Source organism: Neopsephotus bourkii, unplaced genomic scaffold (assembly GCF_033783945.1).
Source record: "Neopsephotus bourkii isolate Nb327-2 ecotype Australia unplaced genomic scaffold, CSIRO-AGI_Nbou_v1 NB_911, whole genome shotgun sequence".
NCBI lineage: Eukaryota > Metazoa > Chordata > Aves > Psittaciformes > Psittacidae > Neopsephotus > Neopsephotus bourkii.
Window position 1 is genome coordinate 1,530,765 of NW_026901405.1, and position 71,674 is coordinate 1,602,438.

Consider the following 71,674-nt stretch of genomic DNA (forward strand, 5'->3'; position numbering starts at 1 on the left):
AGGAGTGCTGCGGGAGTAGCCGTTTGGCTTGGCGGCGGTGGGACGGCCACGCTGAGCTTGCGTGAATGGCACTTAAGCTTGTCATGATGAGGGCTGTGAGGAGGGTGAGGAAATACTGCTTGCCACAAGCTGCCTAAAATGAGCCGTTCCTGATCCAGCATTGCAGTTCTGGTCTGGACAGGCTCTTGCAAAACTTGAGACCGTAAGAAACAGTTCATAGTAAGATGTATTTAATGGAGAAAGGCGAAAGAGGAATCAATTGCTGGAGTTCAGGGTAGACCCTAATTAGCATCTCTAAAGAGAAGCATAAAATGTCTCCTGGAGGTGTTAGGTCAAGACAAGCATGAATACTGCCCTTGAAAACACAGTGTGTGGTCAAATACAATCAGTGGGCTATAGGAAACCGGGTGAAATTACCTGATGTATTTTTAATAATGGGCCAGCTGTGAAAATGGAGTTGGTCTGTGTAACTTCCACATCTAGGAATAACTGTGTGGTTTTAATTCAATTCCTATGCAAAATTTTCTTCACTAATTACCTAACTGAATATTCTTTATCTAATGCCTGTAGCCACAAATACTTCCTGAAATTTGAAAAATAAAAAAAAAAAAGGGGGGAGAAATTGTCTCCCCCCAGTGCTGGAAGTACATCTGCAGTGTAAAAACCTGACAGGAGGCAGCATTTTGATGACTGAGTTAACCATTCTTTTAAGACTTCAAAATGAGCCTTACAGAATGAAGACATGTCTCGAGCATACACTTCAATACAGGAAGTCCGCTGTTTCACTTGCAATCACCAAGGGTTTAACTAATAGCATGATGCGCGGATTGACTCCACAACTCGTTAAAGTTGTAAAGTAGGTATGCTTTTTATTCAGCGCTGAGACGCACGGGGATAATTCCTCGAAGTCATGCGTGCCCCAGTGTTGTTTCCCTCTACATTTATCAGGTTGCACCATACGCCTATACATATTCATGTCCTATCCCCGCTTCGTATTACAGTGAGCTAGGTCCTTTGCGCCTGCGCAGTGCCCCCTCTGGTCATGGGCAGGGGTCTCAAGATGAAGTAAATGAGTCTTCCTCCTGTGGGTAGGGGTCTTCAAGATGAAGTAAATGAGTCTTCCTCTTCTTGAACTTTTCACCTTTTAATCTTCAGTATGGCCTTAGGGTTTGGTCCCAGCCATCAACCATCTGCTTCTCCCCCTTAACAGTAGATTCAGGGGTCTGCTTTTCCCTATCAGTAGGTGCTTATCAGTAGAATCAGGTGTCTGCTTTTCCTTGTCAATAGAATCAAGTGTCTGCTTTTCCTTGTCAATAGAACTAGGTGTCTGCTTTTCCTTATCAATAGCTAGTGCTTTTGTTCTGCTTAGTAGGCATGATAGGTACAGACAATACCTTTGCTTAAGCAATCGAATTCCTCCAAGCCCCCTGTACAACCCCCCCTGTACATTGGTCAACCCTCTGCATCAAGCAGAGAATACACCTATCTGCTTACAGTGCACTGTCTGAATGCATTATACAGCACGGTGGCTCAAAAGGAGCTGTTTTTGCAGTGGGTGGAAAAGTTGTTCTACTTGTGTTTCTTATTTTTGTTTGCCCTTCTCTGCTATGGTTTGCCTCTTTATAGCTACAGATCCCTCAGGATTGTTCCTAGCTCAGCTGAAGGCCTTTTATCTGGAATACATTATTACTTAATGGTATAGTCTTCTATGTGCAAAGAAAGCTATCAACAAGAGAAATGTCAGAACTCTTATAGTCCGGTTATGAGGACATCACGTTTCTCAGTCCAAAAAAATAACCCTTCCCCTTTCCCTGCACTCAAAAGCAGCACCCACCCGCTCCCCTGTTGCCTCTTACAAAAGCCCTGCCCGCCCGCCCGCCCTCCCTCTGCTCCTTCGGTGCCTCACTCAGAAGCGCTCCCTCATTCACTCCCAAGCGCTGCTTCACGCAGTGCTGCTGGCAGAGAGGAGCTGGGGGCGAGGTGATGCTGCGAAGCGGGGCTCTGGTTGGAGGGGTGCAGGTCCAGCGAGTGCTGGCAGCACACGTTGTTGCGTTGCTTGTACAGCAGGGGGAGCTTCAGCTCTGCTGGCTGGAGAGCTTATCTGCGGTCACACAGAAGCTCCAGGGTTGGAAGGGAGCTCGGGAGAGCGTCTCGTCCAAGCTCCTGACCAGGCAGGGCTACATAGAGCAGCTTACGCAGGAACGCGTTCAGGCGGGTCTGGGAGCCCCACAGGTTAGAGGGAGAACAAATGTCAGCAGCTCACCACCTTAGAGAACGATGGCCACCCAAAGCTAGGACTGCCTGCAGCCTGGTGTTTGATACCGATGGTCTTCAAAAGCCCACTGTTTTCTTTGGGAGACACCCAGGTGTATCTCCCTCTGAGGGGTGGTCTCCAGGCTAACCCTGACCATGCTTACCTACTCCACCCAAGGCTGGGCTGGCTGCTGGGAGGGTGACCCTTCTGCCTGAGTGAAGGGAAGAAAATGAACCAGAAACCAGCTGTGGCTTGTAGGGGGATTCCCTTGACAACATCTGCTCAAAAGCCCATTCACAAAAATAAAACAAACTTTACATTCATTTTCCCACATGACTGGCCTCTTGATGCTGCAGAGTGGTTTTGAGGGAGAAAGTGAAAATACCACAGCAGGGAAAACATAAATAGTAGCCCTTGAAAAAATTGCTACTCTGGCAAATACTCCAGTGACAGCCATGATCCAGCTTTCCTCCCACACCAGAGAGTTGCTGCAAGTGGATACTTCAGCACACTCATAGTGCGTTGTCCTGGATGAGATAATTCCAGCTGCCAGAAGGTCTAGCTTACAGCCTTAAAGCATGCTGTTGCAGGAGCTCAGCTGCCTGTCCTGGGGAACACCAGCACAGCACTAGTGCAGGACAGTTGGGTTCTCACCCCAGGTTTATCCCTTGTCTGAGAGAGACTTCGGGTTGAAGCTTGTGGCTGGGAGGATGCCACCTCCCACCTTGCACATGTCCTCTTTCCTGTAAGTTACAAGATCTTTGGGGTTAGCAGAGAGAAATCTGAGGTAGGGACTGACACTTTCACTTAGATTATTTTAGAGTGTAAGGAACCACGGGAGATCACCCATACGCATGCAAAGCAGGGTTAAGTTCTTCCTACAAAGCTTCTCCATATTGTAGAGGATGATGAGAGCTTCACAGGGCAGAGAAACTGAGTAGAATGAGAGAGAAATTTGAGCCTGGTGGCTGGTGCACTCACCTAGACACCCCTGGTTTGAGGGACTACAAGGATACGTAGCAAGGATACATTCCTCCCTCTTGTGCATATTTCTACAGTCATACTAGGTAATGGGTCTCTAAAGTACTCATGAAATGATGGGTTTTCCTCCTTTCCTGACTGAGTACCCAATGCAACTTGCCCATGTTTTCCCTTCCTCATTTGCCAAGTCAATCTTTAATGTTTTCTTCCTACTATCTCTTCTGAAAGGAGTTTGAATCGCTTTTTGTTGAGGTGAGAACTAAACCCCGTTCCTCCATCAGGCCTGGGAATAATACACTGGAGCCCCCATGCTTCTACTCCATGGCGTCTACACTATGGGCAAAGGACAGAAAATACCAAAATTTATGCATAAAATGGCTTTTGTTTCCTTTCATTATCCTTGAGTCATTCTAGAGTATCACACTGTAAGGAACTATTAAAGAAATCTGATGGAATGTCTTTGCAACATTGCCATTACCATCACTTCCATAGGGGTAAAATGAGTGACACCAACATTAAATTTCTCATCTAATATAGCTGTAGCTACCGAGTAAATAAGTTCACAAACACCAAAAAAGAAAACCCTCATACCAAAATAGCTTTTACTGGCAAGAGCATTTTCAGCATAGAGCAAGCGAGTGGCTTTCGCTGTTTGCATGAGGGACCCCCACAGTGTGCTGGTACAATACAAAATTTCTTGGAATTAATAAACCTGAGATTACAGAATTAAAAACACAAACCCCAAGCAGAAAATAAAACACAAAGTGCTCAGGAAACAGAATTTTCAATGTCATGAAAATGATGGAGGTTTGTTACTTTGTTTTGGGGTGGTATTTTAGCATACCAGGATGCTGTTTAACAACTCTACAAATACAGAGAACAGTATAAAACTAAATCAGCTTACCATATCTTAGCCACGGGTTTGTTCTTCTCTAAGGCTGTGATACCTGGTGCCTGCTTCATATTAAATGGCATTTCAAAATGTCCACAGAACTTGGCAAGGGTACCGGCTGCATCCTGCTACACATAGTAATGCTTATTGACAGAATTTTAAACAAAAAAATGGACAGAAGTGTTTGCTGGTTTCCTTTAGGTGCTCCAATTTGTTTTACCTTAAGAAATTAGTCATCTACACAATTACCCTGTTGCCCTGGAGGCTTGTATGGACATATCACTGTCTACTGGTATTTCACAAGTTTATTTCCTTCTTTCTTGACTGAGGGATTATCCAGATCACTGGAATTTGTGGGTGTAATGATGAAGGAGTGGGCCCATTGTAGTCTGCAGGCTTTTATTTACAGTCTGTTAAACATCTTGTGTCTAGTGCTGGGACTGGAAAGATGAAGAGTGGGCTGGAAGCCAGGATTTGGCTATTTGCATTGCAGCTTTCATTCTTAAGAGAACTGACTGGGCTGGCAAACTCAACTTCATGTTTGAAGAGACACTAAGAACCTACTACTCTGACAAGAAGCCAGCTTGACCATGGAGCCAAGTATTTCAGGATCAGAATGTATCTGTGTATGTGTCTCTGAGACAATACAGATGGGACAGGGATCCAGTAATGCCCCAGCCAGGCAGCTGATGCTGCCTAACTTGCCTGTGAGAACTGGACAAATTTCTCTCAGAAGTGACTTGGATAAAAAGGATCTTCTGCCTAAAACAGCCCCAGAGCCTTTGGCTGGAGAAAACTGGGACAATGAAATGACTGCTATTGCAAATAATTGCAAAGGAAGATAATGTTTGATGCTTTTGGAAAGATCTTTGGTCATCTTTCTGATCAGACTAAACCAATTTGTTCATTTTGTTGTTCAAATAAAGCAGCTGTAAAATAGTGCCTGGACAGGTAATGCTCCTTCACACACAGAATCACAGACTCACCTAGGTTGGAAAACACCTGTAAGATGATTAAGTCCAACCATTCCACAGCACTGCCAAAGCCACCACTAAACTGTATCACTGAAGGCCTTGTCTACACGATGTTTGAACACTTCCAGGGATGGTGATTCCACCACTGCCCTGGGCAGCCTGTTCCAATGCCTGACATTCTTGCCATTTAACACAGTGAAGGGCAAAACTACCTTGTTCTTCTGCAGGAAGGACCAACATGTGCCAGTGACACTTAGGAAACAGGCATGTCCTTACCTGCAAGTTTTAACACAGCCAGGGAAGTGGTACCACCACCTCATGAATGTTATGTTACTGACTCCTGGTTGCATATTTGGTTCTTACGTTTCTCCATCTGTTTACACCAAAGTAGTAAAGTTTTTCATTTTGAGATCCATCTGAAGTATTTGCATGCTTATGATACTGGTGCATTACTAAGATCATGCTTTTATTTCCTATTGTATCTGAAAATGCAGTCTCCAAAGGAAAAGTGAAGTGTCCCTGCCCTAAGAAATGTACAGTCTGAGCGTACTATGGTGATATAGCCACCAGTAACATTTTAGCCTGACTTTCCCCTCACTTTAAAGAAGTAATCCATTGCTTTGTGGTCTTTTAGCAGTTACTGCTAAAGTCAGAAATACAGGAAAGAGACAACAATGCAGTAGAAAAGTATACAAATGAAAGACCAGTATGAATCTTCCCAGCACAGACGTACCATGAAGTCTTGGCCACATCAGTGTCCCTAGTCAGAATTTAGCAGACAGATCTAGGTGGCTGTAACTGTCACTTCCTGGGACTGGTTTCACCAGATGGATCTCTGAAATGAGAAGTCTGAACCTGATTGGACTGAGAGTGCTGGCCACAGAGGCAGAACACGGACTTTGAGATGTGTTTAATTTATACAGCTTAGTATGAAGTACATCTTTTCCTATAAACATCCCAGAATGTGAAGTGTAACTGCACAGCTGGTCCCCTCACCAATGCAACAGTCATATCTATAGGAAAAAGGCAAGTGTTTCTCCTTTGAAAACAAGCTACTTTCCTGGTTTTCCTCTTCACTAGCCATAAGCATCCTGCAGATGAGCAAAGCTGCCTTTATGCCAGGTGGTGGTTTTCCCCACTCCTTTCCATAGGGATATTGTGAGGGTGTTGGGGCCTGGTGTACCTGAGGTACAGCTGCTGGTCAGGGAGGTATTCAGCTGTTGGGCTCTCCTGGGGTCAGTCCTTGGCTGCTCCTTCAGTCTTTTGATGGCTTTGAGCTTGCAGAGCTTTTTGTTTTGAGTTTTTACATTTAAAGCAGCTGAGTTTCTCCAGTGAGAGTTCCTGAATGGGCTGAGGCTCAGCAGCACACCTATCAGTATCTTTATATGAAACCTTTTCATTTCAGGTTAGCAGGGCTGCATCAGTCGTTTAGGCAGGGGGAGAGGGGCTGGGTGTATGCACTGTGGGAGCTGGTTTCTGGGGTGTCTGAGAGCGCTGCCAGAGAGGCAGCACACACATGGACTTTTATGTGCCTAAGCAAGGGTGGATTGCCATGTTGGCACCGCTGCGGAGGGCACCCTGTGTAGGTGATGCCTAGCTCCAGCTTTCTGTCCTGGCACCTTAGGCTTAAAATCATAGAAGCATAAACTCACAGAATCAGCTCGGTTGGAAATGACCTTTAAGATCATCAAGTCCAACCGTTGCCCAGCACTGCCACAACCACTACTAATCCACGGCACTGAGGGCATCATCTACACGGTGTGTGAATACTTCCAGGGATGGTGACTCCAGCACTGCCCTGGGCAGCCTGTTCCAGAGCCTAGGATAAAAACATTTTTTTTCCTTATCTCCATCTAAACCTCCCCTGGTGCAGCCTGAGGCTGTTTCCTCTTATCCTATCCCTTGTTACTTGGGAGCAGAGACCGACCCCCCCCTCACTACAACCTCCTCTCAGGTACGTGTAGAGAGCGATAAAGTCTCCACTGAGCCACCCGCCCCGCACAGCTTCACGTGCACCGCGTGCCCGCAGCGCCGTTACCGCCGTTCGCTGCCGGAGGTGGAGTGAACGCGTTCTGAGCCCCGCCGCTTCCCGTACCCACCGCATCATCAGCGTGCGCCGGCGGACACACAGCGCCCTTCTGCGCACTGGCGGCGACGTTGCCATGGCGGAGCCGCTGCCGGCGCGGGGCGTGCGGGGACTCGCCGAGAGGAACGGGCGGCTCATGGCGGTGCCCGCCGCGGCTGTGTCGCGCCCGCGGCACTCGGCACATCAGCTGTACCGCTGGCGGCGCCTTACCGCAGGGACCGGAGCGAAGGTAACGGACGGGACGCGGCGGGGGGCGGCGCGGAGAGCGTTAGGGGGGAGTCCGCCAGTGGCCTGGTGGAGCGAGTGCAGAGCAGGGCCATGGAGGTGATCAGCGTGCTGGAGCGCCTGGCCTATGAAACCAGGCTGAAACGGCTGGGCTGGTTCAGCCTGGAGAAGAGAGGGCTCTGGGGAGACCTTAGACCAGCTCCAGTGCTTAAAGGGGCTACAGGAGACCTGGACTTCTGGAAAGGGGTTTCTGACAACGGCATGTAGTGAAAGGACAAGGAGAAATGGCTTTAAACAGGAAGAGGGCAGATTTAGATTAGATACTAGGAATATATGGGGGCTGTCTGTGTTATAGGTGAAAGCACACTGACACATCAGTCTCATTTATACCTCAGAGAGATGAGTATGGGATGAAAAATCACTCAGGCCATATACACAGTGGCCAGCTGGTTATAACAAAATGCTGATACCAAATTTCATAGTTGGTGATTGCTGTGGACTTGCTCAGCAAGTCTCTATCCAGCCCCCAGGGGGTGAGTCCTTGCATTCTCCCTACATTTTCTCCAATCACTATGATTAGCACTAATTGCAAAATGAATGATTATTGCTCAGTGATTTCCAAGTCCAGTTTCTCCAGTCAATTGGAACAGTCCGAGAAATGTGTTTTCAAAATATATCTATTTCTTATAACAGCCGCGCTGTCTTGTATTACATTCTCACTGGTGTTTGCCCTCTCTGGAGAAGAAATGTGGATATAGGAAGCTTAAAAATTAATATCCAACAATCCTCAGAAATGTTTTAATTTCTTCAATTTACAGAGAGTGGACCAAACCTCTGAGTATGCTGTATCTGAAGCTTTTCCCCTTCAAAAGTCAAGGTATCCACAGGAGCCTTGCGGTCCTGTGACATGTTTGGAAACCTTGGACCTCCTGCAAGATCATGATGAGGCCTATGAGGAAGGTGAGCTGAAATACTGCTTGCCAAATGCTGCCTATAATGAACTGTTCTTGATCCAGCATTGCAGTTCTGGTCTGGACAGGCTCTTGCAAAACTTGAGACCGTAAGAAACAGTTCATAGTAAGATGAATGGAGAAAGGCATAAAAGGAATCAATTGCTGGAGTCTGAGGTAGACCTTAATTAGCATATCTAAGAGAAGGATAAACTTTCTGTCTCCTGGAGGTGTTAGGTCAAGACAAGGATGAATACTGCCCTTGAAAACACATTGTGTGGTCAAATAAAATTAGTGGGCTATACGAAACTGGGTGAAATTACTGATGTATTTTTAATAATGGGCCAGCTGTGAAAATGGAGTTGCTCTGTGTAACTTCCACATCTAGGAATAACTGTGGTTTTAATTCAATTCCTATGCAAAATTTTTCTTACTAATTACCTAACTGAATATTCCTATTCTAATGCCTGTAGCCACAAACACTTACTGAAATTTTAAAAATAAGAAAAAAAGAGAGAGATTATCTCCCTCCAGTGCTGGAAGTACGTCTGCAGTGTAAAAACCTGTCAGGAGGCAGCATTTTAATGACTGAGTTAACCATTATTAGAATACTTGATGATCTTAACTGCACATAGTCCACTTTGCAAAAGAAGATATCAATAAGAGAAATGTCAGAACTCTTATAGTCCAGTTACGAAGACATCACATTTCTCAGTCAGAAAAAAAACCCTTCCCCAAGTGATGTTTTCTTCTTTCTGTTATCAGATAGATATCACTCCCTGGCAATGTTCAAGGCCAGGTTGGACAGGGCTTGGAGCAACCTGGTCTAGTGGAAGGTGTCCCTGCCCATGGCAGGAAGTTGGAACTAGATGGTCTTTAAGGTCCCTTCCAATACTAGAAGTCCATAGAGGGACTTTATACTCATTGTTCATTAGGCATTTGAGCTTGCTGACAAGTACCAAATCCATCATGTGTGCATTCCTGTAGCTGCAGTCTCAGTTCTGAGTACAGAATTGAGTCCCTGGTGAAGTTTGCCACCTGACAGGTTTGTAATCTATACTGGTTGTTTCTGTGGTACTTGCAAAAGTTAACCTGTACAAATGAAGGAAACATTTGGCCAAACAGTGGTTCTTTTTGTATTTAATATATGACAACCTTGGCTGTACATGTGGAAAGTATCTAAGTGTCTGCAATTGCAGTGGTGAAGCATGAAAGCTATCCGAGTTTTGAATTGCCTCATGTGAATTCCATCTCCTTGATAAAGGCTGTAGTAATTGTAGGAGTGATCTAAATGTCCATAGAGTCTTGTAAGATGTGAGGTAGAAAAGAGTTCATTTGTGACATGTGACAGGGACAGTGTTTACCACCTTCTCTTTCCTGTTCTTTTTACAGAACTATTAGCCTTATTCCACTTGCTGTTGCAGATCAACTTTCAGTCATTTCAGATAGCCTCTCTGGCATGTGATATAACTATCCCATAGTCAGAGGCTTGCTAGTTTATACTTACCCATATATTTTTTAACAAGTGAAGTCATGAGTCTCCTTCCTCATGGTAGCTCAAGAGCTGCTCAGTAACTTGATGAAGTCCAAACTGGAACTGGTGAGCAGTGGAGAAGAGGAAGTTGACTCTGCCCTCCTGGAAAAGCCTTCTGCAGCCCCTCTAAAGTATGAGCGCTTTGATGGTGAGAACAATGCAATTTCTTTCTGAGGATGTGCTGGGGAAGGGATCCAGGCCTCCTGGCTTGTCAGACTGAGATGTAAAAGTTGCTTTGGGTAGACCAGGTTAGTGGGCTTAGTAGAAACAAGATTAGATAGCATTTTTCTTCCCTAGCTCTTGCAGCAGATAGCTGTAGGGCTGCATGAATACACCTCATAAGCATTCAATGTATCCCTTTGTGAAAGAGAAATTCTGTTTCTTTTGTGTATGGGTACGTCAGATTTATACAGCTGCCTGAGGTGGTCAGAAGCAAGGCAGTAAAAACCAGACAAAATGTTGTTCCTGCTCTAGTGTGTTCAATGGAAGACTGATTAAGACTCTCTGGGGATAAATGGAGTGTAGTCAGTGTGACTGCTTTCATCAGACTTTTCCAGTCTGGGAAAGTGATCCCTGTAATTACATTAGGCTTTGTGATCTGAGACAGAGGGGTTTATTCATTTCAGACTAGCCATAGATAATCTAAATTCCTCATTTCAGACTTGTGCAGCTGTCTAGAATATGAAGTGGAAAGTTCTTCTGTCCAAGAATACCTACAGCACCTTTTGCAGAGTGAAGCTGTGAGCTCTAGGATAATGGAAGGCCTTAGACTTGAAGACATCAAGGAAAACAAAAAACTTACAGATCCACGAATAACGATGGAGCTTAGACACAAGCAGGTGAGCAGGCAAGGCAGCACAGTTCAAAGGAATAAGGCAGAGGATTATAGGATTAGAGTAGATAGTGATGCTTCTAAAGACTTGCAGGAAAAGTGACCATGGCAGTAACCTCTGAGTTTGCTCACACCAAATAATACTGGTTTAACCTCACTCTTGAATTGAGATTTTGCTGGTCTGAGAGCAAAACCAGCCAGTACCAGCTATGGGTAGGGTTACTTGCCTCATGTGAAAGGTGGATTGTGACTCACCCTTTTAGTGTACAGTGAGCCTCAATTTCTTCAGCCTTTGCATCTGCTTTAACTTTTATTCATTTCCTCCTTCCCAGGTGAAAGAAAACCGAATAAGGCGTCAGAAGGCATTAGAGCTTCAGAGGCAAGAACAGTCCCTGAAGAAATCAATTCTGTCTGAGGCCAGGCTCCAGGTAAGGGCGGAGGACAGAAGGAAGGCCCTGAAGGCTAAGAAGGAGGAGGAGGAAATCCAGAGGGAAATGGTGAAGCTGCGAAGGGAAATGGCTGAGAAGCAGGCCACGGCAGAAGCATGGAGAAGGTAAGAGGGAGAGGGGGGGGCATGAAAAGAGTCATATGAAGAAGACTTATCAGCTTCTTTTGCTAAACATAAGAGGAGTGGGGGTCCCAAAGGAAACATTTGCCATTCCTCTGTCTCTGAACTCTCCCAAAACCTTTTGGTCCTTTGTTACCAACATATGTGGCAGAGATGTTAGTGGGAAGATGGTGCAAAAGATGCTATTGTCCTCCCCATAGCCATTACAAGTACACTGAATGACAAAGTAGGAGTGTGTGTGCACCACCATGCATTCTCTCTATCAACTCTGTAGCTACATCCAGCCTTGCTAGCCTCTAATGCAGCCACAAGAGAATAAAGAGCATTCTCAGCTGAGGATTCTGCTGATACGTAATTTTTGCTTTTGCTGAGCTTGGATTGTCACAGCGATGCAACTTGTAGAGATGCCATTTATTTACTTAGGCAGCCCTGAGATCCCAAATCTCATGCAAGTGCCTTACTGATATCTTATTATTTTCTTCTGCCTGCTCTATTTGAACATGCTCCAGATTGTTTAATTTCTGGGACTCCATGACTGAGGCTGTTTTCTAAGAAGGCTGAGTTAAATAATCAGCTATTTTCTAATCTGTGGAGATGATTCTCTTAGGATTAGCCAAAAAGAGTGAAATCTGTCCTGCAGTACTTTTCTCATTGTATTAGATCTGTGTTTGTTCACTTTCCAGGGAGGGGAAGAGACAAGAAAAGAGTCAGAGGCTGTCAATGCAGAAGATATCTACTAGTGCCTCACCACCCATCACCCTGAAGAAAGAAGAGCAAGGAGAGGAGAAACGGAGAAAGGCTCAGGAGCTGCTGCGCAGGATTCAAGCCAATAAGCAGAAAGTGAGCATCGCCCTTCTTTACCTGAGACACTGAGCTACCTGCCCTCAGCTGCTTTTTGTGAAGCTGAAGTAAAAAGTCCTGGTTATCAGAACTTTTTACTTCTTCCAAGCCTTCGTCCCCATACCTGGAAAGTAGAAGAGCAGAGCAAAAATTATCTTGTAAGACCAGGACCAAGAAATCCTGAGCCTCTATCCCCACTGTTTCTGTGCCTCAGGTGTACTCAGTGGGGAGGTTTCTCTTAGAATTGTGGAAAAGATGTGACTCTTGGGGCGGTTGCCAACATAAAGGCTTCTGCAGTCTAAAAATAGGCAGGTGTACAGACGAGGCGGTGAAGCAAGATTTGCTTTCCTTGAGGAAGAGAGTAAAAAGGGGAAGGGGAAAAAAAAAGGGTCCTGGGAAGATATTTTAAAATATATGAAAGATATTTTAAAGATGGCCTTGCAGGGAGGGGAAAGAGAAGTGCTGAAGCATGCGGTGAATTTTGAGCTGGGTCTCCAAGAAGTATGCCAGCACATCCACACTAACAGGTTCCTTAAGGATCCACTCCCATCAGGTGCAGTAGGATATTCTGTGCTATTGCAACAGCTCTTTCGAGGCAACCATGCAGACTTTGATAATTCCAATTATTATAATTCCCAGTAGGAACCTGTGTCTTTTACCCTCGTTATTCTGATGCTATGGCCAGTTCTGCGTTAAACACCTAGTTATATCAAGAATTTAGGATTAAAGAGTGATCTTTTTGTACTAGAACTAGATGATCTTAAGGTCCATTCCAACCCTAGCTATTCTATATGGGCAGCCTCAGGAAAGGGAATAAGTTTCTCTGAATGCAGGTATGAATGCCATCCATCACATAATTTTTTCAACTAATAGAGCTGTCATCACTGTTTATGTCTACTTACCTACATTTAGAATTTTATTAGTCATAGAATCTCCTCCCTGGTTCACTTCATCAGCCCATCCATTGGCTTTGAGTCTGGCTACTGTTTAGTAGTACACAACCTCTCTGCAGCACATTGTAAGCTATGAAGATAAGTCTGAATGAAACCACGGAACAATTTTGGGGCTGCATGTGAGAAGCCATGGCTTAGCTGAGCTAAGCATAATAGCGACACTGATTATTTGTCTAATGCAGAAGGAAATGGCTGATTTTGTCCTTTTTGTAAGGCTCCATTTGGGGATTTCAGTGAGTGAGAGGAATCCACTTAAAACAAGGCATTGTGGCAAAAGGGATACAACCGAGTCCTGTGAGGTGACCCACTTGGGGGATCAAAATGAACAGTGTCTGCAGTGACAGGGCTACAATTATAGGGTAGATTAAATAGAGAATTGCTGTTCTGTATGATGTAAATCACTCCCAGAGGCAGTGAATCTAGTTACACAACAGAGGAGAGGTTTGGCTTCCTACCAGAACAAGAATGTCATGTCATAAATACATACTAGGAAGCATCTTGATTTTTGTCTAAGTTAAAAAAATGATCCATTGAAATATTCATTAACTATTCTCCATATAACTCTTCTTACCTGTAGCATCTTAGACATTTTCTACATTTCAAAACATCTTTCCTGTCTCTAGAAATTCTGTCCCTCACCCATTCCTTTATACCTCATGGACTAAGTGTGTTCTACTCAAAAACTTAATGCCCTATGGTGTTATCTTTCTAATCCCTTCCTGCTTTTTGTAGAAGACCTGCACATGCTCTGAAAAAAGAAGTCTGATAAGGGGAAGGGTGGAGAGGGTCTGCATCTGTGTGATGGGCTGTGTGTTGCTCATTGGTTTTCTGAAACTCTCCCATGCAGTGCATGCAACGACATTTCTCTGCTTGGCTGAAAGTCACTCTGGAGCGCAGAATTAAAATGGGAAAAGCCAAAGCCCTTGCTGACTGGAAATGCCAACTGAGGGCCCTACGAGCCTGGAGAAACTATACTTGGGCCCAGAAGGTAGAGCAGGAGGCACAGCAGTTGCAAGTTCATCTCCAAGATCAAAACAGGTAGTGACACTACACTATGGAATTCCTCCTACTGCAGCAGCATTTAGGCAGTGCAGTGACCGGGGACTGCCCTCCACCCGTCCTTGGAGAAACTGTTCAGCTTTGGAAGGCCTTCAGAGTTAAGCAACAAAAAGATTCAGGAAATTATGGGGCCTCATGCCATGGCCTAGGCTGCTGTGCTTGATGCAACTGTTTCAGACAGGCCTGGGGAGAAGCCTCTCTCTATCATAACACAAGTGCTTTCTCATTCAGGAAAAAACAACTGTCTGAAGAATATAACCAGCGACGGCTTTTACGCTGCTGCTTTCTGGCATGGCGGCACTGGAGCCAAGCAGAGACAGGAAAACAGGAGCTACAGATCAAGAGAGAGGAGACTGAGATAAAGATGTCACAGCTGCTGGAGGCAGTGTCACTGGAGAAGGACAGGCTGGACAGGTCACTGGAGGCTAACAGGCCTGGGACAGCAGAAATAAACCATCATCAGGATATGCAGAAACACAAGGTAAATCCTTTCTGTGTATTTTTATCTACTGGTGTCTCTGTACTCTTTCAAAGTACTTTCGTGCAATCTGAATAAAGAATACATTGTGCCAGAGAGAGGCTTCTTTCCCAGAGGGATCTCCAGATTACTTTTGCAGACGGATTAGTTACATCTTTAGTGCCTGCTTAGTCTTAAAAAGAATAACACTGGACTGCTTCACAAGAGATTTGTGTCATTCCAGTGACATGGGGGGAAATGTTGCTGGCTGTTTCACAATAGCACACATCACAAGGAGGTAGAGAGGAGAATCAGAGGTTGCTTCCTGAAACTGCCACTTGTCAGGTCTATAAAGCTTGTACTACAGCAGTATCCCAATCCCAGCATGAATGCTCACACACACATTGCAGGTCAAGTTTTTCATTTGCTTGTCAGCAAAAGCTGATTTCCTGTGGTGCTTATATCATCCTAGTGGACTTGTATTTTATTTCTGATGCACTGGCAAAATTTGTGCTGGAAGGATAGCACTAGACTTGGTGTTTGACCTAGGGATCAGAAAGTAGATGTTGCATCTGATGCCTCTGTATCAGAAAAGGTGCAGCCTCATTCCCAGTTTCATGGTAATATTTATCAAAACTGGAGAAGAAGCATGAGGAAGCAACACCCTGTATATTTCTCTTCCATCTGAAAAGGGGCCATCCAATAGGTCACCCATGTTGATCACTTCAACAGCTGCTTTTTTCCTTTGTTCTTCATTTGAGCACTGAGCAGGGACATCAGTCAAAAAAGAAGTTGCTAGTCCCTGAGATACAGTCTGACCCCTGAGAAATAAGCTGGTTTTGAGCTGTGCTCCATAACAAAATAGGATATATTCCTGCCAGAGCTCTTGTCTGATCAGGATTTCTTCCTCCCAGTGAAATGGCACAGAGCTCCTTAACAGCTCTTTCCCACAGCCTCCTATTTTATGCACAGTGGGGCCCCTCTGCTCTGGCTAGGAATTGGATAAAGATTGTTTAGCGGAGATTACCCCATTTCTTAGGCTTCTCACTAGATTTGCATAAAGAAACAGTATATAGGGAAGGGAGAAGAGTGTTTGCTTTTAATCAGTGCCAATTTTTTTTTCCTTAGCCAACTGAAACTTGCCTCATACAGAAAAAACCTGACCAGACCAGAGACCACTCTTGTTGGGATGCTGCTCACACATCTCATTCGTACAGAAAATCCATATTTACCTGGGAGATTACCATCAAACATGCAGCTCCAAGTGCCCAGGACCAGGCTGTACATAAGGATCAGATAGCCACACTCCTCCAACAGTTACAGACAGGTGGTCTAAAGACATCTCCTGCTTATGGCAGCCGTTTTGAGCACCGTAATGCTTTCCAGCAACGTGTGATTGAGGAGCAGAGGCAGCAGCTTCAGAGACAGGAAAAGCTGATCCTTGAACTGCAGGAAAACCAGAGGCTGAGCAGAATAGAAGAAAAGACAGCACAAGCCACAGCTGTAAACCCCCTCCAGCAGCCTGACAACTCTGCTTCACAAACTAGGGAGGGAAAACCCGAGAGGGAAAACCAACCCACATGCAAGAATACAACCTATTTGAGGTATATGCTCTTGATAAAGCAGGTTCAGTTAGTCACCATGTCTCATTCCTGCCCAAGTTGAGCCAGAATTTGCCAGGCATACTTCAGTCATGCTACCGCTATCATATGACTTCACCTCAAGGGTAGTATCAGGCCAGCTACAATTCTCTATCTTTCTTCCTTTTTGCAGTGGCTTGACACTGTGTGATCCATACAGGATCCACTTTGAAACAGCAACACTAGAGTGTCGCACATAGTGGCAGCAGAGATTTATTTATTTAGGAAAATAGAGTGTCATCCTCAGTATTTCAGAACACACAGCAGCTCTGGGTGTTCAGCTCCTTTTTAATCACTAATCCCATTTCAAGCAGAAGAAGGGTGTACCAGGGATTCAGAATGAAAACGCAGCACACTGGAGAATAAAAACTACAAGGCTGTTTCTCAGCCATAGGTGGTGGGTACGAGGCAGCATTTGACCACATTTACTGATTAATTTCTTTACTCTTTCCTTTCGTAGTCCACCTGTTTCTCATGGGCCAGAAAACACAAAGGCAGTGATGCAAGGCAGAAGGCCCTCCAGCCGGGTGACCTCAACTCATCCCATACTGAAAGGTATTGTTCTAGATAGTGAAGACCATTCGAGACCACTTTTCTCAACAGCTAGTCTGGAAACCTCTCTTTCTTTGCCTCAGCCTTGCTGATTGATGACAGTGTGCAAGTAAAACTCAACACTCATTCCCAGCCTGACGAGCACTGTGAAAGTGTGAGCTGTTTTCATCTATAAAACCTGAGCCACTGCAACTCCTTCAAGTCCCTGCTTGGTACACTGTGTCGGCAGTTACTCCTAACGCTTGTGATAGTTTCTGGTGCAACAAGAATTGGAGCAGCTCTTCAGGGTTTTTTGCTGTCAGTCGTACTCCCTTCATTGCACATCCAAGTACAACTTAAACTGATCAGTCATTTTAATCTGCCTTTGGTAGAGTTATTGAGATTTCAAAGAGAATTAAGTACCTATGGAAGGTTTTGTGAGACAGCAGCAGCTAGGCTGGGGAAGGAGCTCTGGATCCTTCTGCAGGTATCTCCCCTTCTCTGGCCACACTGGGACGGCATATACACATTAAACATGCAGCATAGCCTTTTCATGCAGTAAATTAAGATCAGGTTCTGTTATATCCCTACATCATGTTCTTCCGTATCATCGTGAGGCTAGTCACAGTCTGCATGAAAATTTGTCTGGAGTATGATCGTTGGGATGTTTTAACAGTTTGGGGATCGCCAGAGCTTTTTGGCCATGATAGCTGGGAATTAATGGTTGACTTTCTCTGACTCTGCTCAGCTCCAATGCTACCTAGGTCCAAGCCGTCACTCTTTGTGATTTGCCTGAACTCTGTGCACCTGAAAGCCAGTAAGCATATTTTCAGAGCATTCAAGTGCTTTTGTTTGAAGATCCTCCAAAAAATCAATGAATAATTTATCACTGGATGATTTTCCCATGGTGGATATCTCGGGACAGCTGAGAGGAGAAAAAAATGAGGAAACCTGTTGTCAGAACACGTAAATGCTTCCCAGTTATTGATTGCTCAAATCTGTGCTTAGTTTGTTACTTCTGAAGAAGTAAACACAGGATCTCAACTCCACTCCATGTTCTGTGTGGTCATGTCAGCACTTACACCTTTGCTGATAGCCAGTAAGATTACCTCATTGCAGTTTATCTCCCAAAAGAAGCATTAGGCAGTAGTGGGACCATGTACCTGTGTTTCACTGTGGCAGGGATGCTTTCCATCATGAAGTTGCTCTTTAAATAAGCAACTGGAGCTCATAGCAGTCACCACTAAACCAGGTGCCCTGAGCCTCAGCACTTGATCAGGGAAGGCAGAGTAAAACCTCTGAACACGGCTTCTTTCATAACTGAGCCTCATGGCTGTGACTGTCAACCAAGGAGGGTGGAGTGAATCCAACTGGGGTAGTGCTCAGTCATCTCATCGGTGTTTATGGGTTCCTTGTTCATGACTCTGCTGGCTATAAGAGGCAGCAGAAAGCAAGTCCCTTTAGGCTGGCATTGTCAGGTCAGTGGGGCCTGGCAGTAGAGTGAAGTGGTCCTCCTTGTTCACCAAACTTCTGCTATTATCTGATAGTCATTTACACTAAGCCTTATGTCCTCTGTTTCTGTAGCAATGGAGGAGAGGGCGATTCAGCGGGCAGAACGGAAGCGGAAACTAGAAGAAGCCAAACAACAGAGAAGAGAGGAAAAATTGGTAAGGGAATCGGAAAGTGAAACCAAGTATCTTTCACATTGCTCTGGTTGCAAGAAATGGTGCTTTTACCCCAGAGTCAGGAGCCAAGAGAAGGCCCTTTATCCAAACAAGGAGTCTTATAGCTGGTGAGAAAGGAAATCTCTGGCACACATCTGAAGTAGTAGTTACAGCTGCATTTGTGTATGATGAAAGTACTAGCCCTGCCATATCACAGACAGACACTTCATGTTGATGCAGTTGCTATGCTAGAAGCAGTCTCCCTTACCACTCCCCAGCACTTCTTTCACACCTACCCTGTGACCATAACTTGTCTTTGCCAAGGATGGGAAGGGTGGAATTGCATGCAGAGATCTACCTGATTGAACCTTGCAATGGTGGGTTTTCCATCCCCTGCGATTCCTGTCTGGTCATATGCAGCTTGAGGATGTGCAGCCTCACCAAGTAAAAGCCCTGCATCTTCCTAGCAAATCTCTGCTCAAGAGAGAAGATACTCACAATGTTTGCATAGTTAATATGCAATTTCTGTGATACATACCCAGTGGAGGAGCCTTCTTAGCTTCAGGGCATTAAGCTATTACTGAAGACATTGATAGTAAGTTGTATTAGGATCAGAAACCTCAGAACTGGGGTCCTAAAACAAGCAGTGTTTCTTCCTTCTCTAAGCAAGATAGCTAAAACGAGCCTCAGCGAACACTAACCATGGAGTTGACAGACTCCATCAGATTTCCTCAGCTGCAGTTGCCACAGTCATAGAGATCAGAAAGGAGAGTCATAGTAATCATGCATTATGGTTGGTGAGGGTTTTAGGCCTTTGATGCATACATCAAGAGTAAAACCTTTTGTGAAATGAAGGCAAAGTGTGGTTTGCAAGGGAAGTAGATAAACATACAGAGAAAGATATTGTGACAAGTATGACTGGTACTGAAGCAAAACAACTTCCTTGATCTTCAGTGTTTTGGGGAAAGAAATTTTTGGGTACCTGTAATGCTGCTTTGTGCATAGAAGTAAAACTTGAGAGCCCAGGAATTCAGAACTGACCAGCAATCAGGCTATCAGTAACTTGGTGTGTATTTTAAATATTTTAGGGTAAGAGTGGGCAAATATTATAGCTTAGGGCACAGAAAGACATATATATCGGTAGTAGAAAAAACAGTCCCTCCTTCCTCTCCCTCCCGCAGCTCATTGTCCAGCACAGATCACGTCTAGTATGTGACAAAGTCTGCTTCCTTCTGAAGTTTCAGGTGCTGGTCAATACCAAAGGAATACTCGGAAAGCTTAGAGGTCTGTGTTCTCTGAAAAGGTCACATGCACCAAATTACATGTTACCTTCCTCCATTTCAAGGCCCAGCTGAAAGCTGAAGAGGAAGCACGACAGAGGAAGGAGGCTGAGGAAAAGGAAGCTCAGCAAGAAAAAAGACGGGAGGAGAGAAGGCAGCAGAAACTGGTGAGCAAACACCTTACCTGTTTCCCCCTTCTTTAGCAGGGAGAGGGAAGAAGAGCCATTACCCACTGACACTCGGTCAGCAGCCAGAGTAATGTGAACTGAAAATCTTCATTAGTAGAGCAGAGTTCCATAGCAGCTGCTATATAGACTTACCATCTTCCCCCTTTTTGGCAATACTGGGGAGAGGGCTGTGGACCAGATACACTATGAAGTATTTACTCTGCCTGTCTTATCATCAGGACTAGGGGACCCAGCTGGTGGATGTTCATTGCTGAGATATAGCCATGTAAGCCCTCAGAGTGGCAGCATGTTCAGCCTACTTTCAGACTGCTCCTTCCATTTGTATCACCTGCCAGCATACATAATGATACTAGTCACATTCAAAAGTAAACAAGCTTGACAGTTACATCAAGGGCAACTTTCTACCTGAAGAATAGAAGCATCCTCTCCTTGGAAGTAGCCTGGGAATAGCCCCACTTCATTACTGTTACTTGGAAATGTCTTAATAACCCAACTAGCACATTTGAGATCCTACAGGAATTTGACCTACAACTACTGTTCTACTTGGATTGAGTGTTTTGGGATGTTTGACTTGCATCCCTGAATCTCAGTTAAAATTAATATTGTACAGTTATAAAATACCCATATCCCTCCCTGATTATTTAGGCTAGATTAAGTGGTAGGGTCTGTGCATCAACTCAGAACCAGGTTTGGACATGTTTTCAGTCTAGTTTTATAAACACTGAAAGCTGCTCTCCTTGAGATCACCAAATCATCCCTCCCCACATAGATGAAGGCCTTTCTAAAAGAGGTTGCTGCTATACCAGCACTGCTGGCAGCCGTGGATTATATGTCTACTGCAGTAACACCAAACTGCAGTGCTGAGGAAAGGCCAGTGGCTGATAAATGGCTCAGGGAAATGGCCAGAAATACCATCATCTTCCATGAGAACTTAAGATAATTTGCTCCGTGTTCTGACACAGGTTCTAGTACATGGGGTCATGTCTGGTCTGCACTGCTAAAAACAGTGCAGATCCCTATTTCCTGTCCGCTCAGGACCTCCAGCTCCAATATGACTATCTGTTCTCATTGCTTAAAATCCTCTTTATCCAGAGTGAATTAAAACAACCACTCATTGTATTGCAGAAAGAGTTGGAGAAGCAGAGGAGGCTGGAGAGAGAGCAGCATCTCCAGGAAAAGGCAAGAGATCACTATAAGAAAGTCCTGCTCAGAAAACTGGGAATGGTGCCATGGAAAAGGCTGAGGGAGCAAGCCAAGGAAAACCTGGTGGTAAGTGCTGAGGATAAAGGAAAGAACTGGTGCCCTAGGAGGAAGGAAAAAAGAATGGATGCAGCAGAAACATTCATAGGCTCTTAAGACAGAGATGAAAAAAGCAAAAGTTCTCCCTGCATACCGTGCCCTATATTAGTTCTTTAAATCTGACAACCATGAATGGTTGTCAGAAACCCAAAAGGGTGGCATCTTTTTTTATAGCTGATCAAACAGGAATCAAAAGGACAGAGAAAGGAACAAATTTCAACCTAATGAGAAGTCCTCTTTTGTTAGCCTCCAATTGTCTGATGGACTAACAGCCACGTGATTTGATTCCAGTAACGCAGTGGGAGTTAGCGTAGTATGATACAGCAAAAAGAAAGAGTAACTTGAAGTTATAGGACATGAGCCTGTCAGTTCTCTTGCTCCACAGCAAAGCTAATCAGTAATACACCACTGTCCTGAGTTTAGCAGTAGCAGTCAATTTTTTCTCCTTAGTAGCTGGTGCAGCGTTGTGTTTTGACTTTCAGCCTGGGAATAGAGCTGATAACACCAATGTTTTTAGTTGTTGCTAAGTCATGTTTACTCTGACCAAGGACTTTGTGAGACTCATGCTCTGCCAGGGAGGAGGGGAAGCCGGGAGGAAGCAGAGACAGGACACCTGACCCAAACTGACCAAAGAAGTATTCCATACCACAGCATGTCATGCCTAGGATGTAATTGAGAGTTACCCAGAAGGGCTAGTAGACTGCGGGGTTGGAGGAGGTATCGGTCGGTGCTTGGTAGGGCTGGGGGGGGCAAGTTATTGGTCGGCTGGTGCTGAGGTGTTGTATTCTCTTCCCTTGTTATTTCCTTTATCATCACTATTATTGGTGGTAGCAGTAGTGATTTGTGTTATACCTTAGTCACTAAACTGTTCTTAGCCCGTGGGAGTTGCATTCTTTTCGATTCTCCTCTCCGTCCCTCCAGGAGTAGGGGGAGGGCAAGAAGTGGCGGGGGGGGAGTGAGTGAAAGCTGTCTGTCTGGGTTTAAACCACGACAGTTCTTTTTGGCTCCCAACGTGGGGCATGAGGGATTGAGATAACGACAGATCTGACCGGATTAAGTCACTCGTCACAATGCTGATTTATTGGCTCTCAAAGTTGCTTCTCTTGATCTCACAGTTTCAGAATGTTGTAACTTACTTAGAGCCGGTATTTGCTGTGTTAGTGTTTATCAAGTTTGGGGCTTGGGCTAAGGTTCCTGTCTCACTGTACTTTATGGCAATGACTTGTAATACGGGCGGGCTCCAGCAGCAGGGTGGGACGGACACAGCCGTGGAGTGGTACCTGGCCTTCCGGCTGCTGCTCACAGTCCTGGCCCTCACCCTCACCTCCATCTTTGTGAGGCTGCAGGGAGCCGAGGTGGAGTGGCCCCGGGAGCCACTGGTGGCCAAATCGGCCTGGGAGAAGAGCCCCGGAGACCAAGCAGTGGTGGGAGCTGGGCCAGAGGCCAGGAAGGAGGTGTCTGCTGAGCAGCGGGAGGAGGCAGAGAAGGAGCCAAGCCCTGTGGCGGCTGAGAGCATTCCCTGGCAGCCACCCGCCGAGCCGTGTGAGCCTGAGCCCCAGGAGGATGCAGGAGACCCCACAGCATTTCCTAGCAAGGCAGAGGAGGATCAGGACTCAGGAAAAGAGAAGCTGGTGGTGGGAGAGCTGGCAAGCACAGCAGCTACACCAGCCCCAGTGACAAGTACAGCAGCATCGTTTGAGAGTTCTGAAGGTTTTGGATGGCCTTTGGGTATCCTTGGGACCTGCCTGCTGATTGTGATGGGGATCAGCATGTTGGCACACACACAGAGTGTGTTTTACCCACCACCATTTTGTCTGATCTCGAAAGTTAAGCAGAGTCGGGTTTGGGTCTTGTCTGGAGTTAGATGACAGTATAGGAGGACCAAGCCACTGTAGTTACAGTAGTTAACCCCAGTCCATCTCTAGGGTTTTCCCCCTCTCTGGAGTTGCTGCTGGTGCAGTGTTGGCCACTGATAGAGGTAGGACCACCAGAGGTGATAATACTGGCTGTTCTAGCCTGGCCATATCTTCAGTGCAGAATAGCAAGTGGCGGCTTCTGAGACCTTGACACATCAGTATTGCTAATGAAACCTTTCCATACATGACTGTATGGGCACACTTAATCAAGAGTGAATTAGTAACAGTGAACCATATCCTGATGATTCAGTCTTAGGGCTATGTTGGCAAGCTTCCACTGGAACTGCAGCGACTATTTACAGCACTCAACCAAATGCACATAGGCCCCCTGCTGGGAAGTAGGGGGATAGCGTCTGTTCCCTAAATCTATCCTGCTTGTCAGCATTATGGATAGGGCTGGACTAAATTGTTACAGGCCATGCCTCTGCTCCACTCACAGTAGGTTAAACCGAGCATCTAATTCAAAAAGCTGTTCTCTGGAAGTGACACAGCAGTGGCCTGATACAGAGGCTGGTCTTACTCCTTATGCCGACCCCTCTTTGTGGGAACCTATCCTGTAAGTTATTCCAGCTGTCAAACATCTGTATTTTGGGAGTCGAAAAAGCTGAAGTGATTTTTCTAAGTGTACCCAGTTTTCTTTAGCTTTATGTAGTCACTAGTCCTAGTAACTAGCTTCCATTTCTGCTGTCTTTATTCAGGTGGCACAAAGGCACCACTGCTTGGTCCTGCAGAGGAAATGCCTGATGGCTTGGCTTCAGGACACCCAGAGGAGCCTCATGGAGAAGGTGTCTCAGGCTGAGGACTTCTATTCCCATATATTGCTGAGACGGGGCTTCAGGAACTGGCTAAAGGTTTGTCTGCACCACAGTGGAGAAATGATAGGCTGTTGCCAGCCTTTCCTACACCACAGTGCCACTTCACATACGTGCAGCCCAGAATATGGCCAGTTACACTTTCCCCATTCCAGAAACCTGATTCCCTTCTTCAGAGACCTTTCAGATCTCCACTCTCCATCGTTCTTCCCCACCCAGAACACCCTCCTATGCACTGCTTGTCCACCTTTGCGCTGTCTCACCGTGCTCTCCACTGACTTTCCTCCACTCCTGTCCCCATCACCCTTCACTGCCACAGTCTCACCACTGCTCTGTTTCTGCTTATTGGGCTGGGGGTTGGGAGAAAGAAACCATTCTTACCTCCTTTTCTGTCCTTGTTCCCTAGTACAAGGATTATCTCTCCACACTGGAGGAGAGACTGAGTACCCTCCATGCAGCCTGCCTTATGAGGAGGTATTTCTGTGCATGGTTTGATCGGTTCATGGAAGAAAAAAGTATCTTACGGGAGAAGATGAAGATTGCTACTGAACACAGTAACAAGTAAGCGCACTCCCTTGCCAGCAATTCTTTTCAATGTACCATATGGGTTATTTTAGACACTGCTTTTGACAGGTCTGTTACCTCCTCCCCAAAACCACATGAAGCAGGTTCATTACTGCCACTGTTTTGTTGCTATGATATGCACAGACAACATGAACAGAGGTTTATGGTAAGAATTTTCCATGCAGTCTGGAAATCTAGTGGTAGACTTCATAGGACTTTTAAATCTGTTGAAAGAGAATACAGTGAAAGTGGATAAGTAATTGAACCTTTCTAAGCTGATTAGCAGATCAGGCTGTGCAGCTTCTGCTAAAAGCTGCCTTAAGAAAATCTTCAGGTACAATGGTAGCAAGCCAAGTGATTGTGCAGGAATTACACTCTATTGTTTTGTCCACAACAGATTATTTAGTTCACAAATCTAAAGTTGATGAAATAGAAAGCCTACTTGAGGAATCTTTCCATTTACGCTGTTGTCAGCCTGAGTTGGCAGTGAGAACTACAGCAGGCAGTTCTATTGATCATGACTGGAGCTAGCACACCCAGTTCACTCACTGTCCCATAGCTGTGCATTTTAGCAGAAAACATGCATGTTCACATACCTCACCATGAAAGCATGTCAGCTGCCTGCAGTCACAAATAGGCTGTCTCTGCATAGTCCAAACAGGATCTACAGCACCTTGGAGGAAGAATTGAATTAAATTTACCTCTTCTGTGGTAGAGCAAACCTGTTTAGCTTGCTGTGGCAGATCAGAACAGTGCACAATTTAACCCAACAAGCCAGCAAACTGCAGCATCCAGGAGAAATTCAGACCTGGGAAAGAATGGGTTCATTCTACATGTGACCTCATATCAGGAGCATAATCCTATATCGTTCTCATTACCTTTTCCCCCATTGACTGGCAAAAGTCAGTTCAGACCCTGACATAGCAAACTATTCTTTAGACAGGACTATTGCTCCCTATTGCCCATTTGGGAACCCAGGGCACAAGGCACCTTTGGGGGGGTAATTAAAATCACATAAGAATTGAAGCCCAGCTGCTTGCACTTCCAAGGGGTTGGTCTGGACAAAACGAGCCTGCATTTTTCCTGAAGAAACTGTTTTTCAGAGACCCTTTTATTCTTCAAGAAATATCTTTCATTTTCAGAATGCTGAGCAAATTCTAGCTAATGAATCCTGTTAGAGGGAGAAGCAAAATTCTTGGGGGAGAGGAGTAGAGAAGTTAATGTGTTATTTTCCCCTGCCATTGTTGGCATATTAATGGGGTGGTGTACATGGAGATGTTTAATATGTCACAGACCTGACTAGCAGCAGAAAAGACAAATCCCACTGCTATTTTAGGGGAGTTCCCCTCTCAAATAGAAGTATTTTTTTTATTAACTGTTCTGTTAGGAGCACATGTGCATGTAGTCACTTTGTTCTTTGTGTCCCCCATTTATTTAAGGAAAGTCATGATGAATGCATTCAAGACATGGAGGCAGTACCCATTGCTGATGAAAGAGGAAAGAGAGAGAGAGGAAAGGAGGAACCAGCTACGCAGGAGAGTAGCCGAAATTCTCCCTGACTTCCAGACAGGACAGAAGAGAGTCAAAGGAGATAAAAAGACTGGTTCTGTCCACTGCTCTCTTCCCACTGACTGAAACAAATCCAAAGGGAAGTCCTTTCCAGGGCTCTTGTGGTTTAACCCCAGGCGGTAACTCAGCACCATGCAGTCACTCACCTTCCTCCCGCCTTTTTCCTCCCCTCACTGGAGTGGGGAAGCTAAATAATGTAAACCCCTCTGGTTAAGAACAGTTTAATAACTGAAATAAAGTAAAATATAGTGGTAATAGAAATAATACCAGCAGTAATAATAATAAAAGGAAACAACAAGAGAAGAAATGAAAACTCAGCACAAGTGATGCACAATACAGCTGCTCACCGCCCACCGACCGATACCCAGACCCAGCTCCAGCAGCGCCCGGCCCTGTCTGAGTGACTCCCCCCAGTTTCTATACTGGGCATGATGTGCTGTGGTATGGAATACCCCTTTGGCTGGTTTGGGTCAGGTTTCCTGGCTCTGCTTCTTCCTGGCTTCTTGTGCCCCTCCTCACTGGCAGAGCATGAGACTGAAAAGTCCTTGATCAGGGTAAGTGCTACTGAGCAAGAACTAAAACATTGGTGTGTTACAAGCATTGTTCTCAGACTAAAGCTGAAACACAGCACTGCACCAGCTGCAGGGAAGGAACTTACACTAAGCATATATGGAAACTTAGCACACAGTGAAACTCCCAGCTTCAGGGGGTTATTCCTCACAATGTCCTTCTGCTGTGAGGTCTCTGTAGGGGTGTCTTGGCTAATGGCAGTGAGGCCTAGGTAACCAAAGCCTAGCACAGGTTTTTTTTCAGGCCAAGACCATTTCCACATGCAGAGCTGTAGCACTGATATGAATCCTCCATCACAGGAAGTGCACAACTGAACACCTGTTTTTCCTTAAGCAGTAACCTGGTGCTTTTCTGTCGCCAGTGCTTGATGAGAGAGCAACAGACCTGTCAGACTACCAGCTGACCCTTGAGCACTATTGCTAACTTGGCCACCCAGAGGACAATTCCTAGCTAACTGCGCCAGGAGGATTTGGATGCACTGAGGACAGAGATGAGCTATCTATGCACATCATATTTGCTAATGATCCATATCACAGCGTGGCATACGGGTGATCTAAAACCTTGATCCTTTTTCAAGGGACTGATTATTTTGCAGCACTGGCTAGCTCACATGCACAGTGCTCTCATTTTTCCGGCAAGCATGGATTCCAGGTTCATGAGCCTTGTCATTTAAGGTGGGTGTAGGTCGTGTAAGAGGCCTCATCACAGCTGTGGCAAGGCCTATGTGGTATTTAATAGTGTTTTTACGTAGCGCTACGCATGCAGCTGGTTGGTGCCGGACAGGGCCGGTGCTTGCTAGTGCTGTTATTCTTTGGGGAATGTCAGTGTATGAAGATGCTCATTTCATTGTTTTTTATTCTGGGTATTCTGTGCTGACCAGAGAGATCTGGATGGAGCACCTCTGTTAGAAGAAAAGGCTGAGTTGGGGTTGTTCAGCCTGGAGATGACTCCAGGGAGACCTTATTGTGGCCTTTCAGTTCTTAAAATGAGCCTATAGGAAAGATGGTGCTAAGTTTTTTAGCAGGGCCTGTTGTGACAGGAAGAGGGGGGATGGTTTTAAATTACAAAAGGGGAGATTCAGGCTGGATGTGAGGAAAAATTCTTTATGATGAGGGTGGTGAGACACTGGCACAGGTTGTCAGGGAGGATGCCCCATCCCTGGAGGCAATCCAGGCCAGGCTGGATGTGACGTTGGGCAACCTGATCTAGTTGAAGATGTCCCTGCTCATTGCAGGGGGATTGGACTAGATGGGTTGGAAGGGACCTTCAAAGCTCAAGCAACTCTATGATTCTCTATTACTGTCAGCTCTACCAGTGGAAGCATGTGTATTGTGCAGAAACGTGACCTTGGGGAGAAGTGTGTGTGCCATGTGTGCTCATTGGGTGTTTCCTTATCAACTGGATGGAACTGCAAGCAAGCAGTGAAGAACCACCACCACCATACAGTGCTGCAACACCCTCAGCTCCTCTTGCCACCCGTGGATGGCAACTACCTTGGCTGGGTACGGCAACTGTGGGAGTGGGGCCGAATGACAGATCCTGCTTCGAGAGCTTTTAAAGCCTTCAAGTGTTTTAGTCATCAGTATGATAAAGCATTGTGTTAGCTAACAAAATATCATGTAAAGTGTCAGAATATTTCTCAGTATTTAAAAAGAACTGGAATATGACTGACTGATGGAGCTGGTGTTGTTCGGCCTGGAGAAGAGAAGGCTCCAGGGACACCTTAGAGGAGCCTTCCAGTGCCTAAAGGGGACCTAGAAATCTGGAGAGAGACTTTTTACAAGGCCATTTAGGGATAGGACAAGGGGGAATGGCTTTAAAATGGCAGAGGATAGATTTCGTTTAGATACTGGGAAGAAATTCTTTACTATGAGGGTGCTGGCACAGGTTGCCCAGAGAAGCTGTGGCTGCCCCATCCCTGACAGTGTTCAGGCCCAGGTTGGACAGAGCCTTGGGTTGCATAGTCTAGTGTGAGGCATCCCTGCACATGGCAGGGGGTTAGAACTAAGTGATCTTAAGGCCCTTTCCAACTCAAACCATTCTATCATTCTATGATTCTATGGTGTACTTTGCCTCTGTGTGCCGTACTCTCTAGTGGAGATTTAGTTACTGACTAGTCAAGTCTATTTAGAAAGAGATTACCAATTTACAGGAACTAGCAAGTCTCGCTGTAGAATACATAATGAGCCTTACATTTCTTCTATCCAGTTAGGGTTTTTCCCTTTGTATTCTTTAGACATCTTTTTTTTTCATAGTTAAACACACTGCATTGCAAAATCTGGGTGTGATTCATGGCAGGGGTAAGGTCCCTTCCAACCCCGACCATTCTGTGATTTCAGGATTCCATGGTTTCACCTTTCCTGAAAGGGAGCAGCACTCTTAAGCTAGTGGTTAGGGAAGAATTTTTCTGGAGAAGTGGCTTGATTCGTGCGAGAAATGAGAGTTTTTACGAGAGTGGGATTTCCCAAGATTATGAAACCCTCAGGGGTAGGGAGAAGATTAGAAGGGGAAATACATGTAACCACAGATCCGGATATCACGGCTTGTGTAAGAATTCAATCTTAATCTTGAAAACCGTGCTGTAATGGTTTTAGCTGTTAATTTATCAGAAACTTTTGGGGGTAAACTTGTAAAAGTGAAATTCTGTTACCTGTAAATCCTATAAATCATAGTAATCTTGTAATAATTGTTTTCATTTATTTTTGTTTATTTTTCAATTGTTTAATGTGTCTTTTTTCTACTTGAATATGTGGCCAGCCTTGAGGAGTTTTTAATACCTGGCAGACTGTGGGCTCCACCAGAAGCATCAGGGTTCATTCAAGAGGTACTACTCCAACAGTCCTGAGCACCAGGGGGACAAGCTAAGTCCTAAGGAGTCAGTGCCAGCATCCTTCAGTGGTTTGTGTAAGGCACTTTCAGAGCAGGTACCTCTGAATTTTGGTGTGAGAAGAAGTGTATCATTACGAGAAAAGCTGTGGCCATAGCAATATGCACCCAAATGGAATGGGCAGTTGCTGAACTTTGAGTGTCTCACATCTATTTGTGACAGTGCGCCTGCAACTCAGAGTCACCTTGAAGGATTTACCTGACAGTAGTATATCAGTAGAAACTACAGCATAAATGGTAACAGTGGTTTACTAACTGTGAATTTCCAGCTGGCGTAAGTGCCACTGTAATTCCCCTTGCCATACAAGAGAGTCCAACAGGCACTAGTTCAAGATCCTGATTGACACTGCAAAAAAACATTGTGGGTGTTGATTTAGTAAGGGAGTCCTTTCCTGGCACTGATTTCAGAGGGTTTTAAAACTGTTTCACGGGTCCTATAGGGATGGCACTGTACATTACATATAGGTGAGCTGGATTTACTGGTTTTCAGTTCAAGAGGGAGCTTAACATTTCCTTTCTTTTCCCAAGTCGTGTAAATGCGTAAGCATTAACAGTTTATTCACGACTAGTGGCATTATGTATATATGAAGGTACATATGTCAGATTTTCTTCTAAGATCAGGTGATTGGTCTTGTATAAGCCTGGTAGGTGTTTTACTGGGGCTATTAACTTTGATTTTACTGGTGTTGAGTTCTCCATTAACTTGTATATGAATGAGTACTGCATACTGGGTGCATGCTGAGGCTTCCTAACTGGTAGTTGCTTGAGTGCACTTAGTTTTTCTTTTTTAACAATAATCTGTATTGAAAAGTTGGAAGGAGAGAGTCGAATTGACTATACCACTACTTATTCTATGTAACAAAGGCTGTGTCAAAGATTTGGGATTACAAAGGAATGCAAAGGAATAACAAGAGCTGCCTTAGTGAACTTTAGTCAGAATAGGGTGACAAGTTTGAAAAATGGAAGCAAAAACATAATAAAAGCTCGCTGGTTAAGTAAGCCGAGTTGATTTTCATATGAGTAGATGTACTGCATCTTCTTCTTGTAGCTGCACTGAACGTGGAAAAGCCTTTGAAAAGACCTCCCATCTGCTGCAGAAGCTTGTGTAGCACAGCTTTGTTGAGCTGCTCAGAATTGTAAAGCCAGCTGAAGAGACCAATCACTTAAAAGTAATGAAACACACAACACCAACTGTTGTGGTAGGAAAAGAGGGAGACCTAGACCTTAACGTTTAGAAGCACTGGGAAGGATACACTACAAAAAACATTTCTGGCATGTGTCTGCTTCACATTTGAGTGGTTATGGTATGTTTTTCTTACTCCTGCAGTGGAAATAACTGGGGGCCAAATATAGGCAAACTGGGCATCCAGACTTCTCACTTGAATAATGCAGAGTTTATCTGCCTCTTTGCTTCATTATGAACTCCAAGAAACTGAAGTTTTTCTTCTTGTATTTACCCATTGAACTGGTTTGTAAATAAATGAGTTTCACAAAAATCGGTGTTTCTTCATCAATTTTGTAGTTGGGAACAAGGAGGAAATGACTGAAGTGACATACCCAGAACAACCAGCAAGTCAGGGTTTCAGTGAGGTTTGTGGGACTCTAAGCTACATCTCTGTCCTGTATAAGGATGCCACAGAACTCTGGATTTAGCCTAGAGAACAGGACCTTGGAAAAATCTCGGAAGATAACTTTGTGCAAGAATAATCCATAGGGATACACTTCTCAGAATTATTTTCAAGTTCTTACAGAAAAATCCTTCTGTCACCAGAATGACTTTTTGTTCCAAGTTTCTTTTGCCCATCTCAGTGCCTCTAATTGCAATTGAGTGACGCTTAGAAGAAGACACACGGTGGGTCTCTACGGTGATGTATCTCTCGTTATTCTGCTTCCTGAATTCCAATGTGTAACAGTGTTATCAGTAGTACATAACATAATTGCTTACGTGTAAATCTACTGATAGGCAGAGAGGGAAACAGATGAAAAACCAGTTCCAACCCTTAAAGAGCAGAAACCACCCTATTTACTGAAGTCTTTCAATAGGAGGAGTCATGAATTGCAGAAGCTTGTATACAGCTTTGCTTTCTCCTTCCTACTCTGCATGTCGCTTACTTACTTCATTGGTGGCATTCAGTTAGGTTAGAAATCTAGCATGCTGAAAGGAAACATGCAACTTGTCACTTGTCTGTGGATTTTACCTATGACTTTTTTCCGTTTCCACGTGCTGAAATTGTGTTTCTTCATCTGTTTGATATCCTGGGTGAAATCAGGTAAGAACCATTAGATTATTCTTTGTGAGGTATTCTTTGCTTTTATTAAAGCATTAAAAAAAGGAGTATTTCTTCATTTAAGTTGGCCAAAATATTTATACCTTGTGAATTATGTCTCATGGAGCAGACAATTAATAAAGAGAATTTGATCACTTTGAAACTGAGGCGTAGGTTTTCATTTTAAAATAAATAGAACGAAGCCTGATACTTTATCTCTGGCTGTACTTTGCACTCAGACACACTCAGGTATGTGCACTTTGTACAAAGTAAAGAGGTAATTGTGAAATAGTTTTAACATAGCATAAGCTTATTGTTTACTGCTGATTTGATAGGTTGACAGGTATTCAAGCTATGTCTTATGCTTTAAATAGTAAAATTTAGTTACAAGGAAGTCAGTGTGCACTTAAGATTTTTCCCTTTTCAACCACTGAAGATACTTAAACATACACAGGAAAGTTAAAATTGCATATAAATTGAGTTAAACTCAACATGTGACAGCCCAATGCCCGTCTCTGTGTTCTGATTGTACAGAAAAGTGTATGTGGGTACTCCCACAAAGGGCAGTTGGGATATTCCTTCCAGTAATCAATCAGAAATAGGAGTTTGAAAAACCTCCACTTAATGAATCCTTACTAAACTATGCAACATATTAAATCTAGAAATCTATTTGCAGTACTTACCTAATTCCACAGTAAAGACATCATCTTTTCTTTGTCTATTTACTTTCACAGGATAACTGCTGTCATTTCACAGTCATAAGTAAATGAGTTGTTTCCCCTTTATGTTTGCCAGCTAGTAAATAGGTTTCGTCAGTTAAATCATTTCCTTGTAATAGACTTCTCAGTTCCATGGACAAAACTGTTTTGTGTCACTGTCATTGCACTGCCTTTAGAAGAATTAATTCTTGTTTCTACCAATTAAATGATAAGAATTCAAAACATTTAAATGGATATGTTCAACATTATCTTAGCATGACTCTTTTATATGTTAGATATGTAGGACTGAATTGTATGGATCAGTGATTAAACTTGAATCTAAGAAGAATATTAAGCAAAAAAGAGTTTTGTGTTGTAGCTTTGAATCTGAATAGCAAAAATGTAATCAGAATCATAGAAGAGTTAGGGTTGGAAAGGATCTTCAGATCATCTGTCAAGTAGCTGTTTTTTATTTGAGCTATGTATATGACATTTGTGTAATAGAATTTGTATTCTAGTTTTATCATTGTATATCATTATACAAAAACTAGAAATTAAATGTGATACATTCTATTAATACCTCAGTATCATGTCATATGTATGATATTTTGCCAGGTTCTTTATTATTTTTGTTAAACTTAAGCAATTGCAGCGGATCAGCTTTCAGTTTCAGAACTCCTGCTTGGATTTGAACTGAAAGAGAGTAGATTGAGATGAGCTCTTAGGCAAAAGTTCTTCCCTGTGAAGGTGCTGAGGCGCTGGCACAGGTTTGCCCAGAGAAGCTGTGGCTGCCCCATCCCTGGCAGTGTTCAAGGCCAGGTTGGACGGGACTTGAAGCAACCTGGTCTAGTGGAAGGTGTCCCTGTCCATGGCAGGGGATTGGAACTGAATGAGCTTTAAGGTCCTTTCCAGCCCAAACCATTCTGTGATTCTATAAGTCTGATCAATGAAATGAGTTTCCTTCCTGTATCACTAGTCAGTTAATAACCTTCACAGTGATCTCAGTCAAAGTCACTTAAATTATTCAGTGTCTAAATGAAGAGGACAGTGATGTTTATATTGAAATATTTTTAAGTCTAACTTTTCTCACAGGTAATAATTTTAGCTATTGTGCTGAAAATAAGGCATGAAACTTTTGTCCGGTTGATTTGAGACCGAATGTTTCAGGCTTTTTCTAAGACTCTGTAACTTCAACCCTGCTCTGGTTGCAAATATCCATTATTTTTTGTGATGTCCAGTCCAGAGGTAACTGGTCTAGTCATTTGTCATACATGGTTTGGCCATATACGAAGTGATTAGTCTAGTTCCCTGAGTGAATTAGTGTTTCTAGTGTCTTTACTGCATGTTAGGTGCTGTAATACACATTTTTTTGTTTTGTATAGCTTTAATTAGATTTGCTTTATGTTATCAAATGCAGTTTTCAGATACCTTGTAACCCACACACACACACTTGCCTTTCACAGCTTTATCAACTGGTGAGAGCTTGCTGGCCATCTCAGATGTGCACATGTTGTGACTTCAGTTCTTCCTGCTTGCTTCTTGCTGGGGAAAGGGGAAGAGCTACATCTGCCTCTCCTTGATCTCAAAAGTTCTGAGGAATTCAGTTTATTTTAAAATTATTTTTTAAGGAACTGAGTAGGTACTATTTCTACTTTTGCTTTCTAGAAGCTGACTTGTTTTTCAAAGTTGTTAATGACAGAACTGAGGAAGGTGTCATCACATACCAGATAAAAGCCTTGCGCAAAGTAACATAGCCAAGAAGTCAAGAGATGGGCCTATATTTCTTTGGACATAAACCAGCTGACACCATAGTGCGGGTGAATGGGCCATGCAGAAGAGCTGTGACAGGCATCAGTGTTGCACCTAGAATCCTGAAATGGCTTATCCACACAGTGTGACCTCAACAGCCAAAGGTTACTTTTTAAAGGGTTAACTTTTGACCTTGATAAATACAGTCTTTTTAGGCTCTTTTGAAGAACACCTTCCTCTTGTTGATCCTGACTGGTCTGTAGCTTGACTTTGTCTGCCATAGCTACCTGAGTGCAGAAATCATAGAATCATAGAATTGTTAAGGTTGGAAAGGACCTTAAGATCATCTAGTTCCAACACCCTGCCATGGGCAGGGACACCTCACACTAGACCATGTCACCCAAGGCTCTATCCAACCTGGCCTTGAACACTGCCAGTGGTGGAGCATTTACCATTTCTTTGGGCAACCTGTTCCAGTGCCTCATCACCAGCACAGTAATGTCAAATACCACAGTTTTCTTGTGCCAGTATGTACATTGACCTTACAGATTCTTGCTATTTAAACTCAGAACAGGATACTATTTTTTTGTCTTCTTTCTTTGTTTCTTGGCAATAGTGTCCTTAAAATGATCCAAAATGAGGGAAGGAGTCTGGGTCATCCCCATACTGTCAGGCAACTGTTTCTTACTGCTAGATCAATGAGGCTAAGGATTGGCAACTTTGGTACCCTGGCTGAAAGAAGAGGAAACAACCACAACAGTTTTCCTGTCCAAACAACGTACACTAGTTGTGACAAAGTTCTGAGAACCTAAATTTGATGGTTTTAAGCAAAGGATCTTATCAACACTGACTATTAGTTCATATTAATTATAGAGAAAATGCTGTTCAGGAACAATTACAAAGGTTGATTTTGTATTAGAAGGGTTCCGAGAAACATAGTGGTCTTTGCAGAGTCAGTAGTTAAATTGCGTGCTGTTCAGTGCACATTCTGGCACCATATTCCAAAGGTCTGGAGTGAATAAAAAGGAAGCTCTTCACTTTTAGTGGAAAAATGTGGAAGAAAAAGTGAAGAGGTGCTATTTCAGGTGGTCTAATTCATCAAATGACTGTCCAACATTTTTGTCTTTTTCAGATGATGAGAAAAAATGTCCTGAATTCACAGATCTTAATATAGGCAATGCTCTATCTGGAACAGAACTCCAAGTCCAGTTACTGCTGTACACAAGGGGAAACCCAAATTGTTCTGAGAGGCTCATTGAACACAATGTTGCTGCATCTGAGTACCTTAATACCTCCAAGAAAATTGTCTTTGTTATTCATGGCTTCAGACTAACGGGATCTCCACCAGCATGGCTAGGTGATATAAAGGAGCTTTTACTGTCTTCAGAGGATATTAATCTTATTATAGTTGATTGGAATCGTGGTGCTACAACTGTGAACTATGTATCTGCTGTTGACAACTGCAGAAAAGTTGCAGAAATACTGAAGAACTATGTTGACCAGATGCTGGTAAGGCAGAGAGTTGCATCTGCTCTGAATAACTTCAAATAGCAGAGTTCGGCTGGGAATAGGTATTTAAATATCTCTAAAAAGAAGCCCAGTGAGCAATATAAAATGACATTTCTTTACCAAAGTATTTACTAAGTTTGCATGCAGTTATTACTGCGTATCTTAAATTTCAGTTGAGTTCTTATTTCCCTTTCACTGAAGAATGCCTCTGATTTCTTTACTGAAGCTGGAAGTTTTAGGTCTTCTGGAAAGAGTGAATGCACCAGTGAGGAGGTGAAGTGAGAGATGTCCACATAGTATGCAGCATTAAAATTTTACAAAAGCATTGCTTTTTTTTACTATTAAACTACTACAATTAAAGGTTTAAAATGAAAAAGAAATCACTGACAGATATAAATATTTGTTCTCAAATGGTATAAACTTTGTGATTCTAAAGGGAGTTGCTGAAACAATTGTTGATGCTGGTGGTCTTAACTTGGCTTTGAATACATTGCTTAATCAAGCGAACAAAACTCATTTATGTCATTGTTAGATTTATCACTTGATTTTTCTTCTGTTCTCACTACTTCTTTTCACAGCCATTCTCAGAAATTTTGAATGTTGTGTAGTAAGAAAACATTCATGAGGAATTTGAGTTAAAAAAAAACAGTTTTGAGAAAGGCTGGGGTGAAAGAAGAGACATCCTATCAGAATCTGTCCTCTGGGACTAGGTATAGTGATAACAAGCTGTAATATGTAAATTTATTATTAAAGAATAGGAAAATAAAATAGGACTGTAAGAATAGTCTCCAACCCAGGGTGAGCTGAAAAAGTATATTTAGCAGTTGTGCAAGTTATCAGAGTGGTGGTCGTGGGGTGTATTGGGTCCTACAGCTATCACTTGCATACTTGTAAGCTGTCGTGAGGCCTTTGTTAATTCATTCTGAGACACATTAATGTACCAAATCCCACACAACATCCTATCACTTTGCAGAGATTTCAACAGGTCTGCTGACAGTGTTTCAGAGTTCTTCAGTAGTTTTGGTTTTGTTCTGTTTCGTTTACGAAGTACTGCCTGCTTTGCAGAATGGGCATCCTAAGGCATTCCTGAAGGTGTGCATTTTGCACCATTATTCTACAGTTCTCTGCTATAAGTCTTTGTTAATGGTATTATGGGTTTAATCTATTTTACTGGGAGGAGAAGGCAGAGAAGATAGTTTATTGATTTTTTTTGTCCTAGTTCATAGTTTTGGTTCATCTTTCTCATATCTGGTGCATGTCTTCCCCTTCCCTTCCCTGCTTCCCTTCTAACTAGGGTGATATTTTGGAAGAAATGCAACTCAAGCTTCCTTTTTACATGTTCCTAGTCAAAGAATTTCATAATTGTTAAACTGTTTAACTAGTACAGAATGGCAAATTGACAAGAACTTTGTAATTTTCATTTGTTTCTAAAGTTAGAGAAATAACTTTGAGTACTGACAGAAAGTGAAAACTGATGTCTGCTTGCTCAACTTTGTGTGGCTATGGCTTTGTTTGGTGATTGATTTATTTATTTTTTCCCTAATAGGTGGATGGAGCTTCTCTTTACTCTATGTATATGATTGGAGTTAGTCTTGGGGCTCATATAGCTGGTTTTGTTGGCCAGAAGTATAATGGCAAACTTGGCAGGATTACAGGTAAGGCTTTTAATTCTGATATGTATATTCTAATGTACCTTTTATCGTTGTCATAGCTGCAAATCACATAGATGCTAGCACTGAAATATCAACAAATGATAATTATTTAGTTATATATGTGAGGAAAAATGTATTCCTGAAATAAGTTCAGAAAATTGAGGAAGTCTGCCTTCACAACATAAATTGCAGCTGAAATTTTACATCCTGTTTACCTCTAGTCTCTCAAATGAAAATTGAGTGCTACATCCAAATCCCAGTTAAGTTAAATGATATGTCTAGTTGACCGAGCAAGTCAGGTCCCTCTGAAAGGAGGTTCAAAAGCTCTTGGTGAGACCACAGGAATCAGGCAAAGGATTTAGTTTCAGTTTGAAGTATCTGAACATAGTGTAGGCTTCAGTACATTGAGCTATCTTGTATGGGGAGCTTAGATGAGGTGTGAAACCTGTGAATGGACACTACAAATATTACTTCATACTTGTTGCATGATCGCCATTGCCATCTGCAGGGTTGATGCTGTTGTGGTTTAACTTCAGGCAGCAACCAAACCCCAGCCAGCCACTCACTCTTCCCCCCCCACAGTGGGATAGGAAAAAGAAACAGAAGAGAAGAAGTGAGAAAACTCATGGGTTGAGATAAAAACAGTGTAATAGGTAAAGCAAAAGATGCATGTGCAAGCAAAGAAAAACAAGGAGCTCATTCACCACTTCCCATGTCAGGCGTGCTCAGCCATCTCCAGGACAGCAGGGCTCCATCATGCATAACAGTGACTTGTAAAGACAAATGCCATCACTCCAAAAGTCCCCCCACTTTCTCCTTCTTCCCCCAGCTCTTTATGCTGAACATGACACCATACAGTCTGGAACACCCCTTTGGTTAGCTGGGGTCAGCTGTTCTGGCTGAGACCCATCCCAGCTCCTTGTGCACCCCCAGGCTACTCGCTAGTGGAGTGAGGAGCAGAAAAGCACTTGGCTCTGTGCGAGCACTGCTCAGCAGTAACTGAAACATCCCTGTGTTATCAACACTGTTCTCAGCACGGTCCAAAACACAGCCCCATATTAGCTACTATGGAGAAAATTAACTCTACTCCAGGCAGAACCATCACAGGTGCATAGAGTGAACACTGGAATACCCTCAACGTGGGTACATCTTTCGGGACTACACAAAGTTTATGTTTAACTTTTAGGTGCTGATTCCTAGGGCAGAAGCCATAGTGCTGACTCGAGTGCACTTGAGGCTCCAGATACTTCTTGCTGTGAAATAACAGAACTCACTGCAGCTAGTGTGTTGAGCGGGAAACTAAGCTAACTCTCAAAAAAGATGCTAAGGGGAGAAGAGACTGTTGGCGCTTGACAGCGTTTAGGATTTAAGAGAGCAGCTGTTTTCAGGCTGAAAGGAGGAAGTTACCTCATCTTGAGATTTATATCTCCAAACCTTCTCTTCAGAGTACTTAAGTAATTTGTTTCCAAAAAAATGTAAGAAGAGCCAGAATCAAACCTTAACAAAGGGCATTAGAGACTCCACACCTCTTTGTACAGTAATCTGAAAATTAGGGCATTTTCTAAGAGTCTCCAGCTATATTCCATTGGTTAAGAGTACTCAATTATGCTTTACACAATTCCCTAGAGTTTGTTTGCATCACTGGTTGAGGGCAGACTTGACTATGATGCTAGACTAGCAGGTCTGTGTCTTCTCTGCACAATAAGTACATCCATGTAATTTCTGAACTCAGATGCTCACTGGTAAATGGAATTATATGAGATATTTCAACAGCCTTCCTACAATTACAGATGTGGATAAATAAAAGCAAAGATTGAATAATCTGAACACACAAGGATTATAACCTCTTATGAGACTGTTTTGATACTTTATCTTTCAAACAAGTTGAGCCGGTGGCCCAAACTAGTGGAAATGTTGGAAAAATGAGATTTCAAAAAAAAAATAAAAGAAAAAGTTATTTTCTTCCTCACTGGTCAGAGGTTTTGAAAATAGGAAACTAATTAGTGGACTAAACCAATGACCTTTGTCACCTGGGGTACTATGAATGCAAATTCCTGGCATTCCATGATCCTCTGTGGTAGTCTGGGACTTGGTGATCTTGATCTTGAGAGAGAACATTCCTAGCCTAGTTCTTAAAGCACATCTGGCAGTTAAATCATAATATAAATTTAGATAATCTAAGGTCATGCAATGTCCCTGTCCTTTAGTCAGTAAGAATTAGGAGTCATTGAAGTGTAGGAATATGTTTTGCCTTGACAGTTTTGTTTTCCATTTTTGCTGCTTTTTCTTTTCCTCACTTTGTCTATGCTTCTGTTGTCAAGAAAATAGGAGCAGAGCAAACCTCAGCTAACAGTTTCACTTTTCAGTGAAGGACAGATATTACCGTCTTGAAATTTACCAGGCTTCAGCCTGCACAGCAATAATTCCCTATCTCTAAAATGCATGAAAATCTGCAGTGTTTATATTTCTCAGGATTTGATCCCTAATGCTGTTGGCTCATCTTCATCTGGGGAAGTGGGAGATAAGCACAGCAAATTATGGAGAGAGAGAAATTCAAAGAGGTGGGTTGATCAGTCTTGTAGGAACCCTCCCTTTGCTTAGCAAGTTGAAGAATGGAAACTTGAGAACTGTACTGGGTTTTACTTTTATTCTTATCCGAGGAATATGAAGATTCATTGATGAGTAGTGCTTAAATAGAATCATATACGTTGGTCTTGTATATATCTGTAGAACCAGACCCCAGGATTTGTAATGCTAGTGTTATTTTTATTTAGGTCTTGATCCAGCAGGCCCTTTGTTCACTCGAGAACCGCCAGAAGGGAGACTGGATCGAACTGATGCACAGTTTGTTGATGTAATCCATTCAGATACTGATGGTAATGACTAATTGTAATAGCTTTCCTATTTGAACTTTAGGAAAGGCAGGAAAACAAAAGAGAAAGGATATTTCAGTAACGTATTTTGTGTTATCATGTAAATTGCTGTGGTGTTGCTTTCTACCAATGTCTATAATTCTGAAATCATACTGTATGTTATTATGCCTATTCATCAAAAGAAATTGAAACTCAGCTTTGCTAGTAACTTAAGCACTGATGAGCTGTTTTGTTCAGTTCTCACATAACTAGCTAGGTTATTGAATAAGTGAAGCTTGATGGCTGAACCTGAAAACACTGAAATAACTTTCATGTCCAACAGCTAACTGAAAGCATATGTAGATAATCAGATAGTCATGAGTCCATGTAATGTAATGCTAAAGTAGTGATAATGCCAGTCATTTATGTCTTGTTTGTTATAGTATATTCCTTCTGAATATGAAAAGAACAAGCCTGCACATTGAGTAAAGTATGCCTATTGCATTGATTCATGATGCTGCCACTTCCAAAATAGTTCAGTATTAACATTCTTTTGCTATGCTAGTGTGTATGAACATAGCAGTTGTTAGTATGTGATTGTCAGTGAATTAGTCCTTTCTGAGGCACCCCATCTCAGCTGTATCATGTTAGTACACTACAGATCCAGTGCTTAAAGTTGTAAAACACATTATTGTAAGGTTAAAACGAATATTGTAAGTGTGCATCCATGCTATAATCTGGTTTAATGTTTTCCTCAGAATTATAAATAAACCTTTCACACCTACCACTCTCATTGCAGTATATGTGTAGTTTCACACCAGTCTCTTTTATGTTGAAAATTAAGCTTTTTACTATACAAATTTGTATATGAATCTTTAAAAAACCTGGGGTTTTAGTGTTCATATTATGTGAATAAAGGTATGTTGTGGTAAAAAGGAAGACAGGTGAGATTGAGCTAAAGCTACTCATCATCTTTTATGGAACAGATACAGATTTTTCTGCTTTGATATATTGCTTATATTAGTGTAGCTCAGAATCCAATGTTATATGCAAAAAAAGAGAAGATCTTACTGTAACAAAAATTACATTGGGAAAGAATTTTGTTTGCTGGAGAGAACACGAATTTCATCATTTTATTTGTGCAAATAATGTCTGATACATCACTGAATAGATGCTTCTGGTTTTTCCTTTTTCTTTTGTGGCAGTAGGAATCTTAACACAAATTATTCTACATTTGTGCATAGCATTTCACGTGTATAATTTTCTTAAAAAGGAAAAAAAAACTTTTTTTTTGGTGGGTTTTGTGATTTTAACTCGTAACGTGGCTTCCATTTACAGAACAAAAGAACAGTATAATTGCAAACTTTTCCTTTCAGACCTCCATGTTATTTTGTAAGGAATGTAATGATAAATAATGGACTAGATAGTTCTGCTTATGATTTTGATTCCTGATGGTTTTACTTTAGCACTAGGTTTCAAGAAACCTTTAGGAACCATTGATTTCTATCCAAATGGAGGAACGGATCAGCCTGGTTGTCCACAAACAGTCTTCAGCGGTAAATATGAATGTGTTCAATTAATGAGTAAAGACTGAGATCGGATCAAAAGAAGTTAAGCTGAATTCAGTGGGCACTGCATGCATTCGTTAATATGGGAGCTGAGGCCATTGGATTCTTTCTTTTCCACCTCCACTCAGCAAATGAGAAATAGCAAATACATTTGACATCTTTTTTTTTGTATTTTCCTATGAGCATACGTATTCCACCATATCATTATTATGATTAAATTATATTATAATATATATACAACTAGCATATAGTGATCATTATTATTCTATGTTTATATATTACTAGGCATGGGGGAAGCTGTTTGTGTCCAAGTGGTTTAGACAGGATCACTTGCATATGACATGGAAGGCAAGGCTTTCAAGTCTTCAGTGTGTCTTAGATTCCTCTTCATTGGCAGTGATGAACTAGGGTTTGACGGGTCCTGCAAGCTCTAGGATAAAAACAGTTTTATGACATGATCTGTTGCTGCAAAAGTTTGCTTTTTTTTAGCCCCCAAAATCTTAAGCAAGGCTGCTGCCCATTGTTGGTTTTTTTTTTACTCTTTTTGCTTATGTTTAAGTCTATGTTTCTATTACAGCACCACTAATCTGCATAGTGGTGCTACAAATCAGAGCTGCTGCAAAAGCATAGGATTTCCACTTGTATGTCTGTGAGTTTGGGAGAATTCCTTAAAACTCAGGATCATCTTCATCTGTACAGTTCTCATAGTTTGTTCTGCTAGGAGAGGGAGGAATTTATTACCCCCCAAAACAGCTTGCAACGAGGCAAATTTTAAGTCAGACTCATGTTTTCTAGCAACAAAAAAATCTGTAAATCTGGTATGATTTGGAAGATTATTTCTTAAATATAAAACCTTTGGACTTTTCTCTATACATGTAATATTCAAAATAATCTTCAATTTTTTCTTGTGTGTGTATGACTATCCAATTGGTGGTCAACTAACCAAAGAATAAAAGCAGGGCTAGCTAAGAATGACTCAGATAAATGGGAGTACTTTGATAAAAGCTTCTATTGTATGAAAAAGGTTATTACATATTCTCTGAGTATTTAACTTTTCCTTTCCTGAAGGACTTCAGTATTTTAAGTGTGACCATCAAAGATCCGTCTTTCTCTTCTTATCATCTTTGAAAAGAAGATGCGACATAATAACATATCCTTGTGACTCTTACTTTGATTACAAGAGAGGAAAATGTGTCGATTGTGAAGCTTTCCACCCAATGTCCTGTCCAATACTGGGTAAGTGTTGTGAAATTTGCTCTAGGCTGGGTGAGAGTTTGCAGGAAATACAACCTAGTTCTTTCTGGGTCCACTCCAGAGATCTGTAATATCGTGTTAAGGGATCTGTAGAGACTGATCACATGCAAAGCTGCATACTGTTTAAAGTAGTTTAAAGTTTATGGCTTTGTCTGCTTTATAGCTATGTCTGCTAGACAGAGGTGCTGAGTGTTCCTAATCTTGATCATTATACTTGCTAGTCTGAAATGAGTTCACAGTGTATTTCCTTTCTACAGAGAAACTGCTTCTTCCTAGTTCATCACTTTTACAAGCTTTGACAGTGCACATTTATTGAAGAGTAATAATATTTATAGAGCCTTCATGGTTTCTCTGCTTCTTCTTTTGGAATCAAGCTTTTATTTGGAAGGGCTTTTAGCCTTTTGGGATTTTATTGCTTTTAGAGAGGATCTGGGAACAGTTTGAAGAGGGCTACAACAGTGTGAGCATTTCATAGTTGCCGGGGTTTTCTTATGAATTAATTTTTAAAGTAAGAAGTTAACTTTAAATGCATAACTTGTGTTTTTTACATCCTTTTATTAGGATGTACAGCTATACTAATTAGATCAGGTTTGGAGAAAAAGCATAGACAGACAGATCTGTATACTGTTTTGTAATAAAACACAACTGTAATGGGACCTTATAGTAGGACAGAAAGATTCCAGGACTACGCTAGCATGGTTATTAGCCACCCCTGATGCACTTATAATGAATGCCCAAGCTACAGAAAGAGAAGTATTTGAACACTCTGGTGTCACCTATTTTTTAGTTCTTCTACAGCAAGCTTTCCCACTTGCTGCCTTGCAGTGGCAGCTCTGCAGCCTGGAACTAGCCCTCGTTGTTCAGTCTAGGTAATGAAATTTAGAGGGAGAGAATAAGATCAGCCATTTTAGAAAAAGGACTGTTATCAAGCCCAGAAGAAAATAAGCACAGACTTGTATAACCCAAAAGTTCTTTCTAGATCATATTCATAAGGTAAGGAGCCTTACAGACTACCTAACATGTTATTAAAGAATTATCACAATTATAGACTAAAGGGTTCAAAAATATTTACTTTAATGATTAAAAAAAGAAAGGAAGAAATTTTACCTAATGTGAAGCTGTTCTCTACCTGTTCTCTGCAAATACGTGGGGTACTTTTGTGGGTTTGTTTTCATTACCTCTGCTGGAGTTTAAAAACACTATTTTTTTGAGCTCTCACTCCAGACTAAATAGATTCCAACTGTTATATTATGACAATTTGAGTGATAGTAAAATATCAGAAGAATGAAATTCTTGCATACAAAATCCTATTAGACTCAGGGGATTCCTGTATTTTCTAATTCAATTTACTTTGTGAGAGAATATTTAAGAAAATGAAAGACAAATCTGTCACTTTGGGTGAGATTCTTTTGTGCAATTATGTGTGTATCATAATTTTCCTGAATGTCTGAAATTAAATATTTAAACTTTGGATTTCAGGTTATTATGCTGATAGATGGAAAAAAATGTTAATCCCAAACAGTTCACCAACGAAAGCTTATTTTGATACTACGGACCAAGACCCATTCTGCAGTGAGTGACTGAATACATGCATAATGAACTCTTTATGAAATGGCTGTTATTTGTTAGCGGATAGCTGTTATTTGTTAGCTGATCTAGAGTGAAAGCATGTTAAGAGTAGAAAGTTATTGTTAGCTGGTGTGTAAAATGGTGTAATAAACCATGAGCTAAGTGTCAGTTTGCAGACTGGAGGAAGAAGAATGGCTGTGGCAGAAGAGTAATAATGAAAACATTAAAAGCAATGGGATAGACTGCCAAGAGGAAGAAGGAAGCCAGAAAATGAGGATCAGGTGACAGGGAAAAAAGCTGGGCTGCGAGAACCTGCTTAGACTGGATCATTGCTGCCATCTTCAGAGGGCAAAAAATGGGAGATTGCCCTGGGTGGGGGACAACAAAGAGACACCTCTATGTTCCACCCCAGAAGGAGAGCAGCACACAGTCAACTAAAGCTAGTCCAACTTTTAAAAGTCCATTTCTTCCTTCTAAGTAAAACAGTGGAGGGAAAACTTAGCTTCAGATTTATACTCTATAGGAATGAATTCTCATGGCATAGGCTTTAGCTGCATCAGTTTATGTATCTAAATATCCATGTAGATGTCCAGTTTAGATTTTTATTCAATTTCTTTTATTAGCAGACTCTACGATCACAGGCAAATGTTAGCACACTTTTCTAATTGGCTATGTTTAAGGTTCTTTGATTTGGGGTATGGAGATAGGCTTATGGAGAATTCAAGTGAAATTAAATTTTCCCATTAGCTTTTTCCATTGTCTTGGCAAGTTTTGTGACCAGGGACTGAGTATCTCTTTTTATAGGGATGATCATGCTTACTTACATCACTGTTTCTTCCAGAGGGTCAAGGAGAGGCTAACAAAGATGTGATGGATTTTATATAAATCAACTCCTATTCCCAGTGCTCTTTCAGCTCAACCCAAACCTGCTACCACTGTTTTTCCCTGCTCCTGTCTGCTTGGACTTTGCCCCTGCATACTCTCAAGGCTGCACAGGCCTATAGGTCTGTCTCTTTATTCACACTCCTAGCAGAAAAATACTCTTTGAAGTAAAGAGTCACTATTCCTATCATAAACTAATGTATACTTTTAACAGGGTTATAATAACAACTGTATCCTGTTAAGGTCATGCCTTGAATCTTATTATTTCCTTTTTTCTTTTTTTTTTTTTTACAGTGTATAACTACTTACTGGATATTACTACCTGGAATAAAAACATTAGGAGAGGTTTCATTAAAGTTAAATTAACTGACTATGCTGGAAACACAGTAGAATCAGAGATGAATAGGTATGTTTTGCTTTGTCTCTGAATCTCTTTAATCACTTTATAGGACTAATTTTCTAAGTTTCCTAAATCTTTAACTTGTTAAGATGTAAATCAAAAAGTACCATGTTATTGTTAAGACTTTTCCACAGCTCCTTTCTGGGTATAGCTTATTGTCAGAGGCAATGGCCCTCACACTGAAATGGTCCATTTATGAATTACCACAGGTCCTTGCATGATGCTGGTTTGAATCCAGTTCTAGGTGTCCTTGTTCTGAATGCTCAAAGTCGATACATCTCACAAGATTTTTGAACTTAATATATTCTTAGTGACAATGAGTATTATTCATCTAACACACCCCTGACTCAAAATATCATTTTTCTTTAGTGAAGCTTCAACATTTCAGCAATATAGAAGAGTCAAAATACTAACTGGATTTTACCAAGACCTTGACAAAATATCAAAAATGTCCTTGACCTTTTCTACAAAGACTGTAATAGGACCAAAACACAAACTTAGGGTTCTCCAGATGAGACTGAAGTCTCTCAATGATCCAGAAAGGTAAGTGTTTGTCACGTATCCAAATTGTGTATCAACTAAAGTGCTCAGGATGTTTCCTCAGAAATGTGTATTTCCCTTTACTGACTTTTTTAATCATGTATTCCTAGAGGCATGAATATCCTTCTCATCCTACTAGGGTCAAATTTATCATGTGGAAGAGCTGCTCATTAGCGTTTAGTGCACAGCACCCTTGTACATGTAGATGGCACGCATGCTACTTGTTACAGGAGGCTGCTGCTGCTGTCTGATCACAATGTGTTTGCAAGGACCGCCTTTGTAGACCAGCCTGACTTATACCTGCACGGTTAAGATCTCTTCCAGAACATAAATTTTATTAAGAACTATTTTCACCTTAGTCATGTGTTGGTGCACAGCTTTTCACACGTGAAATGGAGCACTTCAGCTACTTGTGTTACTGGAATAGGGTTTGGTCTTATTGCTGAAGATAAAGACCTTTGAAGACCAGAACTTGTGCTTGCCTACATTAAAAATGAAATAATCTGCATTTTTTATAATTGTGTCATTAATAAGCATTTATTAATTATATCTGGTTTTAAATATTTCAGCAGTATTGCCATATGTTTGCACTGGAATGGTTTGCCCAGGGAAGTTGTGAATGCTCCATCCCTGGCAGTGTTCAAGGCCAGGCTGGACAGAGCCTTGGGTGATACGGTTTAGTGTGAGGTGTCCCTCCCCATGGCAGGGGGATTGGAACTAGAGGATCTTAAGGTCATTTCCAACCCTAACTATCCTATGATCCTATGTTCATTATTTTAAATCTCCAGAGGTACTTGTACCATAGCACTACCAATTAGATGTTTGCATCTTGTGAAAATAATGTATTAGATGGAATAGGTAGGAAATATCCAGGAGTAGCAAGAGTATGCTATATTAGAATCATTACATCTGTTTGCTTCATATGAATGGCAGATTCAACAAAGTCAGAATTTAAAATAAAGCCCAATAGTGATAAGAAGTGGTACTTATCAAATAAGTAATGAGTGGGAATAATATTACAATATGAGTAAGTTTAAAGCCAGTATATTTTGTTAACTTGAGAAATAAAATTTATGGCCTTCTGATTTGGTATATGATAATAGTCTAGTAGGAATTGGGTATGAACCTTTGTAAACATTATGAAACCTTGTTAAATTAATCTACTATTTCATATTTACTAGAAAAGAGGGGAAGATAGGTGGGACAGACTTAGGAAGAAACAGAACACTAGGTAATCAAAATAGTACCACAGAATGAATAATCATTAAGATATGGAAGACCATAAGTCTCAAGCTATCAGGTGAAATGACATGAGTTTATTGAAAAACAGGTGGTGATGAGATATGTAAATCATATTGCAATTTTTTTTCTCATCCTGATGGTGGTAAATCAGAAGATAAGTTTCATGCAACCCTATCAACATACAGGACATTTTCAATTAATGACCTAGCAAATACGGAAGATCTTCACTCAGCAACCCTTATGGTTTTGAGTTTCCATTCCTGTTACTCTGACTCTTGTTAGTTTTAAAGTAAGATGCACTTGATTTGCTTTAAAGTAGGAACCATTAAAATCCTTCATACGGAGCCTGAACAGATGGCAGTCATATAAGCACATTAGATACTTTTAGATGGCAATGGAAAATAGTGTTTTGAATCAGCCTGTGAAGGTACTTTAAATGCAGATGTTACAACACTATTGGTTCATATAATTACATAATTGCTCATTGTAATTATAACTACCTATATTTACCTTATTCAGTTACATGTAATTACAACAATTACTTGAATACAAGATAATCACCTAGAAACTACATTAAAAATATTTAAATTATCCACATAATAAAGTAGTAGGCAAATCCAGGGGACTAGTACAGGGATAAAAGACAATAGATATCTCAGGCTGCCCAGATCTGGGTTAATAGCGGACAGTGGGAGTTTGAGGAATATCACCAACCAATTGTCTACTGGGCTGGTCCATTATGCACACAGATGGTACGTGAATGTGAGAATGCTAAAAGGTACATATAATTTTCAGATTATTCTTCTGGTCTCCAAGATAAATCCTTCCTGCTGGCTTATAAAGCCAGGAAGCTTTCCTAGCTTCTACATGTCCCGGTGTCAGTTGTCCCAAAAAGCTTTTGAACCTGTCAGTCACTTAACACTCGATGGATAAAGTGAAGGTCTTAAAGATATTTTGCCAGCTACCTTTGGCTTTCTTTAATGAAAACAAGAACAGGAGTAATAAAAAAGAAGACCTTACTAATACCTTTACTGAACAAGTGAGTGTGGCATGCCCTTGCTTTTTAGTAGACGGCAGGTAAACCACATGGGCTAAGGGACTGTAAAAGCCTCACTCATTTGCTTCTCACTCAGGACTACTCTCCCATAAGGCATTCCTGGTACTCAGTAATCACAAGCTTAGATGAATTTCACTTCAAATTAGACAGAATATGTCAAAACCCGTATGTTTTTATTTCTAGTATTCATCATTACGGCTTGTCTAAGTACTGTGTCCCCTGTGGTTAGATAAAGCCCTTCCCAGGTGATGAGTACTGGTGGAGAGCTGGCTATGTTAACATATTGTGCTGCTGTGTTGCAAACACTCTTGCAAATGTGCTAAAATACAGCATCATATTGTTATGTGAAATGTTGAAACTCAACTCAGGAAATGGATGCATATAAGAATCTTACATTGTTATAGCTGGAAATTTGCCCTGTGAATTCTTTCACAGTCTTTTACAAGGACTATTAAAATGCTAGCAGTTTCTGTGCTTTTCTCCCTGTACAAAAATAATATAATAGTAAACCACTGAATTAAAATCAAAACAAATTGTGGATGAAGGACTGGATATTTTATGCTTTGCATTATACACAAAACCAGAATTTGTCTTGATCTTTTTAGTCATAAAATCTAGTCTTAGCTCTGTAGGGACCTTACAAAGTTTCAAATTCATATATAGAAATCTGGCAGTCCTTTCATATACAGACAGGTAGAGACTTGACTTGTTGAAAGTCTCACACTAATGGGCAACAGCAGAAAGTTTTGGCAAGATTCTCTTTCTCAGGCTTTGTCCTTTAGCTGTTTCACTGCACGCTACATCCCAGTCTGAGGCAGATTATGTTCTATAACCTTATTGTATGTTCAGAGCAATATAGATTATAATTTAAGTATCATAGCTAGTACACTGTTAGATGTGCCATCAGAGGGTACCCTAGTCATCAGCCTGGTCATACGCTCTCACAGTAACATAGTAACACATGAAGGGCAGAGCTGTGACCTGCTTCTGCCCTAAAAGGCAGAGCATCCATGTTGACCTCAAAAATTAAGATTCTGTGGGTATGTCTCCCTCTGTATGTGCTCATGTAGTATGCAGTTTTCTAGGTGTTTAGATGGCAAACTATTCTCTTGCATGAAACTTTATTACGCTTGCTGTCATTGCAACTGAATGAGGTATATGATGTGTTCTACTTTCCACTGTGGGATGAAAGCAGAGAAACTTCAATACCTAGGGAACTCAAAATAAATTATTCAGGTCCAGTGTTAACAAGAACTGGGCTGTTCTTGGACCATTGTTCTGAAGAATTAATTTGAATGCAGATTAATAACTTTAATGGTGAAATATTGCATCGTCATATTTCAGACTAATGTGATACGCTTCTTACTCACGCCACTTTTCACCATCCAGCTAATGTCCTGGTTGTTGTTCAGTGTGGCAAAACTACTCTAGAGATACGTAAAACAGGGTGTAAACTTAAACGAGAAGATATTTCTTCTTGTCCTGAGTACCATCTCTGAGAGCTGGCAAATACTGGAGATGTAATATTTCTAATACTGAAATATTTTTATATTAGTGTTAACTTCTGTTGTGTTCATTTTTTTTCTACTTTTTGTAGGCTGCAGCTGTGCAGGTATGATTTTGTACTGATGGAGAATAATGAACTGACCTTCAAACCTATCCCTTGCCTAGAGAAGGCTACATGAAGAGAGCTTCTATTAACCTAATTTCTCTTGCAGCAGTGACATTTTGATTCTTCCTCAGAATAAGGACTGCAATGAGAAGGGGAATGAGATAAGCTAGATTTATTTTCAGGATCTACCTGGTAATATGCATTACTTGCTTTGAGTGCCTAAGGGTGAAATGAATTTAAAAGTTCATGTACCTATATATTTGGGAAATTTGAATAAAATAAAGGTATGATGGTGGAGAATGTGCAGTGGTCTGTTTATTATTATTTTTAGCAGTGAAGCTAACATATGAATTATCCATATCATCCTGGCACATTATTTGTCAATTCATACTTATATTTAATTATTTATTATTTGTAATGGCTTTTATATGGAAACATAATTATCTGTCTACAAGTGAATTTAATATACTGTACATGTGATCTACAGACCTAATACACAACAGTTTTGTTGTGCTGTGCTGGTTGGATAAATGAATTCACAATTTCTTATTATAGAATGTCTGTCTCAGAACTGGAACAACAAGATTTGTGAGCATATATGTAATTTTTCTATTTAAATCAATTATATGAGCTTTATGCTTATCGTAGATGAGTATCATTGCAACCATTCAGATTTTTTTGTATCAAAGCTATGGGCAGGGCAGCAATGTTTCAGATATGAAGTAATTCTAAAAGTCTATTCTGAAAAGATAAACCTAAAGATTAAATAAATGCATTTTCATTCAATTTCCATTTAGGCCTTCTGAAATTATAGCTGCTGCTCAGGTTGAGATTGATGACAGCTTTCACCTATTGGCGTGTGAAAAAGAGTAAGGCCTACATAAAGATATTCTCCTCCAGTTAAAAAAAAAAAAAAAAAAAGGTTTTCCAATGCCATATTGCTTTTCCTGATGTTACTTATTGAAGAACAGATGCTTGTATTTTTCATCGTATGTGTTTAACCTGGATTTCTCATGTAAATGCATCCTATACACATTATCTTTTTCCTTTTTTTCCTATGCTGCTGCCATCCCTTGTTTTTGGCAGCAATCCTTGGTTGAACCTATTAACAAATTTTGTCTGAATGTCAATGGAACAGGATGTTGAAAACCTATGAAATTTAAGTCTTATTGGAAGTCAACAGCTGTATTAGAAGGAAGATGGAAAATAGTGTCCTAAGGAAGGGAAAGCAAGTTACAGCTTCCCCTTTTCGTTGCAAAAGGCAGCTCCACCATGCTGGTCAGTATGTCCAAAGCTTTGAACCAACCATTGCACATGCTTTTATATCTCTAGACACAGCAAAAATAATACAGAACCACAGGCAGATTGGCTCATGGTTTGATTAAAAAAAAAAAAGTATTATTTATTCTATGCAAATAATGATTACATTGCCATATGTTTTCTCTGGTGGTGTCTTACTTGGCTTTATCATTTTATTATATAGTTCTTTGTTCCTTTCCTATGAGGGAGTCATTAGGAAGTACACAGTACAAGACATTTTTGTCTGCTTATATACATGTGTATGGAGGGGTGAGATTTATTTCTCCTCCCTTTTTGTTTTTTAGTCCTTTAAACAGCTGGGTTTCTGCTTGTTTTCTTTCTGCAGTGTTTTATCAAGCCTTGATCTCATCAACCCCAGTTTCCTCTTTACTTGTCTCTGAACCTCCTTTCTTTCATCACTTTGCCTCCAAATACCTGTTTCTTGTAGCACTTTAAAAAAAGTGTACAGACCTCAGAGTAAATTTTAAATGTCTTTAGACATTTAAATTTGAAATGTCTGAAGAATCTTTCAATGGGTGACATAGGTGTTCAGGCAGAGACGTGTATCAGATGGGCCTCTTAAGTTTCCTTTTAATGCTGCTTTCTAAAACTTCTCTGAAGTTTTGTGGTTTTATATGCATCTTGATTTTTTTAAATTTTTGTTTTGTCCCTTATAGTCTCAGGGGATTTTTTTTTTACTGATTTTATGCCCTACTGCAAAGAACTAAAATACAGAGGTATGAGTATGATTTTTGACTATAAACTTTTATTTTAGTTGAGATACTCATTTACCAGTTAATACCCAGAAAAATTATTAGCTCAAAATTGACAGCAGAAAGGGTTCATATAGCTCTTTCCAGTAATGGAAGTGAGTGCTTGTTTATTACCAGAGCTATTATTGATGTAGCTGTCAAATAAGGGTATTTTTTTCTTCTGTTTTGTGGATTGTTTACCCATATGAGCTTGATTTTCAACAGCTTACTCTGTTTAGAGACACATAAAAGTCCACCTTTTCAGCATTTGCTGGGATCAGCCTTTTCATTATGAGCTATAGCCTTTGTCATTTACTTACTCCCAAAATTAGAATAAAACTCTTCAGCACTAATATATCCTTTTAGGCAGTAATCATAACTCACAGACAATGGCCTACTAGCCTCCTCCATCCTTTATCTACCACACAAATATACTGGCAAAATGGTGGCTACACAAGCAGTTGTGATGTATTGATTTGTGACACAGAACATAAGACACAAGCAAGAAAATGTGCAGAATTGAGGACTGAGATGCCTTCCTAGAATTTCTCTGTTACAAATGCATGGCATAAATGTGAGGTAAGGTGATGTTGAAAGGATACAAGGAGGCATGGAGACATGACTGACAGTGTGGCACAGTATAAAGGTAATGACAATATGTTCACACATTTTAAACGTAAAAAGAGTAAGACAGCAATAGTGATTTGTTGCCTTGATTTGGGTAAACTTTGGGTATAAAGGGAAAGAAGCAGCAGGGTTGATAAGGACGTTACAATAAACAACATGACATGGACAGAAACTTTCCCCCCCCATTTTAGTTGGTAATTTTAATTTCATAAGAAGGATCATTCCAGGCAGTGCATTTCCAGCACATAATTGCACTACTCAAGTGGCTAAGCACTTGGACTGTAGCCTTGTGTCTCCCAGCACCAGCAAAGATGTGCTGTAATCGTTCGGAAATGCAGGGCTTTTTATGGCTTGCTGCCACATGCTACTTCATACTGAGTTTATGAGCTCCTTCCGGCTCAGCAGAGGATGCCACAGTCAGGCAGATAATTGAAATCTTCCAGGGAGTTCCCTGTTTTGAAGCAAGTGGTGATGGTGCTTTCAGTGGAGCACGCTTCTGCATCAGAGCTGAGGAGAGGCTGGACTCATTGCTGTGCTCTTCTGTATTCTGTCAGAGTACCAAATATCCACTAACATTCTTCATTTTACTACAAAAATTTGTACGTATGTTTTCATTGGGAAAATTCAGAACGAGCTGAAAGCTCCAAATCAATTTCCATTGAGAAAATATAGAATGGAGAAATAGGTCATTTCAGACTATGTTGACTTGGAATTAAATATTTGCTTTATACAACTACCCCAAATGCTCCAATTTTCTCCTGGTTTAGTACTTGGCAATAAGCACTGGCCTGGGTGGCTTGGCGATACTATTGTGCTTCGATTTTCTCACCTGTAAAATTGTCCAGTCAAGAAACACTTCCCAATTTGTAATGATAAGTTGTGTTAATGTTATTGTAGAAGTTTGCTTGTATCTATTGTGTTTAACCTTAAGGAACAATCTCTATACACATGAAGAAAGATACATCCCATGAGTAAATGGAGACTCTGTAATTAACCGGTATATAGTTGTAATACCAAAGGGATCTCATTAGTATATACTTGTAGTGATGAACTCTAAGTTACTTCTATCAAATGCAACAAGCTTGGGAGAGCTAATGCAATATTAAGCATTTAGTCACAGGGAGATGAAATTGTTAAGGGCGCAGGTTTATAAAAGCAGGTTTATAAGCTTTTTTTTTTCTTGTGTTTGTGTTAGACCTGGTTAGTATTTGGTAAATTCATCTTTTATGTATACTATTTCAAATAAAATGACAATAAGGTTATGTCAAGAAACTCAGTAAGCAGCAGTAGTCACTGGAGTAAGCAACAGCTTACTTAGATGAAAACCAATACATAATACAGAAGATGTTTGCTAGATCACTCTCTTAATTCACAATAGGTTGAAGTGGTCTAGATTAAAGATATGTAGAACAAGACCATTTGCTAGTTTAATTTGGGATGGCTTTATTGATTTCAGTGATGCCATGTATAGTTAAGCCTGTAGTTTATGATCTCTGCCCCAAATAAGGATTGATTTTGCTTTGGGTTTTCGTATTTGTATAAGGTGAAGTACAGATATATGTTGGTGGAATTAATGGCTACATTTATATGCAGCTAAGTGGAAAGCCATTTTGTAACGAGATGCTTAAAGGTGATATCTTTTTAGGAAAAAGAAAGCCCTGTAAAAAAATCTGCTCTTCTCACATGGATTTTGTAAATAGAGTTACAGGTTACTTCTAAAGGAGCATCTCAGGGTAATTAATAATCATGAGACATTAATGTCTGGATAGTAAGCGATGGACCAATACAATGTAGATGGTATGAGTGTGGAAGGAAGGATTCAGACATGGGGAAGTTACTTCTTCACTTCGAAGATTCCAAGATTTCTGCTGAGCATATCCACATGTGCATACCAGTCTTAGTGCTGAACAGTTTGACGCTGTCTTCTAGCTAATCAATAGCTCAAGTCTAAGCATGCCTACACCTCTCCCTTCAGTCTGATGAGCATGCCTGGTGTACATGTAATGTTTTGAACTGAGCTCCATACAAAAAAGTTGAGACAGAATCTGCCTTCTGTTAAAAAATCGTAAGGAACGTGTTATGCTACTGCTCCCTCGCAGACACACTTGACTGTTAAGATACCCTGTTTGCGGTACAAGTTACTTGTCCATGGCATAAAGAAGATTTAGGTCTACATCTATGGATTCCCAAGGGAGTGTTAGTGCCTCCATGCTCTAAGCCATCCTGGGCTGTGCCACTTTTGTCCCTCCTCTTGAAGGTGGGTTGGCATGCAAATGTGACTAAGATTGACGAGGACAGAGAAAACACAGGTGAGCCCAGCAAAGGAGTACTGTACTCAATAGGAGAGGGACTCCTGGGTGACAGTCCTTGCTTCAAGGGCTGCTAAGGAATTCTTTACATTAAATGGTCAGTGTAAAAAGGGATAACTCTTAAAGTCTGTGTTCAGTTGTTCTCAATTCCAACTGAACTGTCTGTCCTTTCTCACAAGGTGAAGCAGCAGCCTGTATGCCTACTGACAGAGAGCTCTGGATTTACTGCAGCTGTCACAGGGGCTCTATGCTATGGCATTAAAATCCAGTTTTTCAGCTACCACATCCATCTGTGCACTGCAGGCAGGTAGGAAAGACACACTGATCATGAGCTTTATGACCTATAATGTGGTAGCTTTTAGATAAGCTCAGCTCTTAGGTCCCTGACCTTCTGTGACTTCAGTGCAGCTGGAAACAGTAGTTGTAGACATCAAGTGGCATTGCCTATGAGGACAGGATTGGTAATCTCAGCTGTTGATGTGAGTCTTGATTGCTCATCATATGCTCTAGTTCTAGTACTCAGACAAGTACTGTTCTGGTACCACTGACTGACTTCCCAGTACTTAACAGAGTGTATTAGGTGTGTTCTGGGAAAGCATCTTTCAATTTAATTTCATTTGTAAGCAGCCTACTCTCTGCATGCTCTGAGACTGCTCTGTAGTGAACTAGGATGTGGTGAGTCAGGATAGACCTGATTCAGTTTAAAAGGCTTATGCAGATACTGCCAAAATGCTGTGGATAAAGGTATCCATAAAATGGGTGTATCCAAAGAGTGGAAAGATGACACCTGTCGAAAAAGTGGAAGTGTGATACCTGTGGCCATTAATTTTATGCCGTATCTCAGAATACCAGACATTCACTTGCTTGACTGTTTGAATAATGGGGAGGTGGTGATTTTTATCATGTTTATCAGCTTCATGCAGTTTGCATATTAATTGTATAGTGTATTTAACCTTCTCATGTTTCTTATATTGTTCTGAGTAGAAGTGTAAGGAAGGGGCATAATGGTCCTACAAAAACATCATACAGAGAAACAAAGGATAAACTATAAATAGAGATGAGAAAAATGTGTTAAGATTTTAGAAGAAATGAAATATTTGTCAGAAGAGGGCAGCCTTTTCACATAAACTATGAACCAACAATAAACCAGAAAACATCCAAAATTATTCCTTTCACTATGGTTAAGCATGCCAGCGTGGGGTTAACTTTGTTAAGGGAAATGCAACATGCACAAAATTTGATCACAACAAGAATGCTTCTCTTTTGTGATACCTTCAAAGGACAGAGACCTGGCTTTGTAGTGGTAGCTTTTTCCTGTTATGTTCAGACAATGGAGTTGAAAATTATATTAAGATGACTCAACAAAGGAAATGCAATCATCTTTTGTTTGTTTGTTTTTAGTTAAAGGCAAATGAACTTTGAATACTTTGGGTATTAAGGGCAAAATACACTTGCTTAAATACTGTTGCAGAGAGATAAGCCAATATTTAGACTAAGAACTAACAAAGCACTAGCAAATTAAATGAATGATGCCTTATTAATGTATTCTTAATCACAGCAATCTGTCTCAGTATTTATTCAAATACAATATGTAGTCATGAAGACTGTTTCAAATTGTGAAATTTATATCATAAGCAATTGGCAGACTACTCTGGTTTTATAAAGAACTTGTTCCAGTCCATAGATTCCAGCTGCAACTAGTCTGCAACTATTCCAGTGAATATACCATAGAATCAGAGTCACAGAATGCTTTGGGTTGGAAAGGACCTTAAGATCATCTAGTTCAAACCCCCTGCCATGAGCAGGGATGCCTCACACTAGATAATGTTGCCCAAGGCTCTCTTCAGCCTGGCCTTAAACACTGCCAGGGATGGAGCATTCACCACTTCAGTGAAAAAATAGAAAACTTAACATTTGAATTAACATCATTTATGAGCAGATAGAAGAGATCATGAAGATATGAATCCATGATTCCTGAGTGGAAGGAGTAGCCTTGTGGCTGTGTCTTTTTGTCAGCAATTTAGCCTGGAGTAGGTCAGGGCAACGAAGCAGGAGCCCCCGAACTGTCTAGGGAAGTCTGTATGAGAATCACCACTGGTGTAAGTAGGCATACTTCATAGAAATTTAACACAAACATGACAGTTACATGTGTTATATATCAGTATCTATTGGAACTTTTCCACATTAGGACCTTTCCTCAAACCTTAAACAAAAATATCCAGGATCTCAGCGAAACTTATTAACTCAGCCACTGTTGCCAAGTGAGCTCAAGATCAGAGGCATCCCACAGCCAGCGGCTCAGAGCAGGAGCAGAGAAAGCTCTTATCTATCTACTTGTAGATACTCAGTCCATGGTCTGTGGAAAGAGTAAAATGTAAAAGATACAGGACAAAGACAAAGATTATAGTCAACTCTGTAGCAGCAGAGTTCTTTAAACATACAGAGACTTACACCGGTAAAAAGTAATCCAAGTTCCAAACAGTGTATGCAGAAACTGTATCTGTTGTGTTCTAAGAATGGGAACCCCACTTGCTAGCTATGCGAGACAAGGCAATTTTAACACATTCTGTCTGTTAAAATAGGATCGGGAAGAGAAGGGAAAGGGAGGGAAGGTGTGGGGGAGTTAGTGCTTCTAACTCAGGTTGTTATTTCCTCTTAGTTGATATGTCAATGCATTCCTGCAAAATGTAAGATAGCACAGCCACTTCTTTCACAGATCTTTAGTGAATTAGATTTTGCAGCATTTTAACAAAATTAGGAGAACTAGCCTGCAGTGATTTTTTTTTTTCTTTTTTAAGAAGTGGCAAGCAATAGCCCTTGCACGGGGGGTATCAGGTTTTTTACTGTGTTCAAGAAGAATATATTGCACTTACCACATAAATAATCTCTTAAAATATACTTTTAAGTTGAACAAGCTGGGAGTGTAATTGAACCTGCTTGATGTTAAAACTTTCTACCTTATAATGTTTTCTTCGTCAATTAAGAAGAAAGCTTCATGACTCAAAGTAGATTCTTGCGGCCTTCTGGTAGGCGAGAGGGGGCGGCAAGTGATTTGTGAGAATGAATTAAAAAACCTTAGGTGGCTGAAATAAATAAATGTACAATATGAAAGCAAGGCTACTTTGGCTTTGTTTCGAAATAAATTCAGATGTTGGCCAAGCCAATGTGAGGGACTCTAAGCCTCTCACTTGGAAATACATATATCAGAAATAACTCCAGTGAAGGAAATTATAATCATAGTATTATACAATCATAGAACGGTTAGGATTGGAAAGGACCTTAAGATCATCTAGTTACAACCCTAGACTTACGTTGCTGGAAAGGCAACATAATAGTGGAAATGAAGGAGGTCAAATCAGAGGAATCATCAACCTTATTTATCGATGTATTGGTGTATTGAATATTTATTTATGTAATTCTGTAACCCTAAGTCTATTTTAGTATGTATCAAATGTCAAAAAAGTCCTCAGATTTTCTTAAGGTTTGGAAATCTACTTTGAGTGGATATTTGGGTCTAGGTACTTGGCTGAGTAAGAACTCAACTCTTTCAGCTAATGAAGTTTATAGACCTTGATTCAATAGAGCACTTAAACTCCAAGTGATTTAAGTGATTGGTTAAGATGAAAATTAAGTAAGCATTTAAAAAGGAGCTTACCTAATTACAGTCTCAAGCAATTAAGGATTTTTTGTTCAAAGAACAAAGATTTTCTTAGTGCTCAAAACTGTCATAAAATATTTAGTTTGTGTACAATATGCATATTATGCCTTTGTTCTAATTAAGAAAAAAATACACAGCATAAGGAAAGGAGCAAAGGGTGCCTAAAGGCTCTACCAATCTTTTCATTCCCATCCATCTCCTCTATGCTCCTTAATGCTTTTGGTGTATGGTTTCCATCCTTCAGGCAAGTAGAAGGGAAAGGCAGAGTTAATCATAGCATAGCATACTGTTCAACATGAGGTGCATGCATTGTCAGGTATCTGATGCCAAGACATGCCCCTATTCCTATAAAATATAGCAAGACATCTTCACTGTGGATGAAGAGCAGATGGAGCTTTAGCTTTTCAGTTCTTATTCAAAACAATTCTTTCACTTTAAAGGATTTGATTTCCAGCTGGTTTTCCTTAAAGGAACAGAGGGCTGTATAAAAGGTGTCAGGAGCTGTGCTTATGGTTTGAAGGTGTTGTGGTATATATAATGCATAATATCCTATTTTAAGATAAGCTGAATTTTGGATATTTTCCAATGTTTTGACTAGCAAAAACACATGGGATCCTGGTAAGTTCACGTTATTGAAGAGACACATATAAATTGGAAGTTTTCCAGAAACAGTATGACTCTGCCTGTCTGTTAAGCTCTGTCTCCTTCTTAGCCTGGTTGAATTGGAGGTAGTAGATTTGCATACTTGTCCGTATATATGCATGTGTGGTGGGTTGACCCTGGCTGGATCACAGGTGCCCACCAAAGTTGGTTTATCATTCCTCTCCTCAGCTGGACAGAAGAGAGAAAATACAACAAAAGGCTCATGAGTTGAGATAAGGACAGGAAGAGCTCACTCACCAATTACCATCATGGGCAAACAGATCTGACTTGGGGAAATTGGTTTCATTTATTACCAATCAAACCAGAGTAGGATGACGAAAAATAAAACATGGATCTTAAAAACAGCTTCCCCCCACCCCTTCCTTCTTCTCAGTCTCAACTTCACTTTTGATTTTCCCTACCTCCTCCCCTCCAGCAGTGCAGGGGTATGGGGAATGGGTGTCAGTCCATCACATGTTGTTTCTGGTGCTCTTTCCTCCTCAGGGAGGACTCTTCATGCTCTTCTTCTGCTCCATCGTGGGATCCCTCCCACGGCAGACAGTCCTCCATGAACGGCTCTAATGTGAGTCCTTACCACAGGCTGCAGTTCTTACGAGCTGCTCCAGTGTGGGTCCCTTCTGTGGGGTGCATCCTTCAGGAGCAGGTTGCTCCAGTGTGGGTCCCTTCCATAGGGTTCCTTCAGGAAGAGGCTGAGGTGCCACCACCCTTGCTGATGGGCTCCGCCTTGGCCAGCAGTAGGTGCATCTTGGAGCTGGCTAGCATTGGCTCTGTTGCACATGGGGGAAGCTTCTAGCCCAGAAGCCACCCCTGTAGCCTCACTGCTACCAAAACCTTGCTACACAAACCCATTACAATACAATAAAATCTTCAGTCCTCATATAGATTATTGTTAACTTATCAGTAGGATCTCCAGACCACCTTTGATCATCAATAGCTAGATCTAATTTAAAAAAAAAGGGGGTATTTTTCCTTTCTTATTTTACATTGCTTTCTTTCTGAACTAAAAGAGGAGGACTGTTGTGGTCAGTAAAGTTGCCAGTTTTACTTTGAAATCATATGTCCTTATTGTGGAAATATTACTTTAAATAAATACAATAAACATATAGTATAATGATATAGCATATAGCTCTATCAAGTGAAAAACTCATGGTGATCTGTATTGTATTTGGTCCACATACCCTAAATTCTGTTGCTGAACCTGTGCTGTTACAATCTTTCTGGTTGTTCTTTGAAGTACCTACATCAGTCTTTTATTACATATGATAAACAGAGAAGAAAAGGAATATATTTAAATGAAATGGGCTAAGAGTTTCACCAACTGTTCAGCAGCCCACACAAAAAGATTGCGGGTAGATGCGTTTGTTTTGAGTGGGGAGGCTCAGAGAGGTCGGGGGCATAGGGATATACAAATAAGCATCTTTATTGAAAGAAGAAAAAGATCAAGGCTCTATCTAATATGTGCAAATAGGTGTCAAGACTTTAACAGAAGCCAGCCTCTAGCGCTTCCCTGAGGACTGATAGACAACGCAGAGCAAAGCAAAGTGGTCAGTCGCGGAGAGAACTGGCAGATCTCTGTTGGTAGCCCTTCAGACTTTTGCCTTTCTTGTAAATGGACTTGTTATCCCCTCTACCTCAGTGTCTTTGGATTGTTATCAAGGACCTCCTGTTGAAATTGCTCCATCTAAACTGTGTCACCTTTATTGGGATAGGTTAGGAAACTTGTAGATGATTTGAGGTCATTGTAACTACCAGAAGGACGGTAGTGACAAGCCTCAAAGGATGGAGCTAGAAAATAACATAAATCTTCAACATAATCAAGAGGTTGAAGTGAGAGAAACAAAGAAAAATGTAGGAAGTCTTTCAGAAGGAAAGACAGTCAAAGTAACAACAAAAGCAAGCTCTTGAACGTGCTCAGAGAAAATGAGGGAGATTTTTGGGTGCAGTCTTATCTGGGAAAAGAGCTAAGGGACCTGTCCACACTTTGTTCATTGACACAGTTTCATCCCAGGCTGAGACAAATGCAGTTTATTTAAAGTCAGAGCTGGATCCCAAACTGTCTGTCAGCTGAAGAAGTGCTGCCTCCAGTAAGCACTGCTTTCCACCCTGGTACACTCTTCACTGGGAGCCATGCCACCCAAACTTGGCTCAGCAATCAGCTCCTCCTTTCCCTGCCCACTCAGGCACAGAACATCCCTGGAACTGCCTGAAAATCTGGCAGCTCATCCGCTCCTTAACCTCCCTCCAGCAGTGATTTTTTCCTCCCAGACAAAAACAACACACAGGACCACAAATGCCAGTCTACTGCTTGGTTCTTAAAGGTGATTCTCAGTGACAGAATAAGCTTCGTGTTTGAAAAATAGAAGTGTCTATCTCACAAAAGCAATCCCAATGAATAATAACATTGTTGACATTCTTCAAAGCACAAAGGCTGAAAAGATCAAAAACAAAGCATTATAATAATCTGCTTTCAGATTTCAGTTGAAGGACTGGAGCAGTGTGATAACTAGTGCCAGTACTCATTGCTCCATGCGTTCTCTGCATATTATGTACGAAGCTCCAAGTTTGTTAAGTTGCAAGGTACTGTGCCTCTTTTGTTTACTAGATTTGAAGTACTTGGCAGAGTCAATGGAAAGATTCCTGCTCATTGCAATGAAAAGGAGAAAACAGATTATATCATATATAAAGTCAATGAAAGGGGAAAAAAAAATAAAAACTTCCCTGCATGAGGTATGATGTTAATGAATCTTTATGAAAATAAATATAACTAGAGCTCTTTCAGTAGTTTTGTCCCATTATCTACAGGGCCATAAACATGGCACTTGGTTTCTGTCTCATGAGAGACTTTGAAGAAAAGATAGTGTTTATGGCATACAAATCACTAGAAAAAAGATCCAAGATTGAATAAAATAAGCTTGAAATGATTCTCTAGATGGAGATGCAGCTTTTGCCTACAGTGTTAATATATTACAGTTTGGCATCTCTAAAATATAGCTGTGAAGAATGCTGTGAACTTGCTAATTAATAAGAGTCTTTTCCTCAGACATTTCATTAACCTAAACTTTTTAGTTTGCAGTAGATTGAATGCATGCATGCCTGTTTTTAACCTTTCTACAATGTCTCCTGATGTTATAATTAATTTATTCCTACCAGAAAGAGGAGAAATTGGGTATTGAAGTAATTCAAAATGAGTCATGCGTAATTTATACTGATCAATATTGCCAAGTATAATATTTTATATTATATAAAAGATATTATTTTCTATTTTTTATTTTCTATTTTATAGAAATAATATACAGTAAAAAATACAAAACTCTAACATTTCATTTCTCATTTACCTTTAAACAATACACAAGCAAGTATTAAGAAGGGTCCAGAGGGGACATGAACATAAACAGTCAAAAATACCTTGCATGCCCAGGTAAGATCTCTATTTACCCAGACTAAGTCTGACATCTTCTAACAGCATTCTATGTGGATGCCTTTTTTTTTTATCTAGCACAAAATCTGAGTCTGGGGCTTTCTGCAGAGAGGCCACTTCTTAATCCTTCTGTTGCACATCTGCCTGGAAGGTGAGAATAATCCACTGAGAACATTATCCAAGAACTAGAAAAAGTCACATTGTGCATGGTGGGGATGGAGTAACAACTACTCCCAGTTCCTTTTTACTCTGATGCTCCATCACGGCTAAAGGTCAGCTTTACTCCTCTTTTCCCCACCTATTTGATCAGGAGTGTATTTGAGAACCCATGCTGAGGACTATTGCACTCTTTGGGATTGAAAGGGAGAAAGGAGGAAGTTTTTCCCTCTTACTGCTCAACTTTCTTTGTTTTGTTCTGCTTTGCTTTTTTTCTCCAACTGTATCCATGGTCAAGGAAGAACCACAAGTGTCTGGTTATCCAGTAAATCAGGCTGGAAATGTGCTGGCAGGAAGAAGGCAAATGGCATCAAAATACCTATTATTTGTAAGGCCAGAGGGTAACAAATAACAGTCATTAGCTCTCCTTTCATTTCTAGCCAAGGAGGGACTGAAAGACTGCCACTGTGTCAGTGGGCAAATAGGCACCCATCCAAATAGGTTGGGACAACGATGGGAGGAATGATTTACTGCTGAGAAATGATCCAGGTTTAATGAAACTGTAGCCTAATTAAACTACATTCCCTGCATCTATACCTGCTTCCCTTTCACCTTATTTTCTTTCTACTTGGCGTTATTGCTGATGCCATCATTTTGGAGAACTCCAGTAGGGAAATTTGCTACTTCGTTGGCTACCGGCCTTCACAGGCACCCAAAGTTTGTATGTCGTGTTGCAACACTGATGCCAGTTGAAACAGAAGAAGTACTGTTCTGTAAATAACTCACCTGTGAAATGCTGTCAGCTCACATGATTTTCATTAATAGTTGAGTTTTTTTCCTGTGACAGATGCAATGCTAAATTTAACTAGCTGGGTACTTGTTCAGCACAGATATCAGTTGATGTGAATTATACTGCTTATTTAATTCCTTGTGAAAATAAAGTCCTCATGAGAATGAGCCCTTTACGTAACAGACAGACGAGGCAAGAACTCTCCATGTCTGGGAAAATAAAAACCGCTCCTATAACAATAGTTGTTTTAGCTATGGTATTAGGAACTTAATATGTTAGTAACTTAATATGTTAGTAAAAAGGGATGTAAAGGAGTGGATTGGTACTGGTCAGGAAAAGGGTGCAGTAACTGTTACTGATGCAGTCTGTTCCTCTCTGTGTTTTGCGTGGCTATGATTGGAAGACGGACAGAAAGGAGACTTCCATTAAATCTCCATAGGAAAAAAAATCCTACTTTTCTTGTTAATGTAGCAGATTAATGTTAAAGTATTTGGGTTCAGTCTTGGCAGTGAGCAGACATAAACGTCCTATTTGAAACATTTGTAGAGTCTCTGACTCTATTTTATTTTTCTCTCTTTCTGCAATGATTTTTGTAAATCAATTTCTCATGTAGTTCCTATATATTAATTTCATCACAGTTGGAGAATTTTATAACAAGAATGTTGTTATTATGGCATCTTTTACCCCCCTCTGGCCAGTTTGGTAGTAAGTAGTTGTTCAGGTATTCAGTCATGCACAGACTGTTTTGAATTCATGGTATTTTTCAGTGTGCAGATGGCTTTGGTTTTTCTGCTTTAGTATTCATTTTGTTATTCCCCTTGTGATTGTTCTGGCTTACTTGGTGTTTATTATATAGCAGTCTCCTAATTATATGCTTGCATATTGCAAAGTTTAGGGGTTTGAATGCCTATTACGTGTCTATTTTACAGCTCTTCAAAAATTTTTTTTCAATATGCTTTGACACTGCAGTTATTCCAGACAATGTCATTCAAACTGTCCTTAATGTCTTTTAACCTGTTTAGGGTGGCATTTCAATTTTGTTTTCTTTGTCATTCTGAGCCCATACTTTCTTGCCTAGCATTTTGGCAAAGTGAAATGAAAATTGCAGAATGGCAAGAAGAGTAAGCAAGCCAGTAATTACCTACTTGGTATGCTTATGTTGTAAAGTATTCCATCCTGAGTGTTCTGAAGATTTATGGATGTGTGCTTATTCAGAAGCATGGAGGGTTACAAAATTTTTTTTCTGAAGAAATGGTTTTGTGCCTGCATCGATCTGCTCAATTCAAGCCTTGTCTCACCTTTTTATTTCAGTAATGAAAAATGAAAGAAGCTCAAACTCCTAAGTGATGCTCAAACTGCGGTTTCACTATGTGGCCGAATTGAATCGGGAAACAGGCTAGCTTGAACATAACAGCAACAAAAGCAGAAAAAAGCTTTTATAGACCTAGCTTATTTCCCAGATATAGTTCATAGCACACCCTCAGAAACAGTCATTCTAGCAGTCCCTGCCTGCCCCAGAGCTTGCTAGTCTCAAGGTCATGCTGTCTCAGCTGTGGAATGCACTGTAAGGCTCCCGGGAGTTGGGAAATCCCTGTTGCAGTGGAGCAATTTGCAGCCTTACCAGTTGAGTCGGGCTTTCTGCAGATCAGCCTCTTCAGCACTTAAGCTTTCTGGCCCAATGCTTTTCTTAAATTGAGAAGCTGATCTGAAACATCCTGTCCCCACTTCCTTTGCCCCCATTCCCTCATTGTGATTTATTGCTCTCTAATTTCTGCCAGCACAATGTTAAAGGAGGGAACCGATCGATGGAAAAATCTGCGTGGTAAAAATAAGTTGAAAGACAACCCTGAAACATTTGTAACCAGCAAATTACAAAAACATGTCTCATTTCACTGCCTTCCAACCACTCATATGGGATAACTCAGGGGACATTAAATGAAGCAGGAGTATGAGTATAGTCTGGTTTTACTACAAGAAAGAAACATATTTTAAAGTACACTTTCAGCCTATATTTTAGGTTTTATTTGAAACCATTACAGCTAGATGGTAAATAGTAGGAGTTTTGTGAACAATACAAAGATGCCTGGGTATGTGCCCGTTACATTGGTTTCATTTCAGTGTACACAGGAGGCATATTTGCAAATAACAGAATAAATCTTCTTGTCTTCAGAGGTGTCTATCCTGAATATTCTCACTTTTTCTTTTTGTTTTCCATCTGAAGATAACATTCAATTGTTCATGTTGGTTTTAGAAAGACAATCTGAGTAACAAAATATTTCAGTTATTATGACATGTCAGTAAGAGTTACTGCTATTTAGATGTCACGTGATGATAAGAAAAGAACATAAAGTCATAAAAAAAAATAAGAGATTTTAATTTCTGTTTACCATAACATCTTAGAAATTCCTGGAGCAAATTAAAAAAATTGTCAACAACAAATTCCAGTGAAAAAAATTAAATCCATAGGAGTTCTTATTGAAGGACATATAATTATACATAAATATTTGCTTACTCCAAATAGTGTTTCTTTCAGCAAGAAAACTGTTGCAGTATAGCAAGCGTATAAGTAGACAAGAGCAATGATCTTGGTGTTTCCCGGTTAAATATGCATTGTTGTGCAAACGTCTATAATCAGTTGGGTTATCTATTAAAGCAATCTGGTAATCTATGTAAGTTATGGCCTCATGACATTTTTCCAAACCCAGGGCAGTGCAGTTTGTAGAGATAACAGTAGGTCTACTTCTCCTTTTCCCAGTTGGATTAGGTGTTTTCTGTGTCAATAAATGGGCTCCATTCCTGAGTCCACGCTTTCCATATAGGAAAGCTTTCAGTATAGAAGTACTCCACCCTTCTGGAAACCTCTATTAAAACAAGTAGGAATTGTGACTGATTGCAAAGTATTGGGAAGAGCCTTATCTGAATGCTGCGTAACAGCTTATCTTTCAGGCTTCCCAGATTGAATTGCTCTGTAAGAGTTTTCTTTTGTAAGTTAAAATTGAGCACATAATTTTCATTTTTCAATTATCTGTAATAATTGAAGGAGTTTTAATTTCTGAAGAGGAATAAAGGAGAAAACATTCTTTTTTTTTCCAAGTAGGCATTCATTTTATCTTATTAGAGCCATACAGAGAGTTAAAACAAAAGGATCAGAAAATAGAAAACAAATTCCGAGCGACTGATCATTATAATCAGGTTGGGGTTTTTTTTTGAAGTTGAAGTGCTAAAATTATCAATGCAAGCAATGAATAGCTCTGATTACATCCACTTGCATCAAGAATTCCTAACCGGTACAGGTCTATGCACATGAACAGTTTAAGTAAAGAAGTTCATGTCAAAAGTAATGTTATTGATTCATTACATTTATATGTTTTTATTTTGTCTAATAGAAAGACAGGCTTTTAAAAATGTAACATTTTAACCTACAGACAAGGAGAACAGATGATAAAGAATGCAGTAGAGCTGGAGAAGATGTCAGAATTTGGGAGTGTGGGAAAAATCAGATCTATGCAGATACATTATAAGTATATATGTGTATGTGGCTGTGGAAAATAGAATTCAATAGAAAATGCTGCAGGAAAAAGCAGTGGAAAAGTCATCAATGTTTCATTTGTGTAATCTTGTATTATCTCCTTCTGTAGAGGAATAATCTCCTATATTCTGGCATGAAGCAATATGTGTTTGGAAAGAGGAAAGAATTCAGGCTCACTTACAGAAGGCCAGGACAAAAAAAAAGTCAGCATTTTGGGAACATATTTTGATTCTCCCTTGCTGGTGCCAAGTTTTCTTTGATACTGATGGCTTAAGACAGTAGGGCCATGGAAACCATAAGTGACTAAGGGTTTATAGCATTTTCTACAGGCTGCTCCCCAGAACAGTTTTGTTGCACATCCTGCAGAACGAATGCCTGTTGTCTCTGTTCCCTCCTCATGGTGACATCTGTCAGCAGCCAAAAAATTATGTGACTTGGAGGTGCCAAGACACCTCTTGCTGCAAGAACTGTTGTATTATGGTATCAGGATGACTGCAGTGAAAAGAGGCAAGGACACTAAAGGTGTTCACTAATGAGGAAATGCTGCACATGTGTATAGCTAAATGTAGTACCTGTAAGCTGTTTGCCTTCTTTTGTGGATCAGCATAGCTGATCAGTGATTTAACTGAGTCAGATCCCAGGTCATGTATTGTCCCTTCAATGGAAATGTGTTGTATTTTCCATCTCCCTTGCAAAGAGGCTATTGTGGTTTATAGCATTAGTGCTAGGCTGCCTACATGCTGTCTTCCATTATCTTCATATGGTCTGTTATGCATTACTGTAGAAGATACATGTATTTGATGAAAACATGAAGTCTTCCTGGTTTCAGACCCTATTTCCGTATAATGGTTTTCATATCAAGAGTAACTTTATTCCATCAAGCTAATAATATACCTAGAAAAATCAGGTGTATAGATAATATACCTATGTATAAGCTAAAGAATCTGCAAAGGTACAGTTACAAATAAAACTAAACCTTATGTTGCATATAGGTGAAAGATAGGCTTATATTTGTCAGCCCATGTTAAAGCATAGGCCTCTGTTAATCTATGTAGGCCTATAGCAAGGTTTTGGTAGTCATTTCTCTGTTTTCAGGAGTGCTTATACTTGTTTCCCAGCCCTGAGAAAAGATTTTCACCTTCCTGGTCTGTACCCCTGTTTCCAACAGTTGCTCTATCTAGCTGAGTGAGGAGACTAGATCAAAACCATGTTCAAGAGGTACCCTCTTGCTCTATATCATTGCTGCTATATTTTTTTGTCTTGGGAATCACATCAAATGTCATCATTCCCAGGTTTCTCTGCTCTAGGCCAGGATGATAAGAAGCAGAAACACTTGAAAGCAATTCAGGAGTTAATTAGTAGTTTAATTAGTACTACATTATCTTCTAGTCTTTTTAAGGAGTGCGGGAAGAGGACAGTACTGGTTTCCCAATGAAGGAGGTAAGGGCACTCTGTCTTTTCTATAATGTTATTGATGCTTCTATCTAGGACTATCTGTAAGTGAGGGGAAAAAGTAAAATGCTAGTGGTAGAAAGCATTGTCCAGTATTTAGGGCAGCAGGCTAGGAATCCAGACATGAAGATTCAAACTGATGATCACAGTCAAAGTGTTCCCCTTCCTTGGCCTCACTTCTCCACCTGTAAAATGAAAAATAATGGCATTCCTCTATATGCCAGAAATGTTATAAATGCACTAAGGTTTGTGAAGCCCTTGCTATTTAGTGATGGGAATGCAAAAGTATAGAAGATGGAGTTCCTTGTGAAAAAAGCTTTTTGCTATTAAGGAGTTCTCTATGACATTTTACCGCTAGCCATCAGTTTCAGCTGACAGTGGTTTAGTATGAGAGCTTTCAGACATGTCTGCTTTTGTTGCATTTTTCTTTTTATTACAAGTGTCATCAAAATTTCCTAGTAAAACCAAGCTGTGCTAGACTCGATGTCAAATTAAGACCTCTGACTTACAAGACTCCTCTGCATTCTTTGCCTTTTGCAGTGATCAAGTTTACAGTGTGTCTGGACATAGATGTCTTAACCCAAAACAACATTACACCTGAAAAAGCTTGACCATCTGTGATCACTACAGTGGGGATTTAACTTCTTCTTTTGCATGGTACTTAGCAACTAATAGAAGTAGTAATTTAGGGTTAGTTCTCTGCTGCTGGTGTAACGTCTTTGATTGCAGTTTTTACTACTTGGCACTGTTAACGGGGAAATCTCCCATCTAGAGGAGAGAGAGCCTGGCCTCAATCCAGCCCTGCTGAGCTGGCAGAAGAGATCTGCAGCTCCTGGCCACCCCTGCTCATTGAGTACTGGTATTAAGCTGTCATGGACAATGCAGAACCAATGCTTTAAAAGCCTAATAAAATACTACATCAGCTGTTTTCACTTCAGCAGTGTCCGGGCCCTAAGTGCTTTGGGGGCTGCCATCAACATCACTGGCCTGGGTACCACCTTAATCTCATCCTCTCCTGGGGGCTGCCTTCCTGGCCATGCCTGTGGCTAAACCCAGTCACTGTCCCTGGCCCGTATGGCCTCACTGGAGGCTGGGGAAGGTGGCTGGCTGGAGAGGGAAAGGAAAGCACTGCAACCTGTGCCCCCATGTTGCCTGTCACATTTATGCTCCTGTGAGCTCTAATGTCAAAGGCTCCTTGCAAATAATGCTCCCAAGGGTTTGCTGATTTCAGGAGGATACATTCCCAGGTGGTAGTGTCTAGATTTTTCTGGTTTTAATATATTTCCACATAGTGGGGAGACAGCAGCTAGCATGTGACAAACAGCTCCTTTGGCCCTGTTCGTCCATGGTGCCAGGAGAGAGGCGTAGTTCCTGCCATGAGGCACCTGAGCTGGGAATGGCACACCACAAGGTGTGAACAGCCTGGCTGTGAGCTGTGGCAGATGCTTAGCAGCCAAGAGTGAGGCCATCTCAACTCCTTGCTGTGATAGTAATTTGTGGCACATTCACTTTGCAAATTCTTTTGCGAAGAAATATTCTCTACACAGAATACAATTGGAAGCAAGAATGTTTCTGCACCTCCATGTGATTACACAGCTGCTTCTGTAAACAGGGGCAGCAGAAATCATTTCTGATGCTTGCAGGATTTGATAAGTGCTCTGACGGCCTCACACATGAAATCTTTGTGATGGGACATTCTCCACCAGGAATCCTGCATGAGTAAAACGGTGCAGTCTGGTACCATGGGGATTTAAAATCTAAATTGTGCAATCAAGTAACGGCTTAAGGCAGGAGGAATTGTTTTGAGATGACTGTTTTGGACTGTGGAGCCTGGTTTATTTTTGTTTCATGTTTTCAGATGAGACTTTGTACTGCAATGGGCACCCGGCATATCATTTATATGATTAATTGAATAGATCAGAGATCCAAACATGTTAAAATGCTTCTCTAAATAGTAGGCAGTCTAATACTTCCTATGGAATTAAATAAATGTAAGCTTGTCACTTTAAATATATGGAAATCTCTTGACTTTAATGATACAATTGCAAGACTTTCCTACAACCACCAAGTGTACAACTAATCTGGAGTGAGTCTTTGAAGTGCAAATTGTACATTTCCCACCAAACACTTGAAGTAAAAGATGGGAAACATCAATTCACACTACTGATGAAAAAAGACTCCAGTTTTTCACAAGAAGAAAGGTTTTAAATTTGCAATTTTCATCCATAAGATAAGGTGTTAATGAATTTTATATTTTATCCAGATGGGTATGTAAATGTCTTCTGAACTTTGTTGCAGAGCATCTATTGTGCAACTACTGTAAAGTTGGGTGGATTCTGTAGTCAGTTGAAGGTGGAAAACATATAATTTACTGTGTTATGAGGGTTTTTTTCCTAGTTCTTTAGTGGATTCTGACATGAGAGCTTTGTCTGGCACTGTGATTGAAATCAGATGAAGCCAGTGTTGGGAGAGGCAGAAAATCTCCCTTGAGTTTAGTGAGCCCAACACTCTTACCAATTCAGTTTTCTTTAGATAATAAACCACATTCAATAAATTAAAAAGCATTTCTTGGGAAGGGGTGGAGTGGTCCCTATAAATTGTCTTGATCCTGTGATCCACCACTGAATGTAGAAGCAGAAAAACAGG

At 40.9% G+C, this 71,674-nt stretch overlaps 2 protein-coding genes across 3 annotated transcripts; both read left to right on the top strand.

The window, feature by feature from the left end:
• Positions 1 to 7,210: 7,210 nt before the first annotated feature.
• CCDC191 (coiled-coil domain containing 191) lies at positions 7,211 to 26,239 on the top strand. Its single transcript, XM_061357722.1, has 16 exons — positions 7,211 to 7,416; positions 8,231 to 8,372; positions 9,919 to 10,044; positions 10,557 to 10,735; positions 11,061 to 11,281; positions 11,980 to 12,136; positions 13,937 to 14,127; positions 14,380 to 14,629; positions 15,734 to 16,209; positions 16,706 to 16,800; positions 18,361 to 18,443; positions 19,786 to 19,887; positions 21,034 to 21,177; positions 23,822 to 23,974; positions 24,342 to 24,496; positions 25,939 to 26,239. Exons 1-16 carry the CDS (start codon positions 7,264 to 7,266, stop codon positions 26,132 to 26,134), a joined length of 2,823 nt encoding a protein of 940 aa, XP_061213706.1. The 5' UTR covers positions 7,211 to 7,263; the 3' UTR covers positions 26,135 to 26,239.
• A 1,695-nt stretch (positions 26,240 to 27,934) lies between these two features.
• Positions 27,935 to 51,165, top strand: LOC133214631 (lipase member H-like). Of its 2 annotated transcripts, none has more exons than XM_061357700.1 (10): positions 27,935 to 28,140; positions 35,371 to 35,747; positions 37,294 to 37,402; positions 40,174 to 40,275; positions 41,718 to 41,807; positions 42,888 to 43,055; positions 44,553 to 44,645; positions 45,819 to 45,930; positions 46,294 to 46,467; positions 50,361 to 51,165. In XM_061357700.1, the coding sequence occupies exons 1-10, from the start codon at positions 28,041 to 28,043 to the stop codon at positions 50,446 to 50,448; spliced, it is 1,413 nt and encodes a 470-aa protein (XP_061213684.1). In that variant the 5' UTR covers positions 27,935 to 28,040; the 3' UTR covers positions 50,449 to 51,165. The 2 variants fall into 2 exon arrangements, with proteins under 2 accessions (XP_061213684.1, XP_061213683.1); XM_061357699.1 differs by lacking the exon at positions 27,935 to 28,140 and adding an exon at positions 30,398 to 31,794.
• Positions 51,166 to 71,674: the final 20,509 nt, after the last annotated feature.

What these genes read in the sequence shown, in the direction of transcription:
- CCDC191 (XM_061357722.1), top strand. Translation starts at nt 7,264, where the DNA reads ATGGCGGAGCCGCTGCCGGCGCGGGGCGTGCGGGGACTCGCCGAGAGG. An exon ending in CATCTCCAAGATCAAAACAG is followed by an intron (nt 14,128 to 14,379) that starts GTAGTGACACTA and finishes TTTCTCATTCAG; the next exon opens with GAAAAAACAACTGTCTGAAG. An exon ending in AGAGAAGGCAGCAGAAACTG is followed by an intron (nt 19,888 to 21,033) that starts GTGAGCAAACAC and finishes ATTGTATTGCAG; the next exon opens with AAAGAGTTGGAGAAGCAGAG.
- LOC133214631 (XM_061357699.1), top strand. Translation starts at nt 31,677, where the DNA reads ATGCTGAAAGGAAACATGCAACTTGTCACTTGTCTGTGGATTTTACCT. An exon ending in GATATCCTGGGTGAAATCAG is followed by an intron (nt 31,795 to 35,370) that starts GTAAGAACCATT and finishes TGTCTTTTTCAG; the next exon opens with ATGATGAGAAAAAATGTCCT. An exon ending in GTAGAATCAGAGATGAATAG is followed by an intron (nt 45,931 to 46,293) that starts GTATGTTTTGCT and finishes ATTTTTCTTTAG; the next exon opens with TGAAGCTTCAACATTTCAGC.